Here is a 72,089-nt window from a genome sequence, read left to right as displayed (position 1 = left end):
CTGGCCAGCAACTGCATGACAGTCAGCACAGGAGTACAGCTTGCACACATGGGGTTTCGGTCGCTCATACACGTGCACACTTGAGGAGCGAAGCATTCGTGAAAAAGAATTCTGATATCCGAAGCGGACAAGTGTCTACTTTGTGAAACCTTGTCAAAGACCTGAGATCTAATAAGATCCCTGTACCCTGCAACATTTTCCTCTTCACAGGTGACATCGGTCCCACCTTCGGTTTCTGACGAATCGGTTGACTCGTGCCACAGGATTTTTGTCTCACGTCGGGGGCGGAAATCTATGCTCCTGATACACTTTGGACAGGAGGAGCCCCGTTTGTCGACTTCGGAGGAGCACCGAGAGCACATCCACACGCAGCACACTTTCTCCTTGACACCTTTGAAGCAGGCGCACACTGTGCATATGAACCCCCGTATGGTTGGGCACTTTGTGAAATGAGGCTCAGTCAGGTGCCATTCCCGGTTGTTCTCGAAGCAGGTTGTGCACACCCTAACATTACACTGGCAGCGGAGTTTAACGCCTGCCCTCTTTCTGTCTTTGCTGCTTTTAACCAACGTGACCAGGCACACCAGACACTTTAGGCCGGATGGCTTGACGTGCTTGTGGTCAACTTTCCCAACGGTTCTGTACTTGACTACGGACACTCTCCTGTACAGGTTTGTCGCCTTTCGGACCGCACTCACAAGTGAATCTCTTCGCTTCTCGGCGCAGTCTCTCAGCAGTCCCTCCGGAACCAGCCCGGTGTAAAGGGCGGCGTCTTCGATGGAACGGTCGGTGTGCTGCTCGCTGTACAAGGCGTTGTCACTGGACCCTGTTCCTGTGATAGGTGACATGATATATGTACCCGGAGCAGAGGGGGTCAGCTTGAGAGATCTAACTGAAGAGATGGCACGACCTTGCCCTGCTCACAGATTCACCTTTAAACACACCGTCGGAACGTTGATTCGGCACGCTTCAAAAAATGGGCAGTGTTCTTGTGAGTCCGCTTCACGCTCTGCGGAGCAGTCGAAAGAACGGGAAACGATAGAAGACCGGAGCCTTTCTCTGTTTGTGCAAAATCAATCCTGTAGTAAAAAACGAGGCGGAGCCATAGGCGGCGATGATGACGGTTCAGCTTCCAAGGCGAGACCCCTGTGGGCCTACGAGATGGAAAACGTTGTTAGTGCATACAAGTGGCTGAAGCAAAACCGAAGCCCCGAGTACTCCCAGTGCTGTGACGCGGTGATCGTGTATCAGCTAAAGAAGTCTCAAAGTCTTCCACCCGGTCTCTACGTCTACAGGACTCCTCCGTCCCACTTTGGCTGCACAGCGGAGAGACCCTTGGCGGTCGTGGATCAGTTCAACTTTGTCAGCCACTCTGACCGTCTTGGTAGCCGGCACGGGTTACCAAGAGAGATAAGCATCAAGATGTTCCCAGGACGGGAGAACTTCAGCGCCCTGTATGTGATCAGCCGCAAGCTCAACATACGCATCCCAGAGTACGGAAACAGAATGTTCGGAGAGGCTAGAGCCTTAGGCATCCTGGAGCCCTTCCCGGCAGGCAACGTGACATCGTGCAATCACCACGATGTAGCCATGCGGACAGAGAGGGCGTGTGTCATCGATCTGCGGTGGAAGGCGTTTGAGACGAGAACCGCTTTGCATCAGCGCCATTCCTAGGGTGAGAGGACTGCACGCTGTGGTTTGGTCCAACCACAGCGGTAACGTCCAGGAGATTGAGTGCAGTGTTTTGACGTGGCTCTTCGGGCTCTCGAACGCGCTACCGAAAGAGGTGCAGATGATAGACTACAAACACGAAGCACTCGGAGTCAGGTACATACTGATAGACATGGAAACGTTCTCGGAAGCTTTACCCGAACCGCCTAGTGAGAACATGAGTTTCTTCATACAAACATACTTTTTGGGAGATCCGACTCTGGCGAGGGATAGGCGACGCTCCAGCACCCAGGAGCAGAATGGGATCACCGTGTCCGAGCGACTCTGAATTTACTTTCTGGTACTCCTTACCATCTATCAAGCACTGTCAACCCACACCGTTTAGCTGCGGGTTCATGCACAGTCGCGTCACAAATTTCACGGACGGCTTGAAGAAGTCGCTGTTTGAGTGCACTCACGCGAGGGATGGAACTAGTTGCCTGGCGCTTTCCGTGCAGCATACCCTGTACTATCATGCGGGGGAGATGAAATACAAGACGATGGTTTCTCACACGGTCATGGACAATGACACCACCCTCAACATTTTCAAACTGTGAAGGCTCTGTCGTCGACCGCGAAACTTCATGAGTCATATTATATTGGACACATAGAGCATACACCTGTTTTTATTAGCATTTTTGCGGGAACGCTGTTTACAGTTTATGATCTAAAACACCACTACCTCTCCTTCATTATAGGTTCTGCAAATGGATCGGCGAGACGAGGTGGTCAAGTGGAAATCCATTGCAGCGGCTCTCCACCGCGGAGCTCTGAATCATTGTGAAACATTCAAATCCACAAAGGAGGCCATCGACTACTTGAGCAGCTACCCGGACCAAGAGCAGAGCTCGGGCGCCTCAACCAAACCACGCAAGCATCACGACTTCTACTACCACACCGACTGTCTACCTGGACCCGTGGGGCTCAGCAGGTTTTTCTCGAACGGAGTTCCGTGCCTATGCTTACTGTGCAATGGCTCAAGGATATCATTCGAACAGGACACGGTCAAGTATAAGAGGTCGGTCACCGCTGTCACCTCGCAGACGTTTCCGGACAGACATTTTGACCTGCGGCGCTTGGAGCACCTGGCTGTTATGCACACGCCTTACTTCGTGATGTTGTTTCTGGAGGTCGTGCAGAACAAAGCCTATTGCTTCCATAGACACGGAGAGGACAGAGACAGTATCGCTAGCTATGTGTTTGAGCAGCTCCGGGAAGGTGATGGTACATTCGGACACGATTCTGCTCGTTTTCTAAAGACATGGTGGACTTTCCAAGACAGGCGAGGTTCCAAGATATTGAACGTGTCTATCCCCCGGTATCTTTTTTTGCACACTGGCAATAACGCATGGAACCCCAGGATGAACACTTTTAGTGACAGAAAGCCTGAACCTCTTTACACATACCTGGCAAAACAATGCCTATGTCACGACCCCTGGCCGACCAGCGCTGTCACACACTCCCTCAATGCAAATCTGTCCCTCAGGATCAGTACACGGCGTGAAGGGCGCGCGTCAACGTCCTCGTTGAGCATCCTGATCCCCAGGTCTCATGTCGAAGACATTTTGCATTCTGCTGTGAGGGTTTGTAAAGCCCGAAAAGTTATAGGTCGCGAAGCAGGCCAGTCTACCGATACGGAACAATTGGCCTGTAGCAGCCCACTGGAACCCAGGCTCGATTGCTTTGTGTTAGAGGAAGTGGACCATGACAAGGCAGTAATGATGCACGTGGTGACTACTCTGGATTTCCGATGGCAGACCTTGCAAACTTGGCTGGCAAGCGTGCGCCGCAAAGCTCTGGACGACGAGCTGGCTTTTAAGATAAACAAGGTTTTCCTGGGTGTGATGGGTTCTCTGAGACACATGTGCCTGGTAGACAAGAGGCCCCCCGAACACTTGTACGCCGAGACAGGGCATCGAGTACCCAACCTCGCTAAAGCGTTCTTTGTCCACAGCGAAACAGGAGACGTGCTATCCTTGTTAGAATACATCTCTTTGCCCAAGGTGTACAGGCTTTCAAACCAGGACGAAGACGCTTTCAGCATCTCATGCGCTAAACTGGCGTTATGCTTGTTATTCGCACACGCCGAGAGGGATGACGACGTTCTCGAGAAACAGCGGCAGCTGAAGAAATGGTGGAAGGAGGGAGGGACCTCCCTCGACGCTAAACCCCCAGCACTCAATGAACACGCAGTCGGCTCAGCCGCGGCGAAGGGCCGCTGTTGGTCAGACAGAGCCTCGAGCGTCGCCGTCACACTCGTGTTCTGTACCGGGCTGGTTAATGACAGTATATGGTCCACATTGGGTCCACGGGAAGCCGGAATGAGAGACATGAGCAACGTCGAAGCGCCTTACGTGTGGTTGGGCGAGAAGTCGAGAACTCCTCGAGCACTCAGTGAAAAGCTGCTGACTTTGGGCTTTCGAAAGCCCCTGCGTGTCACCATTATAGAATCCCTGAGGGAAACGGAAGCACCCTCAATCCGACTGAGACAGCGGGGGTTCACTATCCCTAGACCCGAAATCTACCAGGGCCTGCTTAGAGCAGTAGCATGTGACATACGGCCATTGTACCCGAACACTATGTTGCGCGACGTGCCTAAAAGCTGCCCGGAAGACGTGCCCGCGAACAAGCGTTCCAACGACGGGCCAGTATCTTACGCAACGCCACAAATGTGCGAGGAGACGATTGCCCTCATAGAAGCGCTAAAAGGAAGCGTGGCCGGGAAGCAGCAGAGCGCTTCGGGTACATCGTCTACCACAACAGCTATGGATTTGCGTACTTCTAACCACACCACAAGCCGGGATGCGGGAACTGCAAAACGGACTCGGGTAGAGATCTCTACAGACTCACACTTGACTTCACTGGACCTACACTCGAATGCAAACAACCCGGACCCATTGTTCGCAGAATTCTACTTGGGAGAGCAGTCGACGCCGGTTGGCCGTCCAGCCACCCCCTGGGTTTGGCATTCACGTGTGAAGGCCTACTGCTTGATGTAGCGGAGGATCACAGCGAAACGCCTCAGTATCAATCTCTTCAGCTCTCTCGCGAGACGCATGTCGACGTCGGACGGACAAACCCAGCCGTGGCGCAGTCTGACACGAGCTCGGTCCCCGCCACCGCAGACATGTTTTGTGGAAGCAGCGAGTCGAATCCCCTAGAAGCGACTGGACAGTCGGCCGGCTCGTTTTCCTGTCATGACCAAGATTTTACAGATGTACTGGCATTGGCGTGTGAAGGTCTATGGTATCATGAAGCGGAAGAGCACAGCGGAACAACTCAGTATCGGCCTCTTCAACTCTCTCGCGAGGCGCCTTTCGACGCCGGATCGTACCAACCGTTGGCCGAGGCACAGTTTGCCACCGGTCCGGTCTCTGGCACCGCAGGCGTGTTTCGCGTGAGCAGCAAAGTGACTTCCCAAGACGGTTTGACAGTAGCCTATCCAAGCGGCCAGCCTTAACCCTGGATTCCGAATCTGCGGCCCGTCCCCGTTGCAGAGGAGCGAGATTTTGCATGGCTGTACCCAGAGCCTGGTGTCCAGCAGATAAACCAGCAAGCGGTGCCCGGGTTATACGCTTCGACCCTTCAACTGTATCAGCCTGTGGCAGAGCCGGAGCCTTTTCGAGACGAGAGACCGCCAACACCCAAAGAATTGGAGTTCATGACGTGTAACCGCCGTTGGAGAACGAAAGGTTTTACCGTCACCCAACTGAAGGATATGGGCTACACGCCATACAAATCAATGAGTATGTAACATCAATGAGTATGAGTATGTCCCTTGCACTAGTTTTTTTCCTCCAACGCGGTAGGACAGCGGGAATCGGCGTGACGAGGCTCGGCTCATACTGCACCACCTGCCTATCGGCTGAGTGATTTCCATCTTCGCTTGAGACGCCCCGTGTCTCCTCGTGATGATTCGAGGTGGGTCGGTCTTCCCGTTCTACCCCTCGGCGTTCTTGATCCTCTCTCCTGTCAAGATGGTTCCATCGTGTAAACAATGTATGATCTACTCCCACCAACGGGAGCCCATGGAGAGACTGATGTTCTGTGACACTCTGGTCCAGTAGTCCCCCTGTAGCTGTCATGTATTTAGGTTCAGGAGGGTCCGATGCAACCTTATCCCGGTAATACAGGCGGAGGGCTCTGTTGAATAGAGGATAGTGGTGCATGATGTCATACTTTCTGCTGAGCATCTCGCCCACCGTATGGACGAAGAGGGAGCACACCTTGGAGCCGAGCCGTAGTTCCTCATCCAGAGGGTTCTGAGTGTAGTGCTCTAGGAAAACAGCGCACTCGACACCCTTCTTCATGCACATGTCCACGAGCTCAACTTGGGTGGCGACCGACTGTTCGAAGTTGCCATTCGGTCCCTCGAAACGCATCTCCCGCTCCAGAATGCAGGCTGAGCTCCCCGCGCCGCGGACGGTGAAATCAACGAGGAGCCGAACGGCGCGAACGGTCGTGCATTCAAAGCCCCGGGCAACCAGGCGCGCGCGCAGCGTTTCCCCGCTGCGCACCACAAGCTCTGAGGCCGCCGTGTTCCAGACGTGCCACTCGTTGTCATGGCGACCTTGGACCAGGTAGCATGTGGCCGTCTGCTTTGGCGACAGGCCGTCTTGCTACTCACAACTTGTGTTCGCTTCAGTCTGTGGGCCATGGCCCGCTAGGACTAAAATACACCAAAACGGGTGTGGAGTGAATGAATGCTAAACTACCTATGTGTAAACTGTGACATGGTCGGATCGCCTGCCTTTATGCATTTCACTCACCAGGGCCCACCCCTCATCAGTAGTCGTCGTTTGACGAATCGTACCGTCCTCCACTGAGCGATTTCTTCGGTCTAGCTTTATCACTTGGTCCCTTGCAGGTCTTGGCGCTCCGCGGCCCGCTGCGTTGAGGCTTATTGAGGTCAGGGTATAACAAGTGTTTGTCGTTGAACTGAAACACGCGCGGCTGGTCTTGCTGCGGATCCTGCCGCTTGGCCTTGTCCGTCTCTCGATGGCACATAGGAAACTGCTGCGGGGGCGCAGGACGGGAGAGCGAGCTCTCGAAATTGCCTGCCGGTGGGGCCAAAAGGTAGCTGGAACACCTTTTCGTCTCGAGTCAGCTACCGGGCACATCCTCTAAGGGAGTGACTTGATTAGTGCGCAGAGACCGATACAGGCCGATGAGGCTAGAGAGGGACCCCTCCGGTCTCGGGCCTGCTGCACTTATGCAATATCGAAACAGGAGGTATATGTAGTACCTGGCGAGTTTGCGAGCATCTCTCGCTATCTGATCGGGGATAGGCTTCGCGGGGCGCACGTGGCCGACGCACTCCATGCGGTGGAGAGATTCTAGGTCCGCTCTGGGCACGTGCAACGTGTCCGCTCTTTGCCACATATCTCGCAAGAGTTGCAGAGACATCTGCAGCGTCCCTCCGTCTATGAACCCCGTTGCCTGCAGCAGCCCAGTAGCCGAAGCGCCGGCCACTATCAGGCACTCGAAGAGCAGGGCGGAGGCATGTTCCGAGAACGCGACCTCTCTACGTTCCAAACTGTTCATGTCCTTGATACCCTTCTTCTCCTGTGTTACAGATAAGGGCGGTTTAGCAGGGATGGCCCAGACGAGGAACACCCCCGGGAGCACCGTCAAGAGGTTGCAAGAAATGGTAGAGCGCTACAATCTGTATCACGTCAAGACCCTGCCGTACAACGACGTGCAAGGTGTGCTCGAGTGGCTCGGCGGCGCCCGTGGCAATTTCCTCTTCGGTGACGACGAAGACTCCGTAACAGTACCCAATAGGTTTGTCAAACTGCACAACCTAACAAAAGTCGGAGTGATGGATATCGACGACGAACCCGAGAAGGGGAAAGACCGCCTAGTGGTGCGCATAAAACGCGAGTCAGACTTGGCGGGCTGGAGCAGCAGGTGTGACTCAATGTTACTGTTCCTGGTGATCCAAAGCGGGGTGATGGCGCCGTACTCTCTGAGGCTCGCCGCGTTGATCAACGCTGCAAGGTCAATACTTCACAATCCCCAGACCCCTCTGTTCCCCGCGTTCGCGCGATGCACTTCCATGCACGTTAACTCCGACAGTCAACAAGCGTATCCCGTGATAGACGGCTTATCGCCCTCATGCTTGAGCTACAAGACTACCAAACCCAAGGTGCCCCGCATGATCAAGGACAACTTTGGACGTAAATACAAACCTCTAGAGTGCCTAACCGTGGAGCGTGTACGCCGAGCTACCTTAGTACCTAACTTATCGCGACGCCAAACAACGTGCTGGGTCGAGGAGGCTTCGGGCTGACGGTTTCGATCACAGACCACGTCGTGGCAAAAATCAACCTGTTTCCAGAAATGTTGAACTGGGTCCTTCCTTTCATAGATAACGAATTTGATCGCTACGCTCACATTGCCTCTCAGGTGGAAGAGATCTTGATTGGAGTCTCGATAAAACACCCCAACATCTTGCGTACGTTCGGGGGATTCTGGTGCGAGATCCCCGGCTACCAGTTGGGAAGTAGAGCCGTCATCGTCATGGAACGAGCCCTTTTGACGCTGCAGGAGTTCATGTTGCGTGTACAGGACGCCTCTGTGGTACCAGCCGTCGAACTGGACACCCTGCGAGGCCTGGATTACTTGAGATCAAGGGCCATCCAGCACAGAGACTTCACGTTCAGAAAGATCTTGGTATGTCACCAGCCATCTAGAAAACCTTTACCCTTCGCTTTCAAGATCTGCGACTTTGGCACGTCGAGCAACTTTTCCACCCCGGATCAGCCGCGTGGTACCCTGACCAACATGGCTCCCGAAGCGCTGTGGTGCTTGGACTCGGCCACCGGGAGTGACATATTCAGCTGGTACTGCGTGATGTGGGAGTTACACTGCCGCTCCCCTCTGATAGGACACAACGCACCACCCGATCGGGGCTATTGTAGGAAAACATACGCTCGCAATCTGGCAAACTTGGTCGGTGGTTACATCCCCGAGAAAGAAAGCGTGTTACTGTCCGGCTACATGGCAGAGATGAACGCTCTAGCGCTGTACACTGAACACGGCGACAAAAGGCCCAGTGTGCACGCGATACGTAGGAGACTAGAGTCCATGGCTGGCAAAATAGCAGACCGGAACTTTGTCTCTATGGGAGTGCTTTGCATTACGCTGTTCCCTCAGGAGAGGTGGTCCCCTTCCCGGCTGCTGAAGCTGCGTAGATACCAGTGTTTGATGCAGGATATCGGTGATGCCGAGTTGCCACCCGAACTATTCCCTTGTCCGTACAGGTAGGGGAGTACAGGACGACCAACATTATCGTCTGCGATGACTGTGTCCCTGAGGGACTCAGCGTGCTGGTTGAACAAAAGTCGACCAAGGCACGCAGCGTTACTGTGATCACGCCGGAAGCCAAAGTGCACTACGGGTTTGACGTTATGAGGTTGGCTCCTGGTCGCATTGAACCTTACGAGTGGTACGCGAAGAAGGTCAAAGAGCTCGAGAGTGTGTACAAAGGCCAGTTTATGAAACGCAAGGGCAGTGCTGCAGAGAGCCGCGGTCCGGACAGGCGCCTGACGACCGTGTGCCACAATCGAGGTCGGGTGAAACGTACACCCGCCGAGGAGGACGAGCTGCTCTCCACCGGACCCGACCAGGCTCGTCGCAATGCGGCAGAAATCACAATTGGACGCGCCGCAGGTGACGCGGCGACGGACCCCTCTTCGCCGCATCTGACTAACTACGTGCAGGCATCCCATGCCCCCGGCATTCCAAACACGCAGCCTGTCCCAGAAGACGACGTGTCCCAGAGCAGTGTGATATTGCGGCACAAGAAAATAGACAGGGAGATAGACACGGCCGTGGTCATCCTCAAGAGTCACGACGAGAAGGTAACAGGACGCTTCAAGGACAACGTGGTCGCTCTCTCGCAAAGTATGACCAGGATGCACCCTCTCATGTTCGCCGGTCCCCGCGACGGATTGTGTAGGTGCTCCAGTAGGACCGGTGTGTTCATCTTCCAGTACGCGCAGCTCTTTGCACAGTCCAGCCAGGTGTCACACTGGAACAAAGGGCAGCCGCCTTACTCGGTCCGCGCGTTCCTGTTGCAGTTGTTTCTCACACTCAAGGCCGCACTGGACGCGAAGCTGTTACCCGCGCACGGGTTCGAATGGAAGGATGTCCTGGTAAAGGAGCTGTGATAATCGACATCGTGGCTTACCTCAGCAGGTCCTCAGAATGAGAGTGAGGTTGTTCGGTTCGTCCAAGGTCACGGTTACTGCATTGGATTACACGCAGGGTTTGATGACGGTGACTCTTAAAAACTCTGCACTCTGTGGGATTCCCAGCATAGCTCAGCTGGACCGGTCGAGAGTCATGGCCGAGGGTATCTGTTTCTCGCACGACACCGTTTCAGAGACACACTCCAAGTGGACCCCTGTCATAATGTTCAAAAAGTATAAAACAGGAGGACCTCTGGAGGATTTCAGAGTGGACCATTACAAGGTGAAAATCCTGGTGGTTCTGCTGAACACACAGGGATCTGTGAGCTCCCTGAAAGAGCTGTTCTACAACATGATAACGTTCAGCTCGACGGACTGCTAGACGCTACGGCGGCTATTCGCTCCCAGCTCCTGAGGCATTACAGATTTAGAAAGCTGCACGATTCACGTCATGTACATTGATTTCTTGCAGACTCTCACCAACCAACAAGAGCTTTCTCGAGTCAACGCGTTTTTTGCTGTCAAAGATAATAAAGGAGTGAACTTCCACAGACCATTGTTTGCCCCAGTAATCTCATACAGGAAGAATGCACAGATGAAAGGGGCGGAGGCATTCAAAGTGGACTCGAGGCCTGCAGTGTTTAACGTCGCGCTGTCATCGCATACAGGGAGAGGTATGCGGATATAGTAGTCGACTGAAAGAGACTCAGACTTTCAAGGGGGTTAGGTTGATTTTTTTATTTTTCACAAAGAACAGGAGATGGATTTTCTGCGACGAACACATGTCAGACCCCATTTCATGTTACACACACAGTGTTTGTACATTTTTTTTTTTAAATGAATATACACGTGTTTGGATAAGGGCAAATAAGGTGTGGAAATCACAGGTGCTGTGTTGTTTCATCTGTGAAAATGCCATGGCCACAGACTAAATACATAGGCACTTTTCTCAATCGCATAGATATAGCCTGAGCGGAATCCAATGGACACATCTACATTCTGCCACGACCAAAGCACCTCTGCAGCAGTGAAGTGAGAGCTCGGTTTTCTGGACAGGTGGACACTCTCCGTTTTGACATAATTTTGTTTCTGAGATCACTGGTTGTAGTGTACGTGCATAACAAATAGTGTTATTGAGCACTGTTTGACATGTAGGAACCCGCAGAAGGTGTTGTATTAGGCCAGAGGATGCTGGCTGCAGGATGAGGAAACGAACCCCCGGTCGGATGCCATGAGCCCGGTCGGAGTGAGGAAACGAACCCCCGGTCGGATGCCATGAGCCCGGTCGGAGTGAGGAAACGAACCCCCGGTCGGAGTGAGGAAACGAACCCCCGGTCGGATGCCATGAGCCCAGTCGGAGTGAGGAAACAAACCCCCGGTCAACACAACCCCTCAGAGCTTGGAGAGGTGAACTACTGGCTCAACTCTTGCAACGTCGACAACAGTGCACACAGTGTTGTGTACCGCCTGATAAGGTTGGAAGACCGAATACACTTTCCTTCGGACACGGATCAACCTTGAACAATTGACAGCATGGATTCTGCCTGGCAAACCTTCATTGTGGCAGAACACCCTCCGTGGCACGCAAACCCAGATCAAACAGGGGGCTTCAAATGTGAATGCGTACCAGGACTGTTCGACAGCGTGGCTGAGTTGATGATGTGCAAGCAGCGGGACCTCTCCGAAAGAGAGAAAAGATACAAACCGAAAACCATCTACAAGACTATCAGGAGCATGGTGATCCGGGACTCTGACACTATAGAGCAAAAACATTCGCGCTCTCTGCTGCTTGCTCTGATGGACCTTGTGGACATTGAAGGCGGAAATGACTTCGCTTCCTTGGAAAGTGGGGACAAGGCTGGGCACAAACACTTCCTGTTGGCACACGGTAACTACACAATGTTCTACATACCGAGTAAAAACCTGATGGGCTCCAATGGTAAGAAGGTGATTCCTGTCGTCACACAGTACTCTGAAAAGCACAACCTGGTCTACTCTGACAGCAGCAGGTCCATGATCGGAACTTACACGGTGGCTATCCCCTTTATCGGGAAGGATAATACAAAGTCCTACTTTGTGCAAGAGGTGCTGTTTGTCCCTGGACTAGAGGCCCTCAAGTTGCTGAAAAGAGTCACAGGAAACAGGTTTGACTTTTGGGACATGACCCTCGAGGTGCCAACGCATTTCACATCTCTCACCCCTGCCTTTCAACAAATTCAGCCCTTCCAGTTGCTGCTCACAAAGGTGAATGACCCGACCTTCCAGAACGGAAACGGCTCCCACGAGGAGATCCGCCCCATGTGCTGTGTAACAATGTTGAAGAAGCGCGAGGCAAGCATGGATTGTTTCACAGAAAACCAAGTGAGGTGCGACCTGAAGCGCTTTCTCTACGAGAACGGCGGCACCCGCATTGTCTACTTCAGAAGGACCAGCACGTTGCTCAACGGCAAGCGGGTGAACCTGATGCCGGTCGTCGCCCTGAGAGAGGGCCAGGATCAGGTCCCTGAGCTGCACGTGTCTACCACAGTGAGGTTCTTCAGGGCCGTGAAGCAATCTTGTGTCAAGGGCAACGGGGAGCCCGTTGGCTGTTGGAATGACACGCTAAAGGAATTGAAGCGGGACACGTTCACCGCTGGACCCTGTATGAATCAAGAGATATACAGTTTTGCTTTGGCAGCGTTCGCAAAACGCGTGAATCCAAACCACTGGTGCATTCGTCTACCCAAGCACGTGGAGTCCATGATCTCCGACCCCATCATGGTCGAGGTGGTGGAACTGGGCCTGAAATTGCTGGACAGCAACATACCCAATGCGTTCACAGTGGCCGAGCTGCTGTATTGTCCAATTGATGGAGTTCAAGATTACCTAAAGGGCTTGAAACTGTTCTCCTCCAACGAGAAGGTGCACAATATGGTAGGAAAGAAGCACATCAGCATGCTAGATGAGCAAATTAAAAGGGACTGGGCCGCGTTGCAACAAAGCGCCTACGGCTACGTTCGAAAGAGATACGGCAACCGTGGAAAATGTGACCAGGTCTCTGCGTGTGAAGCGATCTTCCGACATCAGACCGCGCGTGATGCGGCCAACGTCCAGAAAAAGTGGCACGCCCTCGTCAGACATGACACAAGCAAGATCAAGGACGGCGAGTTGGTAGAGCTTTACGCGGCTACTAGAGTGCTTTTTTTAAAACTCTGCACGCATCACGTCAAACTGAAGAAATGGCTCAAGGGAGGAGAAGGCGAGCACTCTGGTCCACATAGTGGCTCATCCGCGCCGCACCCCCCCAAAGCCCAAGCTGCTACAGCGTCCAAGGCGTGTCTGGCCGGGGCGACTGGGCTCACCAGTGACAGAAAGCCTCTGATTGGTGTCAGTGGACAAGATCTCAGTCTGGACTCCGTTCCGATTTCCACCTGGATCAAAAACCTGTCAACGCTGCTGCTGTGTGACCCCTGGTTGAACGGTGAAAACGTCAGAAGAGAAGCGGTCTGTGCTCTCCTGGCTTTTGATAGCACTCTGCTGGACGTAAAACACAACGGAATCCTTCGTGATTGGGTAATTGACAACCCAGTCGTTGTCAATGCACTCCAGAGGTACAGCTTACGGGATAGACTCAGCGCAGCTATTGTGGATCGCTCACAGTCTATGTCCTCCGACAACTGGAGACTCAAAGTGGCTTTCTCTTTCCCCGGTGTCCGGTGTCCACCAAAGGGACATTGGGGCAAGGCAGTAGCTAACCCTCACAATAACGCGATTGCTCGTGAAAGCAATACGCATGGCAAACGGATCGGGAAGCAAACCATTTCACCGTCTAGCCCAAATAAGGGCGCGGCCTCTGATCCGGTCTTTGTGTCTGAGAGCGACAGGCCGTGTCTCCACAATCACAAGCGCGGCGTCCGAGTCGCCGTCAGATAAGGACCCACTGGTTGGACGAGGCAGTGGAAGTGAGCAGTGGGGAAGAAGACTACTCCGAGGATGAACCTCAGATCCCGGGAGTGGATTTAACTTCTTCAGCATGTAACACTGACAACGAGAGTCTCGACGACTACGACTACAACGACGAATTCATCAACGACGGACCTGTCGAAAATGAATACAGCAGCGAAGACGACGAGGAGGAGGAAAAGGGAAGCTTTTTGCACACAGGCAATGAGAAGGGCCAAAAAGGGTGCATGTAAGACAAATAACCATGGACACCCGCGTAAGCGTATTGTCCATTCCGAGACCGAGGGAAACGACGACCCCATCGCGCCTGCCTGCAGGGGCATGATTAACGATAGTCAGGGCTACAAGCGCAGGCTTCAATCTGACAGTGAGGAGGACGTGGGCGAGCCTTACGTAAAACGGCGGCGGGTCGAGGAGAAGCGGCGCGTCAAGGCGTTCAAAGTCACATCTGTGGGGTGCAGTGACCTGGAATGTAAAACTGGTGGTGAAAACCCACAAAGCACTCAAGTGAGGGGCGAGAAGGTGAAGTCGAAAAGGAATCGCAAGCTCGTGGACTCGGAAACCGATGAAAAGGGGGAGGCGCTTCAGAGGCAAGGTGCGCAGAGGACGAGCGATGCTCGCACGATGATGACCACAAGCCCTTTCGTCAGCGACGGCAGTTCCGAGGAGGAGGAGGAGGAGAGAATACGTGACCAGACGCAAAAGAGCGTGCGTGCACCAAATCCGAAACCCCCAAAGAGAAAGCGCCCCCCGACGTCCCAAGTGGCACTACAGAGCGCTGGCGTTTCACAGCCTCGGGAGCGGAAGTCGAGCGGAGAGGAAGGCGAGGCGGCGCACGGGAGCAATCGAGCCGCCGCCGAGTACGGGGGAGAGCAGTGGGACCCACGAGGGGAACGGCCAGCCAGAGAGACCGGTCTAAACCGAGAGTACCCCTCGAACCGGCCTGCCGAGCGCAGAGCCGCCGCAGGGATGTCCGCAGATGACGAGGAATCGGACCGCCGCGATACGTCCGAGAGTACGAGTAGTTCTGACACTGACTCGGACACCGATGAAAAGGCGGCGGCGCTTTAGAGGCGAGTTGCGCAGAGGGCGAGCGACGCTCGCACGATGATGACCACAAGCCCTTTCGTCAGCGACGGCAGTTCCGAGGAGGAGGAGGAGGAGGAGGAGAGAACACGTGACCAGACGCAAAAGAGCGGGCGTGCACCAAATCCGAAACCCCCAAAGAGAAAGCGCCCCCCGACGTCCCAAGTGGCACTACAGAGCGCTGGCGTTTCACAGCCTCGGGAGCGGAAGTCGAGAGGAAGGCGAGGCGGCGCACGGGAGCAATCGAGCCGCCGCCGAGTACGGGGGAGAGCAGTGGGACCCACGAGGGGAACGGCCAGCCAGAGAGACCGGTCTAAACCGAGAGTACCCCTCGAACCGGCCTGCCGAGCGCAGAGCCGCCGCAGGGATGTCCGCAGATGACGAGGAATCGGACCGCCGCGATACGTCCGAGAGTACGAGTAGTTCTGACACTGACTCGGACACCGATGAAAAGGCGGCGGCGCTTTAGAGGCGAGTTGCGCAGAGGGCGAGCGACGCTCGCACGATGATGACCACAAGCCCTTTCGTCAGCGACGGCAGTTCCGAGGAGGAGGAGGAGGAGGAGGAGAGAACACGTGACCAGACGCAAAAGAGCGGGCGTGCACCAAATCCGAAACCCCCAAAGAGAAAGCGCCCCCCGACGTCCCAAGTGGCACTACAGAGCGCTGGCGTTTCACAGCCTCGGGAGCGGAAGTCGAGAGGAAGGCGAGGCGGCGCACGGGAGCAATCGAGCCGCCGCCGAGTACGGGGGAGAGCAGTGGGACCCACGAGGGGAACGGCCAGCCAGAGAGACCGGTCTAAACCGAGAGTACCCCTCGAACCGGCCTGCCGAGCGCAGAGCCGCCGCAGGGATGTCCGCAGATGACGAGGAATCGGACCGCCGCGATACGTCCGAGAGTACGAGTAGTTCTGACACTGACTCGGACACCGATGAAAAGGCGGCGGCGCTTTAGAGGCGAGTTGCGCAGAGGGCGAGCGACGCTCGCACGATGATGACCACAAGCCCTTTCGTCAGCGACGGCAGTTCCGAGGAGGAGGAGGAGAGAACACGTGACCAGACGCAAAAGAGCGGGCGTGCACCAAATCCGAAACCCCCAAAGAGAAAGCGCCCCCCGACGTCCCAAGTGGCACTACAGAGCGCTGGCGTTTCACAGCCTCGGGAGCGGAAGTCGAGAGGAAGGCGAGGCGGCGCACGGGAGCAATCGAGCCGCCGCCGAGTACGGGGGAGAGCAGTGGGACCCACGAGGGGAACGGCTAGCCAAAGAGCTCCCCTCGGACCGCCCTGTGGAGCGCACAGCCACTGCACGGTTGTCCACAGCAGATGACGAGGAATCGGACCGCGTTGATAGCAAGGGCTTCTACTCTGAGATTGACTCTGACAACGAGGAATACATCTATACTATGTGAGGTCCGTGATCATGTCTTCTTCTCCTCATCTGGCTAAAAGGAAGCAGCGTGTACCTGGACCCCAAAGTGCATGTATGATTCAATATTTGGAGCGGCTGGCTAACGGTTTGCGGCCGTCTCAGTTAGCGGAACCCCGCTCGCCTGAAGTACTCAAATGTACGTCTCGTGATCCACCTAAATCAAAAGAGACAAAGGTTTTCGTAAACACGCTCGATAGATATTTTATTCGGAAATAGGAAATTTGCATTGCCAAACGTGTATGCTGTGTCACTTTGTGACTATGAGCTGTGCATGACATAATAAAAGGACGTTTCATGAACCCTTGCAAAGTGTGTTGATTTGCATTGTTTGTTCACAGTGTCACGGGGCTGTTACAAATAGCACATGCTGTTCATTTTGGGGGAGCTCAGACCGGTTTCCCCTCATAGTTCTCACCACACTATGGTCAGTTTCTCCTTCAGGAGCTGCAGTCACGACATGTACAAAGTAAGGAATTGCTTAATTTCATCCGACCTGTGAGAGCGGGCAAACCACAAATAAAAGCAATTCACGCAAGGCAACATTCAATAGTGCCATTACGATGTAGACCGAGAAACAGGGCCACGGTAACCGGCTAGCAGCTTTAGCAGGACCTAGGAGAATGAGAAATCCGACCGGCCGTGAAAAATTGTCTATGTGGCAGACCCCAGCGAAATACACGCAGGGCATCACTCAATAGTGCGGTGGTACAGACCGAGAAACAAGCGCGCACTTGCTACCAGCTATGGCAGCTACCAAGACAGCGACTGGGCTTCCAGATGCTCACGTTTTGCCTCACAGAGAGGCAAACACATCAGTTGTTGAAAGTGTAAAAGTTCCTTCCGCCAGGAGAGTCTTATTTCTCGCCGTCGATAATAACATGTTGTCCGACGACGTGTCTGTTGAGCTGTCCTTCTGCGCGTTGTCACAATACGATAGGGCGTCATTTCAACTTCTCATATATCTCACATATTGCTGCAAAGGGGAGATCCTTCAGGTCACTCTGGAGAACCCAGATTTCTACCGCATGTCACCTGCTATCAGAGAGGATTTTGCTCACGGGCGCCTATTCTGTTTCATCCTGAACATGAGCAGCGAGGACACCACAAACGCTCCCTCCTCCCGCTGCGGTTCTCAGTCCGCGCAGGGCAATCTGGACGCCACGGACGAATACGTGTCGGGTAACCAGCTTCTTGGTCTCATCAACATGAATGTCGACATGAACGTATTCAGGGAAGAAGACGTGTACAACGGGTCCTCCCAGGAAGCAGACTCTGCGGAAGTGAAGGAAACTCTGGACGAAGCGTTCAACGCGTTCATGCGACTGCAATTGGTACGGAAGGGGGCATCGTCCCTCAACAACGCCATGATTGTCATGAGAGACGGCAAGGGAGACCTGGGCTCCCTGTTTGACTGGGTGGACATCTGCAGCGACTCACTTAATTCTAACCAGGTGGACAAAAAGACGGTCAAGGAACTTCAGGGTTCCATGTACACACCGACGTTTCAGCCGGGGAGAAAAGCGACAGTCTTACCCGAGCCCATTGCGACCCTAAACGTCAGGGTTCTGGAGAATTCCATAGGAAGACTTACGGACAGCGCGAGCACCGGGGAAGGAAAAGCGTTATTCCAACATCAACCATGTCTAAACTCACGGGCACGCAATGGATGAAACATAAGGTCATGCGTACAACGCAACCATGAGAGAGGACACTCAATTTCTGAAAAGGTTGAAAGTCTTCACCGGAGATCTTAGCGGTTCGTCGGCCAGCGTTGACATCAGAGGACTCCTGGTATTCAGGTACTCTATGGAAATACTAATTGATAGGGAGAGCCCCGACACGTTTGTAAAATCACTGATCCACAGGCACGTGCCCGTTCCGAAGAACCGCATGGACAAGGTGTGACATCAGGAGTAAACGCAGGACGCGAGCGCTCGCCTCTTTGCTGAACAAGGGGCGGTGTTACTGCAGGCGACGACGCGCGACGGAAGGAGGCGTCGCGTGCAGCGGAGAATGCCAGACCGCATACTCGTGTTTTTACAACTTGTCCGAGCACCACCCTTTCATCGTGAGCAAAGACGACCTCAGCTACTACTTTGCCCGCCTGTACCCTCATCTGGGTAAACTGGAGCGCCTGGGCAAAGAAATGAAAGTCAAGCACAAAGGAAGCGGGCAATTCGAGTGCATAGCGGAGATGGTCTTCAATATCCTGATCAAGCATCGGTTTTGCGCAAACGACTCGTTGTACGAAGGCTTGAGCGACCTGATGGATGGAAACATGGGGAACTCAAGCCTTTCCCTCGGGCACAACCTCGCGGAGATCCACGAAGGGCTGTGGCTCGCGCCGGGGGATCGCGCCGAAACCCCATACGAGCCCGGCTCTCTGCATCCGTTGAAGGTGTATGACCACGCGTTGGTGCGTTACTTGTTCTGCGACAGCCTGCAAGTGGGCCGGTTGTTTCAGGTGTCCACCACGTTCAATTACATCATCGTCAACACTGCTCCCAGGTACACAATCGAGCGAATTATGCTGTTCAACGTCACCGGCCCCGGCGAAGGCAAGAGCTATGCGAATAACGTGCTGAACTACCTGTTCAGGAGAGTGAGAGGTTGCATAGAGACGCTGACGTCCTTCACCCCGCAGGCTTTTAAGTACAAGGAGAAGAGGAACGCCTGTGTAGTGATGATAGACGACGCGCACATCACCCACGAGAAGAACATCAAGGCCGTGGACAGGGAGTCGAACGTCATCCCCAATACGTTCAAGAACCTCCTGGACACCAGCGTGCTGGAAAGCGACGTGGTGACGAGAGACATGGCCAGCGGCAAGGTAGACACTGTCAAGTACCAGGCTGTGCACAACTGCGGCTTTGTTTGGAACACCAACACGTTGGGGTTTGTGAGCAGCGCGTGGGCCGACCGCTGTCTGATCATGGAGTCCGAGTTCCCGGAGCAGGTGTCTCGTACACGTAGCACTGTGCAGATACAGAACACGGTGGAGAAACGGAAGATGGAGCGCGTAGCCGCCGTGTGCCTGTACAGGCAGAACCTTATCCAGTCCGCCACCATGATCGCAGACTCCGATATTATGCAGTTCAGCGTGAGGTTCGACAGCGCCAGAGAGGCCTGCGTGGCCGCGCTGCATGCCAGCCACATTGTGTGCGCGGGAGCCGTCAGTCGCCGGGCGTCATTCTGCATCAACCAGCTGGTGTTTGCCGAGGCCTTGAAGTTGGCGTGTCACTTTGTGTTTGACATATGGATCCCGCCGTGGACCGACGTCCCGGACTGGAAGGAATTCCCCGACCTGAGGGGTTACATGCAGCAGATGAACACGAACAGACTGAAAGCTCTGAACGATCTGTCCTTTGGACAGATCTGCCTGGAGACTAACGCGGTCTACAGGCTGTGCACCGCGGCCTGTCTGCCGGACATCTGTCCTCGGGTTGTCGACATACAAGCTCGCTTTGCCTGCAAGGTGCTAGGGTACATCTTAACCCAGATCCGTGAGCAGCACCTGAAGACTAGTTTGAAAGGAGGACATTTGTGCATTTCGGGTATCGACGTGATGACGTTTCCCGAGACTGAGATCCGGGGCGGAAACCCTGTCGCGCACGAGATGCTCGTACTGTGCTCCATGTGCACGGTTCCGGCCCGTGAGACAAATCGCCTAGCCAAGAGGACCTACAAGCTGTGTACGCACAGATTCTCCCCCAACCAGAATGCCCAGGGCGCGAGGAGAGGCCACACAAACCTTAGCAAGAGAGTAGGGTCCGTGACGGTCCCGCACAAAGCGGTGTACGACATGCTGGCGCTGTACTCTCCCGGTTCCCACTCGGGCTTTTGGGATCAGTTGCGCGTCGCAATGGTCGGCGCTTACGAGAATGGAGATTTTTAGGACGTGAACGCCTTCGGCCAGTGGGCGAACGACGACGACGTTGGCGACGACGAACATCCTCCCGTTGCCACATTGACATTCACCCTGGACTTCAACAGTGACCCGGTGCGCTCTGTGATACTGGAGGCTACGGCGGCCGTCGTCGAACCCCTGAACGAGCTCAAGTTCAACAAGTCCGTAATGGGCGGGGAGGTGTTCCAGTGCTGTGCGCCCTTGTACTACGGCGGGGTTATCAGAAGGGCCATGTCTCAGAATGCACCCAGGGAAGCTCACGACAAAAGGCATCAAAGAGAATCTAGACTAGGCCCGAGGGGCTCCTTCCACGGACCCAGACTCAGCGTGTATTCGACCGAGTACTCGGGTTTGCCCGTGAAAAACACGAGCTCGTTTTGCACCACGCGAACCGTGTATCACCAAGACAAGATACTTTTGAGAAACAACGGCCGTCATCGCGGACCCGTAGAGCTGGAGGAGGACTGGGAGTGGAAGGATGCGGTGGAGGTGTTTGCCAAGGTCCACGGCGCTGACGTGTTCTCTGTGGAGACGTTGAAACGGGACTACGCCGTGACCATGACCGACGTGAAGGGCGAGCCGATAACCGCGAGGCCTCGAGAGTCGCGGAAACTCAGAACTTTGATAAGGACTCTCCGAGAATTCAACGGACACGCAGCACTCGCCATGAGAAACAGGGCGGTCCCCGGCAGCGAGATGCCAGAGCCCATTTCTCACGGGCAACCTCGAAAAGAGTGCCCCCTACCAAGCAGAACGGAAAATAAGAGGGCTCGGCAGGGCGCAGACTCGGCCGAAGCGCCGAGAGTGAAACGGAGAAAACGCACAGGGCTAGTGCACGACATCTGAGGGAACTCACTTGGTGCATATTGTTTTCCAATTTTAAACTGTTTGTGTCTATTTCTTGTCATCATCGTTGACATTTGGCTGGGGTTTTGGGGTGTACGACAGTTCACGATTGGTAATTTGAAAGAAACAACCTGGCTCGGGTGTAAGAGTGCAGACTATGATATGAATGGCAAGTACCAGGCAAATGCGAATAATGTCTCTGAGTCAAGTATGTCTTTCTCTGTTTATTTCCCTGCAAGGTAAAAGAGTTGTCACAACATTCACATATAGCTCAATAGACTGCCTAAAACGGGGCCAGAAAGTTCTTACACCTCAGTTCAGTTGCAGTTGGCGATGACCGAATGGCGTAACCACCGGCGCGGCAAAGAACACAGTGTATCCGGGCGCGAAGTTGCATCTCTTCGTTTAACGGAGGAACAAGAAGTATCCCTCTAGCCTAAGAACATGTAGTAAAGCCAATATGTTGACAAACGCGATATGGATCACACCACAAATAAGCCGCAGATCCTACACCCTTGCAATTGAGGGCAAAGGCACTGCGTGTGCAAGCGGCAGCTCGAGGACTCGATTTGCAGAGCACGAGTTGGTCAGAGGGAATCGACACGGACAGACCGCAAGCGGCCTTCTGTTGATATAAAGACCATTGATTTGTCAGCTTCGCATAGACTGCCTTGTGGACAAAACGCTCGATCGGGATATCCTGTCACGGTGCGGTTCTCGGTGGACCCCAAAATGCAGAGACAGGAGACGAGATGGTCTTCAAAAGGTTTAATCCTCACAGCAGGATACACAAAAAACACAAGGCGCTGGAAACGGAGGAGACGACGGAGGTTGAGCTGGCTGGGCTGGAGTCGAGCACGGGAGAAAAGAGCCGGGAGCCACGAGTTACAGCGGGTACGAGCGGGGATACTCTGGCACTGGAGTGACGAGCAGAGCCTGTCTTTATGGCACAAGTGATTGAGTGGGATGGGAACCAGGTGTGTCTCGTTCAGCACCAACCTTGCCCTCCGCCGTCTCCTACTGCCAGGAAAATGGAAGAACACAAAAAACAACAAGTATCAAAAATCACACCACGACATATCCTTCACGATGGCCTGTAACAGTCGCAGCTCGGATCACCACGAAGCGACAACTGGTCCCGCCGAGAAGTTCTGTGACGAGCCAGACGGCCCGCGTTCTCCGCCTTCTGAACGTCGCGTGTTCACATTTCCCAACTTCGACTTTGGCATGCCAGCAATGGGTATGGCGGAGCTGAGGCAAGCCCTAAACCACCAATTGTGTCTGCACAGCACAAACCCCGCAAACGAGACGGCGATCGATCGCCCCGTCCCCGAGGAGCCGTGGACCGTTGAAACTTTCACAGACTACCACAACCACCGGCTGGCAGCCGTGAGCTGGTTCGCCCACATCCTGCAAACCGAGTTTGTGTCCGACGAGAGCCGACGCTCTGTGTTTCTACCCTGTGTCAATGTCATGGACAGATACCTAACTGCCTGCGTGGACCTCGGAGAGGACCCGAGTCTGCTGTGGAAGAATATCGGTAACGTGCGAGCGGCGTGCCTTTCGCTCTCGCTCAAGATGCACAGAGGCGAAACGGTCGACCCCGTGCTCCTTTGCCAAGAAAACACCTGGGTGACCAAAGCGCTGTCTGCAAACCGCCAGGGGCCCAGGATTCACGTGTCCGTCCTGGCAGATGCGCAGGGGACACGAGAGGCGGAGATGCGAATTATTTGCACGTTGAGGGGCGCGGTGTTTCCCGCAAATGCAGAGAACACGATTGGTATACTTTGCAAGTATCTGATCCTGGAACACCTCGGCAGACGAATATCAGGTGAGCTTCAGGCCGGACACGGTCTCGACCGTCGCGTCACTACTGCGGCAGCCGGGCTTTTGTCAAAAGCCGCATTGGATGTGAAGTTGTTGCGCGTCGAGAGATGAAAATGCGTCGCCGCGTGCTGCCTGCTCGCCGTGATCGAGGTGTGCGCTTTGAGCACTGCGGAGATGCGCCGTCTCGAAAGAAGTCTGATGGCCCTCCTGGATGAGCTGAAGCCGGGCGAGTTGGCGCAAAGGGAGCTGCGGCACCTTAAGCGCCTGCTGACGCGCGGCTGCGTGGTGTGCAGCGGGGCCTTTGTCAACCGTATTGTGCACAGGTGCCTACTCAGGATATCGTCGTTGTCCTGCTCCGCGTGTAAGGCTCTCCGGTGACCTCGCGATAGTCCGTGCGGCCAAGAGAACTAAATCGGAAAGCCGGAGCAATGCGTGATGCGGTATTACCTTGGCCTGCCTGTACTGTATCATGGTGACCTATTGACTATTGTGAAATAAACTTTATGGACCTCCTGAGCCTCTCATCTCCTCGTTTTTCCCAGTGAAACGAAAGCATGACATATGACACACTGTGACACGATTATTTGAAACATTTTATCAATCAGGCAAGTAAGATACATCAAGTGTATAGCGTATACAACCACATGACATGAGCGGAAGGCCATTCGCTAGGGTAAACATCAAAACAACGAATTCACTTAGAAATGCAGAATATAGACAGTGCCGCGCGCTCTCGCTCTCTCTCTCTCTCATACATACATGCGTGTATTTATGTGTGTGTGTGATAGAGCTAGGGGAGAACGTCCGTCGCGGCACTCTGGTGCCTATTGCCAATTCTCAATCAAGGCGGAACTCACAGGGGTTGTTGAGTATGGGGCGCCGTTTGTAAAATGTTGCACGTTCTAAAATCCTGCGCAGTTTTCGTACATTTAGCGTTACCATATGAATAAAAAAAGCAGGACAATATTCACATGTCACTTTTTCAAACATTTAGAGACAAAATCATGTAAATACATGCAACAACTTTTCCAAGTACAATATTTGGCAGTAACAAAAAGTTGTTAAATAATATAAATATTAAATGTAAATATAAGTGTTAAATGTAAATCTAAATGTTAAATCTAAATCTAAATGTTAAATCTAAATCTAAATGTTAAATCTATATCTAAATGTTAAATCTAAATCTAAATGTTAAATCTATATCTAAATGTTAAATCTATATCTAAATGTTAAATCTAAATCTAAATGTTAAATCTAAATGTTAAATCTAAATCTAAATGTTAAATCTAAATCTAAATGTTGAATCTAAATCTAAATGTTAAATCTATATCTAAATGTTAAATCTAAATGTAAATCTAAATGTTGAGTTGACATGTTAGACTCGAGGATCGAACATTCCCATATTTACGGTAATTGTGTTCCCGTTGTGTAACAATGCATGGAGAAAGCACGGTATTTTAGTCACTTCATGCTGCAAGGCAAGATGGCCAGTCCTGAACTAGCCCTTGTCATAGAGCGAGCTGTTGCAGCTGGCGTTAGGGCGGCCCTCCAAGACCGACCGACGCCTACACCAGGAACAAGTCTCGTCGCAACAGACACCACATCATTGCCCTCGGTAAGTTCGTAAATACGGTTGTTTTTTAAGGGGGAAGGGTAGCTAGCAAGCTAACTATGCTAGCTAGCTAATTCTCCAATTAGCCATGTTGAAGCCCACAAAGCTACCACAGGGATTAATGGCAGGTCTTGACATTAGCACCCGCCAAATGCAGATACATTTCGGCTGCGGCGGGTAAAGCGGTCGCTCCCGTTAGCCACTTTGATGGGTGGAATTCTATATATCTCCGTGTACTTGTTATACGGACTGTCTCGTGTTCAGTGTGTTACGTCTAAGATATTATGTCCCTTAAAATGCTGCCGTAGGGGAAAACGGGTGGTTATAGGCAAAAGGGTGTTGGTACTGTAACATGAGTGCATCCTCCACCAGCCCAGAATGCTCTGTTACTTTGGTGGCAGCGATGGTTCATGTGCACCGACTACGGCCCGCCTCGACTAAGTGACGCGTCGGCATCTATGCGCCTCCTCGGTTTAGCTTAGCTCTTTCAGATTAGCTAGTAGGCTGAATCCACTTCTGAGAGCTATGCACCGCCGGAACCAGGCGTAGAGATGAAGACCCGTTTAACAGCTCATGGCTATTCGGCAGACGGTCGGCCAGCAGAGATCCATATTGACCTGCCTGCTCCGTTTTCTAAAATAATAAACTCATTGTAGGGTTGTCAAGCCTCACGCATTATCCGTGAGACACACGCATTTCAACCACCTCACACGCCGCACTTTGATAAGGACACACCAAACAAGTTGTCCTGCTAACGTTGATGCTGCTCGGCGTACGCTCGTTACTAGGCAACATACAGCGCGAACACACGTGTCCGGTGGATGCTTTTGATGAAACAAGGCGCGTTACATACTTATAGGAGCTTAACATTTAGTGACTGTACATATACGAGTTTTTTCTTGATTTGGCTGTTGCTGATTATTTTAACGGAACTGACGACCCGGTTCATAAATTAGACCAATTAATAAAATGTATGCAATACTGCATACTAAAAATAAAAATATAAACTCTACCTAATCAATGTGGTGGCGGGCGTGGGTTCAGCCCGGCTGCAGGTGGGAGAGAGGGGGAGTGGCTCGGGGAACAGTGCCAGGTGAAAATAATAACAATCAGCTGGGGATAATCGTGTGTGTGTGTGCTCTCCCCTACATAGCAGTGAGGCGGGGGCGAGCGAGGAGAGAGGGAGACCGACCGAGCAAGCGAGCGGCGTGTCCTTGTGAGCCGAACAAATAAAATATTATAACTCACCACCCTGGTGTCAGTGCCTGTGTCCACAGCCGTGCCAACCCACACCGTACAGTGGCGCCCAACCCGGCAGAATGGCGGACGAGGGACAGCAGGCGATGCCGGCCCAACCAGCACTGGCACTGGGCCAAATGATTGGGGAGCTGGCGGCGATCCAGAGGGACCAAGCCGAGGCGAACCGGCAGTTCCTGGGGGCGCTCCAGGCCCAGGTGGGGAGGCAGGCCCAGGCGCTGGAGCTACTGGTGGCACGGTCGGGACCCGCGCTACCACCACCGGGCCCGACAGCACTGGCGAGCCTGACCCTCCACCGCATGACAGCAGAGGACGACGCCCAGGCCTTCCTGGAGGCCTTCGAGGCGACGGCGGAGGCATGCGGCTGGCCGGAGGAAGAGTGGCCGGTCAGGCTGGTGCCCCTCCTGTCCGGGGAGGCGCAATCGGCGGCCATGGGGCTCCCCCCGGCGGCCCGGAGAGACTATGCGGCCGTGCGGAAGGCCTTGGTCGACCGGCTGGGGCTGCTTCCCGACAGCTGTACACCAGGACCCCCCGACCGCAGCAAACCCCGGCACCCTTCCTGACCCACCGGGAGATTCTCAAACGCCAGGGCAGGAGTGCTAGAAGTGCGGGCGGCCCGGCCATCTGCGGAGGGAGTGCCCGCTGATGGAGGTGGGGCAGGTGATCCGGGTTGCCGGCGCTCCATCACCCTCCCCCGGCCCGGGAGCGACGTACCGCGTTCCGGTAAGAATCCAGGGGGGTACACGCCAGGCGATGGTGGATTCGGGCTGCTCGCAGTCCATGATACACCAGAGCCTGGTTCGGCCAGGGGCATTGGTAGAAGCGTCGCGGGTGAAAATTAGGTGTGTGCATGGGGACATTCACGAGTATCCTATAGTGTCCGTCGAACTTCGGTTCAAGGGGAGAAAATATAGATATAAAGGTCGCGGTTAGCTCCCACCTGACGCACCCAGTAATTTTGGGAACGGATTGGGAGGGATTTAACACGCTAATGGGAGAGGCTGCGGGGGTGCGTTCACGACCGACAGGGACATGCGGTATGTGTGCTGTGCTCAGCGGTGACGCGAGGTCGTCCGACGCCGCCGGGGGAGAGGGGGAACCAGCGGAGCCTCCCGTGGAGACTCCGGCGGTTCCCGAGTTCCGCTCCATGGAAGATTTTCCACTCGAGCAGTCTCGGGACGATACTCTACGCTCAGCCTACGACCAAGTGATAAGAATTGATGGTCATTTGGTGCGCCCTGACGCAGCACAGTCGTACCCGCACTTCTCATTGATTAGGGACAGACTGTATAGGGTGAGTCGTGACACTCGAACGGGGCAGGAAAACACCCAGTTGCTGGTGCCGAAAAGCCGCCGGGAAATGATTTTCCAGGCGGCTCACTATAATCCGATGGCGGGTCACATGGGATACGGGAAAACACTAGACCGGATAATGGCCCGATTTTATTGGCCAGGCATCCGGGCGGACGCGCGCCGCTGGTGTGCCGGTATCCGCAGGCAGTGCCATTGCGCAATATCTCTGCAAAGAGCGTCGCGCAAGCACTGTTTCAGGTCATCTCCCGGGTTGGAATTTGTTTGGCAGGTCACCAAGAGGGGTGCTGGACCTTATTAAAGAAAGCTGGGAGGAAGGTCCGAGCCCCGGCAAGAACGAGATCCAGTACGTCCTGGACCTGAGAGCAAAGCTCCACACACTGGGTAGGATGTCACGGGAGAATTTGCTCCAGGCCCAGGAACGACAACAACGGCTGTACAACAGAGGAGCCAAGCTGAGACAATTCACACCGGGAGAAAAGGTACTTGTATTACTTCCTTCTTCCAACTCAAAACTCCTGGCTAAGTGGCAAGGGCCCTTCGAGGTCACACGCCGGGTGGGGGATGTTGATTATGAGGTGGTGCGGTCTGACAGGGGCGGGGCTACACAAATATACCACCTCAACCTCCTGAAACCCTGGAGGGAGGCGGAGTCTGTTTCTCTGATTTCCACAGTATCTGAAAGAGAGGACCTGGGGCCGGAGGTGCCAAAAGCGGCTAATCCCACCCCGCTCCCGTGTGAGGGTCGTCTCTCTGGGGACCAGAGAGCAGACATTGCCCAGTTGCAGGAGCGGTTTGCTGATGTGTTCTCCCCCCGGCCAGGCCGCACCGACAGAATTGAGACACCCCCGGGGGTGACGGTGAGGTCACGACCCTACAGACTACCCGAACACAAAAGAAAAGTGATTCGGGAGGAATTAGCGGCTATGTTGGAGATGGGGGTAATAGAAGAGTCCAACAGCGCCTGGTGCAGCCCCATCGTTCTGGTGGCCAAGAAGGATGGGACTGTGCGGTTCTGCGTGGACTACCGCAAGGTAAACGACGTGTCACGATTCGACGCCTACCCAATGCCCCGGGTCGACGAACTCCTGGACCGGCTGGGCACTGCACGTTTTTTTACGACCCTGGATTTAACTAAGGGCTACTGGCAGATTCCCCTGTCGTCAGAGTCCAAAGAGAAAACAGCTTTCTCCACTCCGTATGGTTTGTACCAATTTACCATGCTTCCCTTCGGCTTGTTCGGTGCCCCGGCCACGTTCCAGCGCCTCATGGACAGGGTGCTGCGTCCGCACGCCGCATATGCAGCCGCCTACCTGGATGATGTCATTATCCACAGCACCACCTGGGCGGAGCATGTGCGGCGGGTGGACGCGGTGCTGGAGTCGCTGAGGCGGGCCGGGCTCACCGCCAACCCGGGGAAGTGTGCAGTTGGACGGAGGGAGGTACGGTATTTGGGGTACCACTTGGGGGGGGGGCAGGTGCATCCCCAGGTAGACAAAACGGCGGCAATTGCAGCCTGCCCGCGCCCCAAGACAAAAAAGGAGGTGAGGCGGTTTTTGGGGCTGGCAGGTTACTACAGACGGTTCATCGCCGGGTTTGCGGACCTCACCAGCCCCTTGACCGACCTGACCCGGAAAGGTGCGTCAGATCCGGTCCAGTGGTCGAAGCAGTGCCAGCGGGCGTTTGAGAAGGTAAAACAGACTCTCTGTGGGGAGCCGCTCCTCCACACACCTAACTTTTCTCTCCCGTTTGTGCTGCAGACCGACGCGTCGGACAGAGGGCTGGGGGCCGTTTTGTCCCAGGAGGTCGAGGGGGTCGACCGCCCGGTGGTCTACATCAGCCGGAAACTGTCGGAGAGGGAGGCCAGGTACAGCACGGTGGAGAAGGAGTGCCTGGCCATCCGGTGGGCGGTGGGCTCCCTGCGCTACTACCTCCTGGGACGCTCATTCACCCTCTGTTCGGACCACGCCCCGCTCCAATGGCTCCACCGCATGAAGGATACTAACGCCCGGATCACTCGGTGGTATCTGGCCATGCAGCCGTTTAACTTCAAGGTGGTCCATAGGCCGGGGACGCAGATGGTCGTGGCGGACTTCCTCTCCCGCCCTCTGGAGGGAGGGGGGGGAGTAAGCTAGGCCGGACGGCTCCCCGGCCTAAGTCGGGCGGTGGGGGTATGTGGTGGCGGGCGTGGGTTCAGCCCGGCTGCAGGTGGGAGAGAGGGGGAGTGGCTCGGGGAACAGTGCCAGGTGAAAATAATAACAATCAGCTGGGGATAATCGTGTGTGTGTGTGCTCTCCCCTACATAGCAGTGAGGCGGGGGCGAGCGAGGAGAGAGGGAGACCGACCGAGCAAGCGAGCGGCGTGTCCTTGTGAGCCGAACAAATAAAATATTATAACTCACCACCCTGGTGTCAGTGCCTGTGTCCACAGCCGTGCCAACCCACACCGTACAATCAACTAATGACGTGCCTGTGTCGATAGCAAATGTTATTATTTGGAGCACTGCATTAATGTGATGTTTTAATTTCTTTAGGTATCAGCAGTGATTTCATCACCAAGTACAGCGACCACATCACAGCCGGTAATTTGGGAAATAGGAAGTATCCTCAATATATATATATATATATATATATATATATATATATACATATATATATATATATATATACATATACATATATATATATATATATATATATATATATATATTAGGGCTGTCAAAAATAGCGCGTTAACGGCGTTAATTAGCTGTTTGTTGTTAATTACGTCAATTTTTTTGACGCATTTCACGCATGCGCAGTGTGACAAATTATTCAGGTCCGGAAAGAACCTCTTCTTCTAGGGAATGCACTTCATCCTATACAACACATTACTGCCACCTGCAGGCATATGTCAGGCCGTCAGGTTCAGCAAGTTGTTTGCGCCAGAGACCCGCTCCCCCCCCCCCCCCCCCCTCCCCCCCCCGTTCTCGCGCAGCAGAACAGAGAAGAAGAAAAGCTCCGCCCAGCAGAGCAAGAGCAGCGCTGTTCTGAAACATGCGGAGGAAGAGAAACCAATGCGATCTAAATCCTCCCAGGTATGGGAATATTTCACACTGAAATGGGGGTGGTAGCGGATTTCTTTGCAGCGCCAGTCGTTCTAATCGCCGCGCTCGACTTCAAGGTGTAACCTTTATTATTGTTCGGTCTGAAACGGCGCGCCCAGTGACGGGTGGTGCAGCAATATTGTTGTTCGGGTGGAAATCGGGAGAAAGGTCGGTCCGGGAGATTTTCGGGGGGGGCTTTGAAACATCGGGAGGGTTGACATGTCTGGTCATGTCTGGTCATCGCAGGAGCAGAAACTCACAGCAGAGTGGGATAAACTGCAGAGGCTCGAGACCCTTCTAGAGCCATGCAGGGAAATCAGTCTGTAACTTATCAAATAACATTGATTTGATTATTTTCTGGAATGAATTAAAAAATCAAATATCAATAACATATATTTATGTAAAAAATAATAATTATGATAATAATAATGATAATTATGTATCTGTGTCCTGTTATTTATCTTTAGTATGCATTTCAGAAAGAAAAAATGGTTAGGATTCAGGTGTGATTAATCATGATTAATCCACTGAAAATTCTGATTAATTTGATTAAAATTTTTAATCATTTGACACCCCTAATATATATATATATATACATACTGCGAGGGTGGGCTTGTTAGGTAAAATTCACCATTTTGTTTTGTTATAGTAAACCTGTGATTGACCACCATAAATAACTACTATGGTAAAAACCATAAAATTACTGGCCGTGGACAAACAACTGACGTGTCATGACATGGATTAGATGTCCCCAGTATCCTGGCAGTAGATACTCAACAAGGTGGTCAAGGTTTCTGTTGACGCCACCGATAACTGAACTTAGGTATAAGAACTGCCTCGTTTTGTTAGGGGGCAAGGAGGTTCTTGACAGTCTGCAGAGCACGTAGCTGTTGTGACCTTTCCTCCCTTGCAAGGAAATAAACAGAGAAAGACATATTTGACTCAGAGCCTTTGTTTCTTACTTTACGATTGTCTGTGCAAAATCTTCCACCACAACTTTCTGCAATGCATGTTAAGAGATGCTGAAGAGGTTAGGGCAGGGGTCGGCAACCTTTACCACTCAAAGAGCCATTTGGACCCGTTTCCCACAGTAAAGAAAACACTGGGAGCCACAAAACCCTTTTGACATTTAAAATGAAATAACACTGCATATAACGTTTTTTTTGCCTTTATGCTATGTATAAACAAACTACTGTATAATGTGTTGCATTTATGAAATCAATGAACGACTGCAGAGAAAACAAAATTACATTTCTGCATGCAACAAAACATTTTGAGCTCCGAAAAAAAGACGTTGACGTTGGGTTGAAGGTTACTTTCAAGTAAAATACTCAATGTCTATTTGAGTCCTTCTTGTATTTATGAAAAAAAAACGCTGAACTTAAATTATCCACCGTCAGCAAACCAAAAATGCCGTCCTCTCTCTGTGTGCCGTCATCCTTTTACTGGCGCGTGCAGTCAGCTATCAACCTGAAAAATAAAAGGACTATTTCACTGAACAATGAAAAAATATGAATATGTGCAAAATAATAGGCAATTAAAATATTTATCATACTTGGTTAATGTGATTTCTGCTCCTGAACCTCAGCGCACAGCGTCTGCACATCAGGGCTGTATGCCGTCACCTTCATCTTCACACAGGATCGTAAGCTGTCATCTGTGAGGCGTGAGCGATGTTTGCTTTTAATAAAGTTCATGTTGGAGAACACCTGCTCACATACATATGTGGATCCAAAGATCGACAGGACTCCAAGTGCATACTTTTTCATGTTCACATAAACGTCGGGGATAGCATTCCAAGTTTCGAACACGTTTTGGGGAGGTTTTCAATATCACGCCATTTGTGATTCTGAGCAAGAACGGCCTTCTGACGGGCAACATCTTCAAGGTCTGCTGTCAAGCGTTTAAACTTGGACACCCATATGAATTCTCCATAGTTGTCCTACCTGGGATTCGAAAAGTTCAAGAAATCGCGCGCTGGCGGGTGTCGCACATTGGCGGTTAAAAAATGTTATGTCGCTGTTACGCTGTTACTATAGTAACAGCGTAACAGCGACATAACATCTTTTAACACGTTTTATTTAGATGTTACAAGATCACCATAATCTTCAAATTTAGAATTACATTTTAAAAACGAACAAACTAAAATAAAATACATTTTAATTAAATACTCATTAATTATTTTCAAAAGCCACAGGGAGCCGCATCAGAGGGATGAAAGAGCCGCATGCGGCTCCGGAGCCGCGGGTTGCCGACCCCTGGGTTAGGGCATTGACCCTGTTGTGATTTCACATATTTAAAATTGTTCACTCTTAACACAGGTACCTCTTCCATCTTTTCCCCAACGAAGTGGTGCAAGACCGGGGTTAATAAGACGAAGACCTTACAAAACATTCACAAAGGACATTGTGTGTTTGCCTTGGTCGACAAACACAATCTTCTCCATACCAAGAGGAGACACCAGAACGAAATTAGCGGAAGATGGCCTCATTGGCAAAATATCATTTTCATCAGAGTGGGAAATAACAGCCATCTTTAGAGCCACGTTCGGATTGTCGGAGAACCAGGAATTCCCTTTTGAATATTTATGCACCATAAAGGGATGTAAAAAACCGATGAAACCCAAGGTCACCAACTCTTTTCCATGGGGAGGAAAAGAAGTTGCGTCCATCTGCTCAAACACATGCCTGTACATTTTAGCAGGAATGCAGAGACCTACCGAGGTAAACATTTTTCTCTTCCAATCTTTTGTATAGTTATTATTCTTTTTGATTTACATAAATATGTAATACAAGAGGTATTACAGTTTATATTCAGGTATGTCCCTGCTATATTCTAAGATATTAGGCCCACACAGTGTGTCAATGTTTGCATGAAGTGAAATAAATCTGATTATTAAAAATAAAAAACATATGAAATAACTTTTTTGGCTAATGGTAAACAACCCTCTTTCTGCTCAGGAGGAATTTATAGCAGTGTCTGATGACAGTGACTTTGAAGATCCTGCACCACGGAGAAGGAGAGGTTGGTCAATGTTTTTGTGCTATTACAAGAAGTGAGACTTGTATCTGAAGGGAGACTAAGTGTTTTTTATCATTCAGTGACTCGGGGAGAGGCATTGTGTACATCCCTGATGGAAACTCAAGGAAGAGATCAGCAGGCAGAGTCCAGATCCCATACAGATCAGCAGGCAGAGTACAGATCCCAGGCAGATCAGCAGGCAGAGTCCAGAGCTCAGGCAGATCAGCAGGCAGAGTCCAGAGCTCAGGCAGAGTGGGGAAGGGAAGGACAGACTGGAAGGCTGGATGCACATGTGATCCCTAATCACTTTGCAGATTTGATGAGGAAGATGAAGCTGTGGATGAGGCCATAAGACGCAGTCTTTTGGAAGAGTCGGTCTTGCTTGATTCAAGGTATATTTTTCATAAAAAAATGTCTTTTATTATATGCAGTGCTGTTGAATTATCTTTAAACAATACTATCCAAACTATTATTCATATTTTCCTGTCTAGTTATTCCATTTATGTAGTAAATCACATTGAACGTGCCTCTATAATAATTAACACCGTATTTCTATCCAAAGTACTATGTATTTAGTTTAATTGTGCAACACAGATTTTCTAAATGGATTAAGTACACAATGCTATAAAACACTGACAAATATCCTATTTATATTCAGTTTGTTTCGGTTTCAAGGTCTTCAGAAGTTTTGACCAGAGAAGAGATAACTGGAATTCTGAAAGCACATGCCGAAATGGTTGTTACCCCAACGCCGAGACCAATCTTCATAAGCCGGAGTAATGTTTGGACCACTGCCTTTCGGCAATTCAACAGACCCAGATTTTCAGAGAGCTCTGGAATGCTTTATGTCACGTTTGCAAGTGATGAAATGGAGGAAGATGCTGAAGATTTGGGAGGGCCACGACGAGAGTTCTTTCGTTTGCTTGTGAGGGCTGTCTTCCAAGGCAGTGGAGCATTTGAAGGTAAAATATCCGTGTCTAGGAAATCCTTATTTTGTGTAGATTGTAATTCCACTCACCATACCTAAAGTTTCCAGTTCCTGCATTTGAGAAATATTCCCACAGTTTGACGTTGCCACACGATTGAGATGGTGTTTCTTGAGGACTTTACAGGGTTTTTCACTGTACGTGTGTGGTTTTACACACACATACAGTGCATTGAGGATTTGCCAAAAGGCCACCAACGTTTGTGAAACCTCACCAATAGTTTCCACTAAATCCTACGCACTGCAGCTTTAAGATTTTAGTTTCCTACACCTTTACTCCAATTCCAGCCACTGAATTGTGGGGGCAATGTGTGAACAGTGGTGGCCACTGACACTAGTTAATATCTTCCTCCGATGCTTGTTTGAACTTGAACAGTCTTTAAAATGTTTTTAAAGTAGCATGCATGCCAGTTGACCTGGTGAGCTGATTTTGTTGTATACTGCCCTAATGTAATCCTACAATAATGCTGTTATGTTTGTTTTTCTTTTCCTCAGAGTCTCCCAACGGGTTTACTCCAAAGCTGAACATAGCTCATGTGCAAAACGGAGTGTACAGAACCATTGGAAAGATGATGTCTACCATAATAGTCCAAGGTGGTGAACCACCAGCATTCCTTGCACCACATGTAGTGGACTACATTGTGACTGAAGATATCCTGCAAGTACGTGTCACCCCTGATGACATAGCTGACGCGGAGTTAAGGGATTCTCTGAAGAAGGTATTAGTATAAAACCAATTATGCTTTAATATGCATGGGATACAGATTCAACTGTTGTCTGTTTCTTGGAATGTCCATGGTAATGTGGGCCTTATCTTGTTTCCTGAGTTTGCTGTTACATGAAAAGGTAATTTCTAAAGTTTTTTTTAAATAGTAAATTCTGCAATTGATCTCATCTTCAGGTCAAACAAGCAAGCACAGTGGATGAGCTAGAGGAAGCGCTGGACTGCTGTGACACATGGAGATTTCAGATTGAGGGTCTTCCAAACCCAGTCACCATGGACAGAAGAAATGAATTTATTAGGAATGCAACATTGTATCATGTCATCTTGCATCAACAAGGTTGCTTCAATCAACTGATGGATGGTCTGTCCTACTATGGAGTAAGTGAAAGTAATGTATTACTTATGGGACAAACATCAACCATGGTGTACACAACAGCTAGTTCTGCAACAAAAACTATTCCCATGGTTCCTTTCTTCCCCCCGAAAGGTACTTCCACTTCTGAGGGAACATCGTAGCATGAGAATCTTTCTTGACATGCCTGAGAAGAGAGATGAGGTCACAGCAGAAGTTCTTGCTTGCCTCTTAAAGCCAAGCTACTCTGTCCTGGGCAGCAACAAAAGAGGAGCTCATGGTTGTAAAGTTCAGAGAATTTCTCCAGTGTGTGGAGAGTAAGTGGGCACATGCACTCTTCACTTCATGCCACTTGTGTCTGTAGAGACCGTGTGCTAATTATTTTGAAGCTGCAATAATGTTGTTCTCATATGTGGGTTGTTTAGTTTTCTTAAGATAAAGAGCTTGGTGAAATCCTTGGGGCCAGAACACTGACTGAAGAAGAGAAGGACTTCGTTCAGAACTTGGGCCTCGGTCACATCCTGGCTTTTGCAACAGGGAGCAGCAAAATTCCAGCTGTTGGATTCCAGCCAAATCCCAAAATCGTCTTCATTCATGACGAGATTAAGCGTCATCCGGTTGCGCACACCTGCTCAAATGAGCTTCTCATATTTGTCAATGCCAAAAACATGGCTGATGATGACGAATTTGAGTACTGCTTTGTGGTGGCCCTGATGAATGGAGCCTTGTTTAGCACCATTTAAGGACACTTAAGGCACATTGTCACACATGGTTTAACTGTGTTTCGACTACTAACCTGTCAACTGCATTGTATATTTATGTTCCAGTGGCTATAGTTAACTTTACAATGTTTAGGATAACCTACAAATGTTGCTGTTATGGTTTTGTAGGATATGATCCAAATAAAGACCAGATGTGAGCAGAAACTTTTTTTTTTATTAAGGTTACACTCAAAATATCTGAAATAATGATTCCAAAAAGGGTTAAATTAATTCAAAATTCCATCAAGAGAAGGAAAAACAAAACAAATCAAAACTTATCCCACATGGGCAGACAACTTAACCGAAAAAGCGGGTCTCTAACAGGCTTTAGATGACGACCAGACAGGGAACACATGACACAACTTCAATACCCGAGGGGAACCAAACAAGTAACAGTAGAAAATAAGCAGACTGATCAACAGAACATGTATGGTAAATGTTGATGGGAAAATCCAAGAGGGCATTACTCAGAATGCAAATGTGAGCTTACAATTTTCCTGAAAACAAACTGCTGCACTCTTTGAAATAATGTCTTTCCATTATTATGGTAATTTTCAAGAGGGTTTACAGTGAGGGAAAGCTCCTGTAAATCCCATCTTTGTAATGGGCAAAATGAATCTACTCCATACATAGGAGTTGGTGCTGCGGGCTCATTACAGAGCTGTTCTAATGCAGTGTCTGGGTTGTGGAGGTTCTGCAGATGGCGGTCTAATGTGAAAAGCTGCAGAGGGGTTCGGTTTCCCTCTGAGGACACTGAATGATTTTTAAAAGCAGCCCCGAATTCATTTAATGTGCGATTAATTCTAGGAATGTAAACATAATGAAGAGCAAATATATCTGTTTCATTGTCCAAGTCTAGCACATTCATTGACTCCAGTTCATAAAAAATGGGTGAGTAGACATGACTGCAATTATTATTTAAGTCCCTGTTAAAACGTTCAATGCGCTGGTTATGTACAGAGCTTCCTGTTAAAACAGATTCTTCTCCTCTGCTTTCCCGCATATCCTCCCAAACAAGAACATTCTCTCCCCCCAAGTCAGTTCTGATATGCAGAGGTCTGCCAAACTGTCTTATTGCTGTAGTGAAAAGCTGTTTAACGGTTTCAGACCGATTGTTGTTAGAGCACTGGAGAAACATGAGCATCCTACTGTAGCCGTCCATTGCACCATCTACAACTAATTTCCATCTTATCAGTTTATGGTTACCATCCAGGTGCCAGATAAAATTTGGACATGGCACAGAATAAACACGCCTGGATATCGTTGTTCTCCGCCTGGACTCAACACCCCCAGAATCAACCCTTTTAATTGACTCTCTTAACCTCTTTCTTTGCACCACAATGTCCCTTGAACGCAAATGTCCATTAAGCATGACCTCTCCCACATGAGGATGTTCTGCTTTAATCTGAGATACTGCAGAATCTAAATCATCACTAAATTGTACAAACTTTGTTCTTGAGATGTTGTGCTCCCTCATGAGTTTGTACAGGGTTGGTCTGGAAATGCAGAGGATGGAAGCAACTTCTGTCAGTGTGGTCTTTAATGACAGCACATTTTCGATATCTTGTTTGGAAATGTAGCTCTGCTGTCCAAGGTTACCATCCTGGAAGAACAGCAAAGTGGATACTTGAAACATAATACAGCTTTGAATTACAGTCATTCACTTTTTACTTAAGATACCACAAGATTTAAGTTCCAACAACCGTGTTTAAACAATTTCAATTGTGACTGAACAGAAACAAACATTCTCTATCTAACTTGAAAAATTAAACTTAATGTATATGGGCAATTGACTCTTGCAAATGTATGAATGCAACATTTCTGACAAGATATGACCTAGATAATTCATAGATTTGCAATTGCAGCTACATACTACTCAATGGTACCCGCAGGACCTCGTTTGAAAACGACTAAAAAACACGCTTACAAAAAATGACAGGTCTTGAATTTGGTGAAAAGATGGAGGTTTTGATAACAACATAACAGGCTTGGTACCAGGTCTCTCATGAATTCAAAACCTACCGATCTCTGTGATGTGGTCGCTGTACTTGGTGATGAAATCACTGCTGATACCTAAAGAAATTAAAACATCACATTAATGCAGTGCTCCAAATAATAACATTTGCTATCGACTTTTCTGCTCAGGTAGCAGACGCTCTGTCTTTCATGCACAGACTGAACATAGTGCACCGAGACCTGACGCCCGCCAACGTGCTGCTGACAGAAGACCTGACCGTCAAAGTGGCCGACATGGGCCTCTCGAGACAGTCCTCCAAATGGATGAGTCCGGGTGTGGTCACGGTGCACTACAGGGCCCCGGAGTTGCTTCAGGGATGCGGAGAGTACACGTGTGCCATAGACATGTGGAGCTTAGGGGTGATGATAGCGGACGCCATGGAAGGGAGGCCGGTCTTCTTGAGTCTTGGACACGGCTGCACAATCGCGTCAACGTACGAACTCATCGTAATGACTTTACATCCCAAAGACCCACTCTGTGCGTCGGTGACACCCTCAGGCCCAGCGGACGTAATGCCCCACGTAATGAAGTGTGAACTAGTGAAACGGATTGTCTTCAGGCTGCTGGCTTTCTGTCAAAACGAGAGGCTTTTAGCTCACGAGCTGCTGCAAGACACCGAATGGATGAGAGTGGCTACTATGACCAGCGAAGACAAAGATGTGGTCAGACAGAAAATACGGCAAACCGAAGAAAGGGACTGACCAAGAAAGCCCCTTGTATATTCGATTCAAGAAATGTACTTTCATCAATGTATCTCTTGATTAAAGTATCTCAGTGCACTAACATGAATAACCCTGGCAATAAAATGTGTTATCTTTATAACTGTGGTCTATATTGTTAGAGTTCACATAGAGGACACACAAGCCTCATGCAGATTTGTCTCAAGACATCATCTTGAGACCATCCGTGTCGCATTCATAATGAAAAGCAGTATACGCTTTCTGTGTGTCAGAGAGAGAGAGTGAGAGTGAGAGTGAGAGATGGATTAAATTATTACGGAAGGATGAATATAACTAATGACAGCAGTTGCTGGCTATAAACAGGGACAGATGGAGATCACTAAAGCCTAAAACAGACCTCTCAGAACAGTAGCAAGATCTTCTTCAGGAGTTGGAAAGATGTGTGTGTGTGTGGCGAGGGCATTCCATCAACTGGCACCCAGGGTTCATTTCCGGCCCTGTCTGCAATTACACCACCTTGTTGAATACTTGTTTTCACATTACTTTGCCACTACAGCGGTAGTGCTACCTGCAGTCTTGGGTTCTGCTCAAACACCGAACCGTAACATAGTAATCCGGTTTGAACATGGAGCCAGCTGACGGGTGGTTTTTCCACAAGACCCTTGTCACACGGTTAGATTGCCACGAATCTATCCTCCAGGACATACTGGCTCATCTACGACAGACTCACTCCTCCGGCGGGGCTCAACCCACTGGCAGGATGAAACCAGTCGCCTCTAGCAACGCTTTCTCGTCTGACGTGGACGTCGCCATGGCCCCAGCTGTCCCGCCGGCATCGTGCTCACAACTTCAGGCCGTGCGCGGTGAGGCTTACCTCGGGAGAAAAGAAGCCTTTGGCAAAATACTCTCCCCCAAAGCACGGAATGGCAATGCGCCAGTCCCCTACCCTCGATTAGTGTCCGGGTCAGCTCCCCAAGTCGGAGTCGTCGGTCCGTCTTTCGAACAGCACCCCCCCGGCCGGCCGTTCAGTGTCGGAGCTGACGGAGGCGTCGGGCCGACTTTCGATCAGTCTGCCCCCGACCCGTCCTTCGCCCGTCGGGGCTACGGTGCCGTCGGAGCTGACGGCACCGTCGGCCCGTCATCCGATCAGTCTCCCCCCGGTCCGTCCGGCGGCGTCGGAGCCGACGACCCGTCTTTCGATCAACCCCCCCCTGGCCCGTCCTTCGGTGTCGGAGCTGATGGAGCCGTCGGCGCGTCTTTCGACCAGTCTTCCCGCGGCCCGCCCTTCAGAGTTGGACCTCCCTTTTCCATGCGGCCGACACTGGCCCGTCTCCCTGCGACTGAGCGACAATGGCGAATTTCGGCCGGCGTGTGCTTCTACTGCGGCCAGGATGGCCACCGTGTCAATTCCTGTCCTCAACTAGCAAAGATTTAGCCACCGATTAGCCTGCGAAAAGATTCCCCAAGGACGTCTACCTCCTGAGTCAATCTTTCATTCCTTCATGCAGATTGTTATTCTGAGGTTTCTGTAAGTGCAAGAAGTGCCTTGCCCTGTAAATGAATTTATGTTCTAGGCAGAGAACTGAGCACGTAGCTTACTCCCTTGCCAAAAAATAAACAGAGAAAGACATGTTTGATTCACAGTCTTTATTCGTGTTTGCCTTGTACATATCATTCTCTGCACACCTTCACTGTCACAGTGCCTCACAGGGCCCCGTAATTGCTTCAGGAATGTGAAGAGTACACTTGGGCCGTAGACATGCAAAGGTTTGGGGTGATGTGGAAAAGGCCGAGCGCGCCCGTGTCGAGATCCCCCGGGCTGGAGATCGCTGCCCGCGTCGCTGCGCCGCGGGGAGAGGAGGGTCCGTAATCACCCGCGGGCGGTCCGGGGAGCTGCTCAGTTTCCTGCGGCGCCATTCTTTACAGGTGGCGCAAAGCATTGTGATCAAGGTGCCGCCGATTAGTACGCCGAGCGTGGCAGCGCTCAGCCCCAGCGCGGAGGCGCGGGTCGACGTGCGCGCCACGAGCTTCGCGGTCTGCTCGGCCGTGTTCTCCGCGTCTTTGAGCGCGGCGCCCAGTTGAGCGAAGACATCCGTTAGGTTGGCGAGTGACTCGTCTGTCGCGGTCAAACATCGACGAGCGCTTTGAAGCTTCGTCTCCCAGGAGGGGATGCGATCAGCGAGCCTCCGGTTTGGGCAAAAGAGCAACGCGACGGGTTCCACCATGACGGCCAACGCTTCGGGCGTCGAGGGTTCCGTGGGCGCAGCGGCAACGCTGAGAGCCGGTGTCGCGCGGCTAGCCTTGGAGTGCATAAAGAGGACCCACAGCGCCTCTATGAGCGTACGGTGAGCGGGCTGGCGTCGCCCGACGTTGAGCTTTTCCGTCTTCAAGCACACAGTGGAGGCGATGTTTGCCATGCAAGCGGTTACGATTGCAGGATCCGTGACCCGGGGCGTTGTCCGTAGCACTTTACAGGTCCGTATGGTTAGGAACGCGTGGCCCTCGTGAAAGCCCTGCCTGTCGACACTGTCCACGTGTAGCCCTCTGCAGAGCCGACGGCCGTCGACTGCGTCTTGTGGGTTTTTGGACGCCTGGCCCCCCTCGACTTCTTGGGCGTCGCGCGCGCAGTTTCCGTACGCCACGGCTCCCTCGTCGACGTCAGGGGGGAGAGGCTGTCGCAAAGAGGAGTCCTCCGACACCGTCCGGTTCCCCCGCGACCAACCGTTTGCGGGGTCGTCTAAATCGACAAAGGTCTCCTCCGGTCGGTCGTCGATTGCCTCGCGTAGAACGTCATCGAGTCCGAGGCCGTTCAGTTTCTCCTCGACGACCCGCAGCAAGTCCGACGGGGAATCACACTCGGCGTCGGGACCACGCAGGGCCTCGGCGATCTGCCGAGCGTGGCCCCTGGTCAAGGTGCCCTCGATGCTGCTGTGAAGCCCGTGCGCTAGATTCCCAAGGTACGCGAAGGGAGGTTCGCTGTGGTTCGCTGTGGTTTGCCTGCTGCCGGGGACCATGGACATCGTGACCCCTCGGGTGTTAGGTTTCGCGGGGTGCGTGGCTGTCATGTACGCCTTTGACGTTTTCCGCCGGCTCGGTCTCGACGAATCGCAGCGCGCCAGCGTCCCCGTTCGGCTTTCGTTTGTGGCGACCCTGAGCCTGAGAGAGGCTCGGGCCTTGCTCTTGTCGCACATGTGCCTGGGGGATTCGTTCGTCGCTCCGGAAAAGAGTTGTTTCAGGTTCACGGTGAAGTCCAACTCAGGCCCAACGCCTGTGGGAACTCAGAAGGCTCGTCTCCGCCAACCCCAGAGTGCACTCGACCCTCGCGGGCTTGGAGCTTTCGGGCGAGGAGGAGGCAATGCCAAAAGAGCTCGAACGCGAGATATTGCAAAGCCGCGAGGACGTCGGCGAGGACGGCGGAAAGGAGTCTGGCGGAGAGCGGGAAAGCGCAGGCGCTCGCTGTGACCACGATCCGGGGGGGGGGCGTGGACGCGGCCGACGAGCGAATCGTCCGCGGCGCGCCGACGATCGGACAGAGAGTGGGACACCGGGTCCTGTTTGGCAGCGGAGGAGGTTGCGCCCTCTCAAGTTTCAAGTGGATCCCGTTGGGGATACGGACGCTCGGGCTGGTGAACTTGAAAATACTGAGAGCCTGTGGCGTCTTTCACACGAGGCACGGAAACAGCAGAGCCGTGTTGAAGATGCCAAACACGAACGGGGTCCTGCCCGACCCCAGCTGGTCAGGGGGGCCCACGTTGCTGACGGACGACTTGTGTGTCATCGAGTCGGGGAAAACGCCCGGGGCGGGCGGCGCGCCGGGCATGGATCGCGCCGACTGCTGCACACCACGGCGACCTGCGTTTCAGGGACCGAACGCCTCATCAGCAGTTTCAACGTGTCCGCGAGTCGCTCCAGCGGCACGTCCAACACTGACGCCAGAGCCCGCTCGTGAGCGTCTCGCTCTTGCACGGCTTCCGCCGCCGCGTCCGGGGGGCTGAAGCTGTCCCCTGCCGTCCTGAAGGAGGGTTTGTGCTGTCCGCCCGAGGCTAGGCGACCAGACCGCCCGTCCTCGCTCCGCTCCGATCTTTTCCGTTTACCGCGGTCACACCCGTGGTCGGCAGCGTCGTCGTCGTTACACCCGGGCTTCCTGTACGCATCCCTGTGCACTGCCGGCTCGGACGAGACCAGGTTGGTCACGGTCGCCTTTCCCGACAACCCCAGGCCGAGAGCTCTGAGTTTCTTCCAGGGTAAAAAAACGCACGGCACGAAACCCGCCAAGACGGTCCAGCGAATCACGTTCCTCAGGGTGGTCTTGATGTGTTCGCACACGTGAGTGGAGGTGTAGCAGCCGACGAGGTACCGCACAAGGCACGTCACGCTCTCGCTGCCGCTCCCCAAGACGTTGTAGAGCAGCAGCTCCACGGGGAGGGCCGGGCTGAACGTGTTGACAATCTCCTCTATCGCAGTGGCCAGCTGCGGGTCCTCGCTGACGTAGAGCCACGAGTCGAGGTCTCGATGGACGGGGGTCAACCCGTAGTACTCATAGTCCACGGCGTCGGACCGACCCCGTTCGCGTTGACTCAACTCCCTTTTTCTGAAGACCTCCAAGGCGCGGGAGCACCCCCTGTCCCCCAAAGCGGCTTCGGCCAGCTCCGTTTCGCAAAGGACCAGCCGCTCTCAGCGTGACATCCTCGCAGCTCTCGCCATTGTCCTCGACAGCCTCCGTTGATCGCGTCGGTCGTTGACGTCTGGTTAACGACACCCTAACCTGCTTTTGCCGTGGGGGGTGGGGGGAGACAGAGGTGAAAAAAAAAAAAAAAAAATGGTCTGGGTGTGGGTCAGAGCCTTGTGTTGCCTGTGTGACAATACGCGTGGTCCGGGTGGTCATTACCCCTGCCGCCATCGACGCGACCACAGACGTGATTATCGCAGAAACCCTTCTGGAACGACACCGTGACGATCCGAGTTTACTAATGTACCACCACAGGTGCTCAGTAGAGATGCATCGAGCTCTCTGTGAGCTGCCGGTCAGGTCCCACGCGGCGCGAGTTGAGGAGCTGTGCGGGTCATTCCGCGAAGGTGCTCGCTACCACGCGCACGTTGTTTAGCGCTACCCGTCAGCGTCTAGGTCGGCCTCCGGGTTTCCTGGAGGCCTGTCGTTTCGCATTTCCTCGAAAGATCATGAGCGTGGTAACCGTGGACCCGAGCAGCTACACGCTGAGGCCTCTGGAAACCGTCGCGCGCCTGGTGAAAGCTCCCGACTTCCTTACGGATCCGACGAGCGCTTTTGCCGAGTACATGATCGACAACCTAATCAGAGCCTCGGCTGCCAACAGTTCCATCGTGGCCGACGTTACCGTGTTGATATCGCAGGCCCACATGGGTGTTACGCTGTTCAGACAACAGAGGGACACGAGTCGCCTGCTCGCCGGCTTTGTGTACAAAATGCTGGTCCCGGACGAGGCGGTGCCCACGGGGACACGTTTCTGCAGGCGCTACACGATCACGGCGTGAAGCTCAGCAGGGCACCTACGACACCGTGGGCAACGGTGTGCAGACCAGAGAGTACAGCCAAGTGTTTCAGCACACGTCAAAGGTGGTCACGATGCAATTCGGAAGCCTCCTGAGCGTCACGGTGCGTTCGCTGGCCACGGAATTAATCAGAAGACAACCATAATGGACAAAATGTGGTGCCCGAGCGCTGGGCGGTTAGGCCTCGCGTGGCCCTCTTCAACTCGTCGCCCATGAACAACCTCGACAACGAGATCGCTCAAATCGGCAGCTAGTTACTCACTCACTTTGGCGACACGGCTACCCGGAAACCTTAAAAGTCTGCTTTGTACACGCCGGGCACCGGCATCGTCTGCAAACCCACGGCCCACAATACGCACGAGGTGCACACCGTCAACCAGTACTGCGAGTCCACAGTGATACCGGAGACCCTGGAATCCCCCGGCGTGTACATTCCCAACCTGTACATGAGAGACGTGCGAGGAGGCGACGTGCACGTAAACACGGGTGGTCCATTCCACATGGTGGTCGCGGACGCGTTCAACGGGTTCTGCCCAGAGTCCAGTACGGCGAGCGGTGTGTGGACAGTGCATGTGTCATATGCATCAAACACAATAAAAACAACATCTTGATATACACGTTGTCCCTGTGCTATTTTGTGTGCACACACTGTGCCTTTCGTTTGCAATGTTCTGCCGTGTGTGTGTGTGTGTGTGTGTTGGTATTTCCGGATTATGAGGACATTTCACCTGTTTACACACTTACTCTATGAGGACATACCGGATGTGTGAGGACAAAGGCCATGTCCTCACAAGTCAAGCACTGCAGCCGCGCTTATCAAGCCGTAAATGACCACCTCCCGCTTTTTCTCGGCATGTCTCCATAACTCGGTTTTACCCGATTTCTAGTGTATGACAGTGTGTGCTCACAGTGTGTTATATCCGACACTACTTTTTTTTTTTCTACTGCGGAGTGTATCAGTGTATCGTCAGTCGATTGGCTACTGCCTAGGGCAGACTCTGATCAATGATTGGCTCTACTTGACGTCAATCAGGCAGACTCTGATCAGTGATTGGCTCTACTTGACGTCAATCAGGGTGATTCTGATCAGTGATTGGCTGTTGAGCCCTCGGCCAAGTTCTCGACTCACAATGAAGAAACAATGGCGGCGATCGTCACTACTCCGCATGAGGGCAGAGTCACCTCTATCAACTCAATTTAACTAAACTGGTAAGTGAATATTTTAACGATGCATTAAATAAACCGTGTTTACAGTGAAAGCTGTAGGTATTTCGGTTGCTATGTCTAACTAACTTGTCTATGTTGTAACGAGCCGTGGATCCGGGTCCAGTTGTGCTAACGTTAGCTAACGTAGCTAACGTTAGTTGCTATCAAGCTTTAAGGTGCTTGATTTAACAGATTTAAATTTAACTCAAATGGCGTTTTATTTTTGATAATTAAACGTTTGCCTCTGAAGAGCGAGGGTCGCTAAATCAGCCCCGCCTGAGCACACCCCCCGCAACCTACCCCCACCCGGGCTGGGGCTGCTGCTCAGACCCTTGAAGATCTGCATGTTGAGTGGGCTAATTCTCACATTTTACTATGTTAAATGAAGGTTTTATTTCTACCAGACCGTAGTGATTGCTGGAGTGTATTAGAAAAACCAAGGCAGAAGGCAAAAAAGTGTTTTTGATTTATTAAAGTTAACTTAGCTAGGCTTAGTTTGGTGAAAGAGAGAAACTCAGAAGGTGTAAGTTGTATGAATCTGTTTAATATGGAAATATATTAATGTTAAGCACCTTAAAGGCTACTGCTTCTAATGGTGATCTACTGGAACTCCTTGCATCTGTGTATATTTAGAACTTCATTATCAGAAGTTAGTACTTCCAGTTAAATAATATTTCATTTTCACAAGCTAATTTTCTCTGGTTTGTACAGCAGGATGCAGTACTGTTACTTTAATGTAAGACTGAGGACAAACAAGTGATCCATTTATGAATAGCGCGTGATCTGTGCAGAAGTAATTTTAAAGGGGTAACATTAAGACCAATTGACCTATAAAATCCATCTCTTATGGATATATAAGTTTTGGGCATCCTGCTGCTCCTTCATCAATGCACTATATTCTGTGACCTTAGCAATTATCCAACTTAATGTAATTGTCATAGCTATTCTCACTATCTATATATACTGATTTGTTTATTACTTAATAGTCTATGTTTTCTGAAAACTACTGCAGCAAACATGATGGAGAGAAGGAGGAGAGACTCCTGAACAGGATGCCGTGGACCACATCATTTTGGGCAGAGATAAATCTTTTCTACAAGAAAATATTTAATCCCACAAAATGTAATTTTTATCTGGGCTATTTGTCTTTCAGCATAGACTCTTCGAAAGAGGATGGAACACTGGACGACTGGCAAATGATGACCACATAAACCCCAACTGCAGAGTAAAAGAAAATACTGTCAGAGGAAGGCCACACTTGTGCCTGTTTGCTGTGAAAGAGATATTTCCAGACGAGGAGATAACGTACAACTATGGGGATTATTGTTGGCCATGGCCCTCAATGGTGAGTTTATGTTCCCTTTTATTCCCCAATATGTGTTTTTAGAAGTTAACCAGTCCTTGAAGTCCCAGTAAAACTGAAGTGCAGTGATTTTAGCTTTTGTATTTAGCTGCTCTAAGAGCAAAAGATGGGTTTGGGCACATTTTGCGTCAACCAGCTGCATTTTGTCAATCATATGAGTTAGAAAGTATTCTTCTTTCACACACAAGACGTTACATGTGGCTCATTGGGAGAATACTGTAGGACATGACTGTCTGACATTGACCTCAAGTGTGGAGAAGTATAAAGTTAAACAGAAGCTGATTACATGTTTTTAGAATACTCGTATACGGACATATGCGCACACGTGTTTTAGCGAAGTCGCCCTGTGGGGGAACTTTTTTTTATTCCACACTTTTTCAAGGGGTGGGGGGATTTTTCTCAGTTTGTTATTGTGATCGACGGTTAAAATGTTAAAAAACGTCATAACTGCAAAACCTCAGACATGAAACAAGTCTTCCTCAAACCGCTACAGAAGTTATATGACAACAGTGCATCTTCTCTGTACATTCTCAGGCACCCTGCAAAGAACTGTCCAATCCTGAGCCCAAGCAAGTGGTTCCAGTCTTGGCAGAAAAAGAAATGGTAAGTTTATCTTTGTAAGTTGCGTACTGGTTTTTGTGGATTAGGGTGGGGGGACATATTGGCCTACTTCCTACTAATGACATGTTTTTAGAATAGTCGTCAAAGGAAAGTTCTGTCTTGTCAAGGTGTCTTGTGAGGACAGCAGGTAAATTGTCAAACCTGACTAATCATTTTCCATCGTGTTTTCATCAGTAGTGGCACTTTTGTGTCAGACGATGAGCACAGCATACACCTGCTCTGTGAGGACAAGTTGGTTTTATATTAGCTTAGTGTTTCCCCTAGGTTTACAACTTCAAGGGGGGAGGGGGTGGTCGAGCAGATGGTTAACGGTACGGCTGACCGGGAGTGGGGGGGTGGCGCTGACCGCCTAGTGCAGGGGTGTCAAACTCATTTCAGGTTCGGGCAAGATACTGCCGACTTCGACCGAACGCGGGCCACTGACGATGTGTGAACGGCTGACAGGGGGAGCTTGCGGGCCGACCGACGGTTCGCTGACGGTGGGACGTACGCACTGCACTGGACGGGCGCGAGTTCAACATATGTAACCTAGACAAATAACATCGACAGTTCAATATGATTAAATCTATTGTTTAAATACACGTATTCTGTCACATACTGGTGGAGATGCGAACACGTTTACGCTGCGTCTCCTTAAACTGTCTCTGCTCACTGAAGCAAAACAATCTGTGAACAATAAATATCAGAGCCAAGTGCAGCGAGTGTAGTCAACTACTGCTGCTAACACATCCCGTCAGACCAGGATTATTTATTTATATCCGTTAATGAACTTTTCTCCTCTTGTTACCCTGGTAACCGCTGTCATTACAGACGGTTGCGTCGATTCTTACTGCGAAAATCTACGTACTTCCGGTTTAGCGGCTACGCTTCGTATTTTCATTTTACGGGAAAAACCACAGAATTAACCGAGTAAAAAGTTGTCAGTTGGTCTTGGGATAGGTGAAAGTTGACACAAGTGGTATGTAATACAGACTGTGAGGCGCACTTTCGCAGGACTGCGAATGCGCAACAACACACAGAGTGCATTGTGGGATTTGTAGTATTATGGTGATGCGTGCCTATATCGGGGGGCCAGCTCCAATAGTAAATAGATTTGATCATGCGGGCCAAAGATAATTCATTCACAGGCCGGATGTGGCCCAGCGGGCCTTGAGTTTGACACATGTGGCCTAGTGGTACGGCTGACGGGTCGGTGACGGCACGCCTGTCACCCAGTTGTATGTGGGGGAAAGAAATCCACACTTTTTCAGGGGTGCGGGGTTTTTTCTCAGTTTGTTGTGACAACGGTTAAGGGTCTCTGTGCGCATTGGGGCGGAACGCCGCCGTGAGCGACGCCAAGCGCAAAGGACAGTTGTAAACGCGACGATGTACAGAACTTCATAACTGCAAAACCTCAGACATGAAACGAGTCTTCCCCAAACCGCTACAGAAGTTATATGACAACAGTGTGCATCTTCTCTGTACATTCTCAGGCACCCTGCAAAGAACTGTCCAATCCTGAGCCCAAGCAAGTGGTTCCAGCCTTGGGAGAAAAAGAAATGGTGAGTTTATCTTTGTAAATTGCGTACTGGTTTTTGTGGAGTAGGGTGGGGGAAGGCCTACCTGACATATCGGCCTACTTCCGGGGATTGCTCAGTGGCTATTGGTTCTCATGGCTATTAATTGTATTATAGCTACTGCACTTTTCTGTTTTTCTTCATTCCTTGTCTTACTATATTTACATTTGTGGATCCTCAGTGCCACCATGAATTCACAAGTGCATCTATCTTGGCTTTGTATTGTTGTCAAGACTGCTCAGGACCAGTATCAAGTCTAAAATGGCTTGGTTGGACATGTAAATGTCAGTATCAGTTTCACATAAACACACGTTTTCTTTTTTGCTTAATTGAAATTTGAGCTAAACCATCACCATTTCACAAACACTCACATGCCTTTCCTGGAGTTACCTTCATATTTGTTACCATCTACAGTACAAAGTGATTTAACGTTTAAAACTAAGATAAATGTATACTACCTTTGAATTTTTCTCATTGCAGTGTGCTTTTAGTATGTTCAAGGTCATGGGATGGGGTGAGTGTGCTCATCAAACATGCTTTTCTTTAGATGAATTGGAACCGGAAACGATTGGAGAGGAAGATCCAGACGACAATGACGATGATGGAGATGGTGAAAAGTCTCATCCTGTCCTTGGATTAAGAGGTATGTAATGAATATGTCGTCTTATAGTATCCATTAGTAGTACAGCATATAAGATTGGACTCTGGACCATACACTGTAGCTCCCTTTTGTTACTCTTATTAACACAATCTGACTTTATCACGCTGCTCTTCTTGAAGTCTGAAACCAGGCAATCAATTGCCAGTTAAATGGACCAATCAATAAGCTAAAACTGGTCACCTGAGAACTCCTGAGGGGAGATTTGTGTGTAACCGTAGGTAAGGTTACATAGTAAACATAATATAAAAGTATTCCATAAGGAATGAAATATGCAAAACACGAAAAGAGAGAAGAACATATTAAATAAAGAAAAAATGCACATAATACAATTATATACAGAGTATATGTGTGTGTGTATATAGTATATTTAGTGAAATAGGATTCGAATAGAAGTATATACAGTGAAATACAGGCTCCAGTTCAGATACCTTGTTTATTCTATATTCTGTAAATCAGGGGTGCCCAATAGGTTCGATCGCGATTGATCAGTGTGAGTCATCAAGTAAGGTAATGACAGAGAATGTGTGGAATGCTTGACGGTTCCCTCACTTCTGACCGAGGTGTTTTTATTTATTTATATCAATTCGTAAACAACATGCAGCGCTGTTGTTCCTTTTGGTTACCGCTACTACTCGTTCACCCGATTACTACTCTGCTGTAAATTCAGGTTAAATACATCTGTACAGGTTATTAAAGCTTTACTTATTTTCTCTAGGAAAGACAATTCACCTGGAAACCAGAGGTGAGGTCACCAGCTCCAAAGGTAGGACTCATCCCTTACTACTTGTCCCTCAGGGTCGCAGTTACAAAAGTGCAGTATCGGCCCTGCCGCACAACATTTAATCAGATTTAATTTATTTTATTATTTTTTGAGGGTTTGCAAAAAAAAAATACCAAGTAACTGTTGAATGTAGTACTACAGCGATACGGTTTCTACTTAAGCGGACACCAAAAAAAACTCTTCGTAAATGCATTTACTGTAGTGTTTAGGAAAATTTGAAATAGAAGAATGAAAAAGCCACATTGTTCACCACAATTTTTGCCTCTTAATGATAAGTTAGAGCCAGTGTGGTAAAATCTAATGTTTTGGTTGGGCTGAATCTTTCCACATGTCTTGCCATTTTTATGAACAGCTCCGGCTTCACACAAAAATCGCAACATAAAGCTTTGTCCAACTAATGTATTTCCAAAACGCATTTTCTCTGCTGTTTTTTCAAAATGCCGATATACATGAAAATCTTACCTATGTATAATTGTCTTTATAATAATATGAACGAGGAAAATGTGTTATATGTAGATGAAGATATGTAAATAAGTCATGGAGAAAAATGGAAGTGTCTGCGGTGATGAAACACTCCAAGGCCCACATTTTGAAGGGACACTTGGCCAAAAAATGGAGTGAGAGCACTGCTAGAGACTTTGTAAGGAACAGGGGACGCATGTCCACAAAGGGAAATTTAGTTTGAGAGAATATGTCCAAGAAACCTCTTTAAAGCACCTGTTACAGTACAACTTTTGAGAAAAATGTACAGTTCCCTTTTCAGTAAAATGTACTGCAATTGTGACTGCGTCTTTTGAAGCAGTATAGTTTACTGCACTTGTTACTGTGTCTTTTGACGCAATACTTAAGCAGATATATATATATTGCCAATATTTAATGTTTGATAATGGTATACATTACAATAAATGTATTTTCACATAAAAGCCGTCTAATTTTGTGGTGGGGAGGGGCCCTGATAAACACACGTATTTGTATATAGCCATCCATCCCCAGGATGGTCCTCATAACCAAGGGTCTGGTCATGTTGATGTATGTGTACTGGTAATGTCCTGTTAAACCAGGATGGTCCTCATAACCAAGGGTCTGGTCGGTGTATGTGTACTGGTAATGTCCTGTTAAACCAGAATGGTCCTCATAACCAAGGGTCTGGTCGGTGTATGTGTACTGGTAATGTCCTGTTAAACCAGGATGGTCCTCATAACGAAAGGTCTGGTCATGTCGGTGTATGTGTACTGGTAATGTCCTGTTAAACCAGGATGGTCTTCATAACCAAGGGTCTGGTCATGTCGGTGTATGTGTACTGGTAATGTCCTGTTAAACCAGGATGGTCCTCATAACCAAGGGTCTGGTCATGTCGGTGTATGTGTACTGGTAACGTCCTGTTAAACCACGATGGTCCTCATAACCAAGGGTCTGGTCATGTCGGTGTATGTGTACTGGTAACGTCCTGTTAAACCACGATGGTCCTCATAACCAAGGGTCTGGTCATGTTGGTGTATGTGTACTGGTAACGTCCTGTTAAACCACGATGGTCCTCATAACCAAGGGTCTGGTCACGTTTGTGTATGTGTACCGGTAATGTCCTCATAAATAAGGGTGGTCTTTATAAGTCGCCATCATGATAGAATCCGCCCCCATCCCGCCCCGTCCCCACAGTCCTGTAGAATGTCAAGTCTTAAGATCTCCTGACTCTTTCACCAGAAATTAATTCTGAACAGTAGGCTTTGTTTCCTACATCATGAGGACCTTTTTGATAGTTCTTAGCACTCTCTGGGACAAAGGGAAAGGTGTGTCCTCATAAACCATGGTTTGAGCAAGTACGGGGAAAATGTCCTGACAAACCACCTTTGCCCGTATAGGTGTGTGTGTGTGTGTGTGTGTGTGTGCGTGCGTTGTACAGAGAACAGGATCCGGACCAGGGCTCTCAGTGTTTAGAGTCGCGGCCTCTCAATCTCACAGAGTGCCAAGTCGACATGTATCCTTGTGGCTGAAATGCACTTATTGTACGCTCGTATAAAAGCATCGGCTAAATGACACGAAATGTAAAAGGAAAACACGCATTCCCCTCTCAGTGTAGTTACAGCAGAGCTGTCCCCTCGCGAACCTTTGCGCCGTAATGCGGATTACTATTGCTGCTCTCTAGCCCACGGAAGTGTGGCGAGCATTATACCTCGCTTGACAGGGCAACGTGTGTGGCGAAAGGGACGCGCACACACACGCACACACATGCACGCACGCACAAAAACGCTGCAATGAAAGTAGATAAGTGGACGACAGAGACAGAGAGGTGGGGATCGGGACAACTCAGTTGATTTTAAGTTTTATTTTATTCAGGGTTACATAAAACAATAGACCATAACAGCGAAAAGAAGCTTAGAATCCATACTCGACAGCTAACAGGTCAATGACAGAGGACGCGTTTTCGAGCAACTAGATCAGATGTCCGGGCTGGATGCTTGGTCGAGTCGCAGTGCTTGATGCGCATTCCACGTGTCTCACGGGATAATCTAACAGGCTCTCTACCGTGGGGTCCACGTAGCATGCGATCACAGCCAATAGTGCGTTGAGATGATGGTGGTGCGTGAGCTCTATGTACATGGGTCTGGTCAAGGGACTATCCTGGGGTCCCAACAGCACACCGACTCCCTCGAGGTCACGATATGTCACCATGACACAATCCAGGTTTGTCTTTTCGTGACTCGTGAGGGTCAGGAGGCAGTTGTGCCACTCGTCCATCGATCCGATACGATGGGATTCGATGGAGTGGACAATGCCGTTACTCGAGGACAGAGGGCCGGTCGGTCAGGCGTCTTCCGGGGGGGCTGACTGCGCAGCGTTTGCACCAACGAGATGCAAATCTTTGTATGCCTGTGTGTGTGTGTGTGTGTGATGGCTGCGTTGAGCGGTCTCCCTCGAGCATTGTGCACACTGTTTGTAAATATGGGGATGTGAAGGGACAGGAATGCTGATGCCGAGGTGACATCTCTGTTATTGCGCCTGTGTTTGAAGCGAATCAATGGCTACACAGACGCGCCGGCAGGAGAACCGCTGCGCACCACTGTCATAGCCGCGGCCTCTGCCGACTCTCTCTCGTCGGCCCACGGGGAGTCCTGCGGTCCCTAAACCACCCTTCATTTCAAAAGGCCATAGTATAGGTACGTGGGATCCGCCGCGCGTTCAGGGTCTAGCCCTCGCCAAACCCACCGGTTATATTTAACCAGAAGTTGTTCCTCTGATGGACAACCGCGTTCAGGTCCCTTCAGGTTTTCCACCTGTGACATTTCCGCGTATAGCGGCTGTCCATCGTCGGTTTGGAGCTCCACCACCTTGGTCCACGGCTCCGTATTTATCTAGCGGTGGCTAGTTGCCTCGACAGACGGCGAGTCCTTTGTGACAATCGGCGGTAGGCGGTTGGGCAAGCTGAAGCGCACGGTACGAAGACGCATGAGTTGGTTTTCGATCAAATATCCCTCCGGGTCTTTCATTTTTTGTCTCATGCAGGTGCACATGTGCGGGCTGGACGTCCATATTACCATGTCGCCCAAAGAGATGTCGACATACACGTCCTGCAACTGGTCAGCGTAGTTGGGTCCCCATCTGAGCTTCAGTTGTGTGCCCTGCACGGCTGCGAGTACAGTGTTCAGGATCCAGGGGGACGATGAAGGGCACGGCAGGCAAAACGTGTGTACTGGATGGTAACGCTGCCCGTCATAACCTGGCAGATAAACAAGTCTTCCGCCGGGCTCGGCCCATCCATCCGCCGTTTCTTTTCTGCGGGGCGTCAACAGGTTGAAGGCCCTGCTATAATTCCCGGTGCTGCAAAAGTATGTTTCGCTTCCGAGGCGATTCTCGCTGTATTCAAAATCTCTCTTTGGACGATCAAGGGGAAATGGCTTTTTTGCGTAGTCGAAAAACAGCCCTCCGCGTGGATAGTACGTTGGATAGTAGTCTTCCCCTTCGTGTGACACGACAGAGTTCGTGTTCTCTTTCGCCATGTCAATTTACGTTCTTTGAGTTTTTTGGGATGCTGCAATTGTTCACTTTAATCAGTCTCGCTCGGTGAAAGGTCGCGCCTACAGCGGCAGTCTTTTGATCGGGGGTTCAGTTCTGTCTTTGCGAGGTCTACGCGAATGCAATGCAGTCCAACGAATGGGATCAAGAAGGACCTGACCGTCACCTTAGCCTTTATAGCCGAGGTCGGATCGACAGGCGGGGCCCGCGATTTCGGTAATACAAAAAACACCTTGCCCTTCTCCCGGCTCTTTGATGCTGTATGCCTGGGAAAATCCAGCATGGAGATAATGTCGTACAAGTTGGTGCTGTTGGCCCCGTCTTCTTTGAACGGATCTGTCTGCAAGACCGCACCTGCGGCGACCTCTTCAATCAGGCTGTTTATCGTAGTAAACCGCCACGGTCCCACCGGGTCGCGACTTTCCCGTGACGTTGATTCAGGTCCATCGGGACCTCGATACACTTTAAAGACGGCGGAACTCTGAAATGCGACCGGCGAAGGATCGTCGACCGCTTCTCGGGGCCGTCGGTTCCTCCCCGCTGGCCTCTTCGGCGACGAGAAGACTCTCGCGGTTAGACCCCGTCGATGCGGGCCGGTACATTTTCATGAGCTTGAAAGAAGACGTGATCCTACACCAGGAGGAGAGGATGTATAAGTGTTTTTTCATGGCGCTCTGCGGCACCGACTACAACACTGTGCCTAGGGGCCTGGGGATCAAGAGTCTGATGACCGGAGCGGTAGTCAAACGCCGGGCCTTTTCCTTGTGGTGCCAAGAGCTGACTGACCTCTGGGGGAGGAGCGGCCACGCGTATCTCGACAGCGAGTACCACGAGATGGGTTTGAGGCTGGCCGTTCTCACAGAGATCCCGGTAAGGTGCCGGTCTCAGCACTGGACCGAGGTGAATTGCGCCTTAATGGCAAAGACTTTGAAATATGTTTACGAACTGTGGCACCTGAGAAGACCAACACCCGCGCCCGAGTATGGGTTCTCTATGCGCAACGGCGTCTTCTGCATTGACCGCGAGGACTCGCCGCGTAGTAACCTCGCGAGGCCTACTGCGGCCACTTCCAATACGGACGGAGACTGGCCCAGCGGATTGAGTTGGTGAGATTCTCCGGTGAGGACAAATAAAACATTAATCTCTTTCTGCATTAAAGAGCGTGGTGTCTCTGTGATTTGTGTACACTGCAGGAGCCTGTAGTAGGGGGGGGGGGGTGGGGGTGTGGGGGGTCTATTGTTGTGGGGACATGCCTCCGCCATGCAGTAGGACGTCTCTGTGCAGAAAGCGGACCCTGCAAGAGTCGCCCGATCGGCGCGACGACCCCTCTCGCACAAAGATGATAGCAAACTTGAAACGGGAAATCCTGGAACTCCAGAAGGCCCTTGCTGTGGAGCGAGAAGAGAGGACAGAGGCCCTCCGCAAGAGACCGGCGGTGTGTTCAGCGCGCCGGCCCCTCAGGGAAGGAGACGAAGAAGACGGACGTGCCCCAAGAGGAGAGCGAGTGCCAAGTGCCGCAGCCCGGGCAGTCGGCGAGCCGAGCGAAGCCCACAAGCAAGCGCTGTATGAACTCGAGTTGTCCAATAAGGAGCTTGAGGATACGAAAGAGGCTCTGCGGGAAGCCTGCGATGAGCGAGAAGCCTTGAGGATCAAACTGTCGGAGAGCCTCACGACCGAGATGGCAGAGCCCGGGGACGTGGCCGGCGGGCAGGGCGACGCCGAAGACGCGCATCCCCACCTAGACTGGGTGGGGAGACACTACCTGGCGGTGTCGTTGCCCGAGGAGTACATGTTCAAACTCGGTCAGTTCGTCACTCCACTGTACTTCATGCGTGTCCGAGACAGAGCTCACAGGGTGCGACGGGCGCAGGGTCGAGTGTGCATGCCCCTCACGGCAGCGGACCCTGCAAGAGTTGCCCGATCGGCGCGACGACCCCTCTCGCACAAAGATGATAGCAAACTTGAAACGGGAAATCCTGGAACTCCAGAAGGCCCTTGCTGTGGAGCGAGAAGAGAGGACAGAGGCCCTCCGCAAGAGACCCGCGGTGTGTTCAGCGCGCCGGCCCCTCAGGGAAGGAGACGAAGAAGACGGACGTGCCCCAAGAGGAGAGCGAGTGCCAAGTGCCGCAGCCCGGCAGTCGGCGAGCCGAGCGAAGCCCACAACCAAGCGCTGTATGAACTCGAGTTGTCCAATAAGGAGCTTGAGGATACGAAAGAGGCTCTGCGGGAAGCCTGCGATGAGCGAGAAGCCTTGAGGATCAAACTGTCGGAGAGCCTCACGACCGAGATGGCAGAGCCCGGGGACGTGGCCGGCGGGCAGGGCGACGCCGAAGACGCGCATCCCCACCTAGACTGGGTGGGGAGACACTACCTGGCGGTGTCGTTGCCCGAAGAGTACATGTTCAAACCCGGTCAGTCCGTCACTCCAGTGTACTTCATGCGTGTCCGAGACAGAGCTCACAGGGTGCGACGGGCGCAGGGTCGAGTGTGCATGCCCCTCACGGCAGGCCTGTGTGTGGATCACAGTGAATCCGAAGACGGTTGCCGCTCGGTAAAAACCGGAGTCTTGCGCTCTGTACTCGAAGCGATCGAAGTCCCCCCCTTGCACATCAGTGGTGCCTCGGTGCGCGCCGACGCAGGCAGAGCGTCTCGCGGAGATCCGCTTCGTTTGGAACAGTCCCTCTCTGCGTTCGCGCAACGCAGAGGAATGGAGGGTCGGGATGAAGGGGGGGGCCCTCGCGGACGGATAACAGTAACCTGGACCATATGCACTTCCCGTTCAGGGCGTCCACGTCATTGATGTCTCGCTTCAATACGCTATACCGGTCCGACCTGTCCCCCCTGGGAAACGGGCAGAAAAGGCGACACTCGTGCATAAACCCCAGGCCGGAGTCCTGTGCGGCGTGCAGTGAAATGTTCGAGCAGCTGAAGGTCTCTAACAAACCAGGGGAATCGCCCCCCATGGAGGATGCCCCGCCGTTCTTAGGGGTGAACGTGTTAATCGTAGACGAGTACGGTCTGATGAACGTGGAGCTGCTCGAGAGGATGCTGCGTTGCCTCACCCTCTTCTACGGACCCGGTAGGGGACCTCTGATAGTCTTCTCGGGCAGCGTGTCGCAATTGCAGCTCGCTGGGTCTGCTCGGTGCATTTGGGAAACGGAGCGATTCGAAGGACTCCTCTCCTCTTCGAATCAACTCTTTGTGAACAGGCGACAGTTCGAGGACCCTGGTTACGCAGAGGCCGTGACGTACCTTCAGTTCAACACGGTCACGCGGGAGTCTCTGCGCATTTTCAGGGGCCAGGTGTCTGTCGTTATGGACCCCGACTACGACCCGGAGAAACTGCGGATCTTCCACCAGGACGAGCAGCAGCTCTTGTACACCGTGGCGTACATGAACAAGGCAACGGCGAAGGGTCGCGTTGGGGACAAGTTTCTCAGCGTAGCTCGAAACCGCGCGTCTGCCAAAGGACCAAAGGCTTGGTACGAGGTGCTGAAGCAGGTCTCTCAGACCCTACCTAAGCTCTTTTCTGTGCCCAAATACCGTCCGGGAATCCGCACGCAGGAAAGGGAATACTTGAAGGTAGCCAAGCTCTGGTCGGGCTGGAGGGTGCGGATGATCTGGCACGCCGACATCAACGGCATACAGGTTGCGCAGGACAACAAGCCGTCGACGCGACAGCAACCCACCTCCGTCCCAGACACGGAAGGTGTAGTGCAAGGCGTCCGATTCAAGCGAGAGAAACAGTTCAACGAGTTCTATGTCAAGGGCACTCGGACCGGAACCCTGTACAAGGTCGCTCCCTCCAAGTGGAACTACATGAACTGGACAGTGACCACGCACCCGCTGGCCTGTCTGCTGGCGATGAACACGTACGACTGCCAGAGCTGCACGGTGCACGGGCAAGTGCTCTACCACCCGCCGAGACATTTCTCCATGTCGCCCATAAAGCCTTCGGTCTACGTTGTGCTCACAAGAGTGGTGAAAAGGGAAAATCTCCAGACTACAAACTGCAACTTTGCCATGAGGGTCGGCACTGTCAAATTTTACAATGCCAGACTGGTGGCTTATCGTAAGAGGGTGGAGATGAACTACTCGTCTTGACGAGCGCGTAACACCGGACTCGGAGCGGTCCCCTCACGATGATCACATTCGTTGCTGTGCTTTGTGTGTCTGTATTATTAAACACGGTTTTACAATAAAGGAAATGTATGCAACATGATTGTGATTCGTCCGCGCGCACATTTGTTTGGGGAAAAGACGTGGGGAACTGTCTGTCCGGGATGAGACGAGTGCTCACCGGTAAAGTGTGAACCGGGAGTTACATTGCTTTCCCACAACGCCATCCTAGCTCGATTACACGGGTTGATGACACGGAGACCAAAACTGTCCCTGTACAGGATTCTTTCTTTATTTGTTTGGATAGCACACACACACACACACACACAGGAAAGCACGTTCATTACATCAACATCCGTAAATTAGGAGTGCTCTCAGAGGAAACAAAGTGAATTGGCTGTGGTGTAACCGTATTTTCATCTAATTTAAGGTTTAATGATCCTCAATAGCATTGTCATGTCGTAGTTCAAGGGTTGTCCGGAAAATCTGTTCGACTCCCTCTGCTGCCTTTGAACTCGTGCTTACAAATGTGGCCGTGTGGTACGGTTAGTTAGTACACCACACTGTCAGGGAGGCTAGGGCCACAAGGACCTGGAATCAAAATCAGACTTGACACGAGGTAGTTAGAAGCAATTCTTGTCTTTAATCCAGGCGGAGGTTCGGTACACGGGTAATCAGGCAGAGGAGGCAGATAAATCCAAGTCGGCAGGCAAAGGGTTACGGGTGGACAGAAAAGGTTCAAAACACGGGAAGGCACACTGGAGGATATCGCTGGTAAGCTCATGGGAGACAAGAGACAAACTGGCACAGAGCCATGTGTCGGCAAGGGCTAAATACACAGGGGAATGAGACACAGGTGTAATCAATAAGGGTCGGGCTTTGTAATCACGGGGGCGGCGGCATACAGGTAGGCGGTGTCTGAAATGAGAGAGAAGGGTGATTGACAGAAGATACACAGAAATCACTTTGTGGCCAAAATCCCCAGTCTGGGTGTTACACACATGTCTCTATAAAAAAGAGTCACCCCTAGTGCGCGGGCCTCATCTGAGCCCACGCCGTGGCAAGAGACAAGCACGCACACACACAGCGAAGCGATGAGCGAGGCTGCTATGTGGCACGAGCTTACGCTGGAGGAGTTGATATGCCTCACAACATCCAGGTCTCTAACGGAACTCACCGAAGAGTACGAAAAGAGGCCTAACCGAGTGCAGCTTTTTATCGACAGTGGTAGGTCGAGGGTCGAACCGGACCCGAGTCTCGTTCCACCGCGGGCCAGTGCACAGGACGATCTCAATTCCTACATTATTCTAAGGTGGTGTCCTTGGTTTTCGCGGACTTTCGGCGTGGTTTTGGACGCCAATGTTAACGTGCTTACGATCAGGTTGCTCAGGCTCCACAGCGAAACATACCCCATCCGTCTAGAGCTTCTCACGGCAGCTTTACTCGTCCTCAAGCTGCCCAACGTGCCATACGCCCCGACCTGTCGAAATTCGTCTCAGCTAGAGAGGTTCCTATTCGGCGCTTGACTGCTTTCCTGTACGCGTGCAGCGTAGTCCAGAACCCGGAGCCGACGAACAACGCCGTCGGATATGTCGTCCACAAGAGTACACCAACCAATTCGTACGTACACACACAACCTGAGCGAGCGTAGGATCGCTACCGCCGACGTCCCGTACGGGTGCTACAAATACGAATCGGCCAAGAACTACCTGCCGGGTGGACTGTTCCACTTTGTCAAAGACGCGGATGCGTACGTGCCCACGCTGCACGGGCTCAGCGCCGACTTTATAAGAAACCTAAAAGAAGTGGCCGTCTGCACCGCCAGAAGCTCAATTGCGAATAGGCCATTCCTGAACACGCCACACCTGTACGAAGTGGAGCTGACCAACACGGGACACGAACCACTGAAGCAGGGAGACCGTTTCACCGTGCAACTGCCAAACCAAGAGGACGTGGCCGCACAACTGGATTTGAAAGTTGATCTAGGTTACTACAGGTCCGTGAACCGTGACATCTGGGGAGCACTGTTGGCTACTAGAAGAGTGAATTGTGAGGCCGGCGGAGACCCCGTGGAGGAAGTTGTGCAGGCCATCAGAAGCGACCCCGACTTTGACGCGTTTCAATTGATTTCACCTTACACACCCCAGAGCGTATTGTCGATGATGACGCTGGTGGCCAATGGGGCAGATTATCACGGCGTCGGCGATGCGATGAGAAACTACGCCGCCGCCGCTGTGAACAACGACTTTGACGCTGCGACCATCAGCAGCATCGTGGAGGACGACGGTGTCAAAGGGTTTCTGAGAAACGTTCTCAGGCATGCGATGAACATCGTTGAATGTGTGCAAGGTTTCGCGGGAGGGCAAGTGGTGCGAGCCTGCAACGGTTATAACATCAGCACAATCAAGACCGGCCACAGATTCGCGGCCCAGCTCAATGTGAACAGGTGGCTTTTGTGAGATGTGGTCATTCCTTACAAGTTCTTTTAAAAGTGTCCACGGCATCTCGTCTCAAAACTGTCTGTTCGTTGTCCTTGTTCAAAGAGGTTGTTGAGTCTTGCACAACAAAACAGGATGTCATTGAAAAATGAACTCTGCGACATGTACGTGTCCACGCGTCTATATTTCCTACATTATTCAAGAGTACAAAGCGTAACAAGAGGGGCGACAGTGGGACCGGGTTGTCATGTGGAATGGTCACGTACATTGCTATATGTGTGTGTGTGTGTGTGTCTGTATCATGAACATGCTTTTACAATAAAGGAAATTACCCCGATACACAGATGTACGTTTGTTTGTCATTGTTCATGGAGGTTGTCTAGTCTCGTACCACAATAGAGAATCAATGAAAGGTGAATAAAATAAACTCTACAACATCCGTACGTGTCCACATATCTTTATTTAACACAACATGCAAGAGTACAAAGCCAAACGAGAGGTGCAACGGTGAGTGCCGTCAGAGCGTGTCGCTGACACGGCCGTCGGTGGAGGTGCGCGTGTGGTCCTCAAAGGACTGCATCTTAGGCCTTTTCGACCCTTTCGGCGGAGATGGCATCTTTGCCCTTATCATGTAACAGCTTAAGCATGAGCATGTCATTCGGGGGTTCAAGTCCGCTAAACACGCTGCTGGGGTTAGAGACACGGGCGTCGGCGAGATCCTCGGTGCTGTCACACCCTGCAGGCTGGCCTGTGTTTGACTCGCCGGTGACCGGGTTGTTCTCATTAGTAAAGACCGCGGCTGCCTTCTCCGCTTTCCCAAATGCGACCATCCACCATTGATCAGACTGTGGCCCGCGGGTAATCTCGGGGGGGTCCACGTTTCCCAGGTGGAGCCACCAGCTGTCGGCGTGCTGATATCCACAGAGGTGGTCGCATAGGCGTCCATCGGGCTTCTCTTTCAAGAGGTTCATCCACCAGCTGTCCTCCTCGCGGCGGTTCATTCTTCGCGTAGGTGGCCAGTGGTTTTGCCTGTCACTCAACCAATGCGCTGGCGTGGAAGCACAGTCTTGCGAACCACAGACTGAGATTCAATAGGACCAGTGAGCATAGGGCTACAGTGATACACCGCTCCGCGCGTTGCCGCGGCTCATTCCGTTGGCTTGAGCTGACTCTGGGCTCTCTTCGTAGATCCGGGGGGACCATGTCTTCTCGGCGGCGAGTGTGAACTGGAGGGTCCCTTTACTTAGTAGAGTCAATAAACGGGCCGCGTTCATCTAGAAATCACTCGGGACGTTCTCATAGCCCCCCAGTAGAGCATGTAAGCAGGCGTGCCGAAAAATAGGGGTGACGTGTACGACAAAGGAACCAGGGCGAGATGGGCCGTGTTGTAAAGAACCAAGAAGCTCGTGAGACAGCACCAGAAGGCTGGAGCCGGATTCCGTTGGTCACAGGAGCCGTGGCCAGAAGCTCCGTGGCCGCAGCGCGCCTCAAGGTTGTCATAGTCCGACAGTCTTTCCTCCCTGTAGAGAGCGAGCACCTCGCCTCTGCTGGTGGTCGAGAGGGCCGAGTGCTGCAGCCGCGTGGTCCTCTCCAGTACGGTGGTCAGTTCCAGGTGCGCGTTGGACGCGACGGACTTGATAGCCGCGACCAAGAATATAATGTTGTACCCGGCACCCCACAGCTCGTTACTTCGCGTCAGATCTCCCCGTACCAACTCGTAAGACAGATAAACGATGGACATGAAGAGACAGTATAACCGAGTTCCTGGGTAAAATGACATGGGCTCAGTTGAGCCGAGATAGTCTGACGTAGCCAATTGTGTTAAACCAGACGAAGACAAACGTGGTCCAGCGTAGAATCGCGAGCACGGCCGGACCTCGTTTGCCCGAGCATTTGACCCAGGAGACGACGACCTCTTTGTCGCTGCAAAGTTCGTAGTACAACCAAGTGTAAATATAGGCGGTCGAGAAGACGATGAACATCGCGAGTCTCTGGGATGCTGGCACCCCCGACACTGGTTCCACAATCGCACTCCCGTCACTGCGGCCCACCGAGCTCACAAAGGTCAGCGTTGAACCTGTGATCAAGGCGATGCACACCGTCAGAGACCACAGGCTTCCCAGTAAACCCCATGTCAACGGGTTCCACAATCTGATTAAGTGCACAAAGAGAGTGGCCGAAACTAGCACGCCAGAGATGACGTTGAGTGCGTTGAAAATGAAATACCTGACGCGTTGCACACGAGCACAGGTTCGATTTAGCCAGCATACGACGGGAGGAAGGTACAGGGGGTGAACGTTTGTGGTCATCATAGTCCGGTTGATCAAGTCCTCATCCGGTAGACACTTCCTGGGTAACATGGCCCTGCGGATAGACAGTGGCAAACGCGAGAAGCTGTGGACATCCGTATTTGCTTTATCTTTAACGACAGCTGGTTTACGAAACCAATCTAGCCGAGTCAGCCGTGTTGCCTGCCAGTATCGTGCTCTCAAACTTGGAAGCGGTCTCCCGTCCAATGACGGTCATCCTATTGAACACACTGTGGTTGTAGTAGCGCCACTCGCAGAACCCGTTGCACCTGAAGGTGTTCCCGGCCTCTGTTCCTATATGCACGTAGTGGCAGTCCTGGCTGTTTCGCAAGTGGTCGTACAGTTCCTCTTCCGCGGAGGCCCACACGAGCGCAAGCGTCGCACCGGCTTCGTCGCCCAGGGAGGTGATGTCGTTTCCCATGGCGGGCACCGATTTCGCTATGAGGAACAATTTGGCAGGTTGCACATGGTGGGGTCCCGGAACCGTGGCATGTTCGACTTCTCCCGTGTGATAGACGGTGCCCGAGGTAGACGCTATGGAGCCCACGAGCTGCACGACTTGCTTAACCAGGGACGGCTTCGACACGATACAGTGCAGCACAAACCACAAATGATCACTGAGAACGGGCACGTTCTTGAGAGCAATCTCTGTCACGTTGGCAACGACGATCAAGCGCCGCTGCCGCTGTGTGTGACGGACGGTCGCGCCATCGCACCTGATCATGTCGTGAAACTGCTGGAGCGATTTGTTCCACTCTGAGACGAACGTGTGAATAGGGACCGCGGGGATGTACAATTCCTCTGTACCCGTGTAGCTGGTTATACAACTCTTGGCTATCAGAGAGCTCCCTTTCGCGACGTACGTGTTGTACAGGTCCACGATCGACGAGTACTCCTCCGATTGACTGACAATAGGCATGAGTCTGACACACACGTCTCCTACCCGAGGGCTGGGTCTTATCGAGGTGATGAGTTGAGAGGGTACGTGCTTGAAGTCCAGATTTCCCAGGGCAATGTTGTTCCAATGCCCCTTATGGTTGGCCCCCTATGGCACCAGGATGTATTGGTGGCCCCGGTTGCTCTTGGGTAACGGTCCCACTAAGTCCATGGCGATCCTGCTGAAGGGGAATGAGAGGATGGGTAGGGGGACCAAGGGGTTGCGGGAATGGCCCTTTGGCGCCACCACCTGACACTCCGGGCAGCTCTGCCAGTAATCCTCAACGGCCTTCTTCACCCCCGGCCAGTAGAACCGGCCTTTGATCCGGTCGAGGGTTTTCTCCACCCCTAAATGAGCCCCCAGCAGGTGGGTGTGTGCCAGCTGTAAGACATGTTGGACAAAGGGACGGGGCACCAACAACAACTCCACACATTCCTCATTCCTTTTCACGACTTGATATAGTAGTTTCTTTTTAATTGCAAAATGAGGATAAGTGACATGACTTACCCCCTCCATGGGTTGGCCGTCCACCACAGTGACCTGTTGGAGCGCATTGGTCAGGTTGGGGTCCTCCAATTGGGCTGTGCCAAACCGGCCTGCCAGTGAGGCAGGTTCCGGTTCCGCCTCTAGGGCCATCGGAAGCATTTCGTTCAGGCCACCCTCGCCTTCTTCCTGGCTTGCTTCTCCTTCTTCGTCCTCTGACGGGGGGCCTGTAGACGCCTGGGGGTTCACTTCCTGAAGTCCACACATCCGGGCTTTGCCTTTCCGGGTGTCTGCCCCCTCCTTACAGTTTCCTCTCCTCTGACCCCCTCGTTCCTTCCCCTCCCTCGACATACTGGTCCATAGAGGGCGGAACAGAGGGCAATCTCTGCCGATGAGGACCGGTACAGGTAAATTCGGGACGATTCCGACGGGTCCCGTACTCTGCCCTTTTGTGTTCTGCAGGTGCAGCAGTGTAGTAGGGTAGTTCTTGGTCTCGCCGTGGATGCACGTGATGGGTATCGTGTCCTCCAGGGTCTGTGACTGGGCGAATTCAGGCCTGATCAGCGTCGCCATACTTCCCGAGTCCACTAGGGCTGTGGTATCCTGGCCGTTAGCCCTGACCGGGGTGACCGGGGGCATGTCGCTCCGGGCAGCCCAACATGTCGTCAGCAAGTTGCAGGGTCGCCTTACGGCCTCCTCGCTGCGTCCTTCTTCCACACTATGTTCTGGGGAAGAACTGGGAGGGCGCCACGCCATTCACCGACAGCGAGGGCTTCACTTTTCTTCCAGTTCACCGTCGCTGCCGATGTCTTGCTATTTTTTTTTTACAATGTCAGTTAAAAGGTCTGCATTCCTCTGGTTTTTAATAAAAACAACGACATCGTCGGCATACGCCAATAAAATCATTCTTCTACTAAAACCAGGTAAAATCAGGCCTTCCAGGCTAGAGCGTATTTTTTCGAGGAGGGGTTCCAGGGAGAGTGCATAGAGCATCCCGGACAGGGCACAACCCTGGCGGATCCCTCTACACACTCTAAAAGGTGCACACAGACTGCCGTTTATCTTCAGCACACTTTCAACGTCCTTGTACAACACTTTGATCTTAGCTATGAAACCAGCGCTGAACCCAAACTTCCCCATAACTTCCAGAGGAAGTTGTGCTCAACGCGGTCAAAAGCCTTTTCCTGGTCTAGAGAAATCAGGCCAGTATTAATGCCCAACGAGGGAGAACGAGACCTCCAAAACATCTCGAATAAGGTAGACATTGTCCACCATGGACCTGCCAGGGACACAGTAGGCCTGGTCCCGATGGATGACTTGCTCCATAGCTTCTCTCAGCCTGGAGGCAAAGACCTTGGACAGGAGCTTGTAATCCACACACAGCAGGGACACAGGGCGCCAGTTGCCGATGTCCTGCAGGTTTCCTTTTTTTGGCAGCAGAGCTATTGCATCTCTGCGGCAGGACATCGGCATGGAACCAGAGGTCAGACTCTCGTTTAGGACTTTGAGGATGTCCTCCTCAAAGATGTCCCAGAAGGCCTTATAAAACTCGGCAGGGAGGCCATCGATGCCGGGAGCACGCCGTCCCTGCATACTTTTCAGGGCGGCCCTCAGCTCCTGCACCTCTATGGGCCTGTTGAGCTGCTGGTTGGTCTCGTCGGAAACTTGAGGTAGCTCATTACAGAGCTCCTCCATCAGTGGTTCCTCTGTACTCACTGGCGTATAGGGAGGAGAAGAAACCCACAGCTCGCCTTCGGATCTGGCATGGCTCCACCACGGGCTGCCCTGCGTCACCTAGCAGTGAGTGGATCACCCTCCCCTGCCCACTCTTCTTCTCCAGGCCGAAGAAGAAGCTAGAGGGAGTGTCCATCTCCGTGATGGTCTGAAATCGGGACCTGACCAGTGCGCCCTGTACTTTAACGTCAAACAGGTCGGCCAGAGCCATTTTTTTACTTTGAGGACTTCAATATGTCCTCGATCTCCTGTGGACTCGTTTAAACGTTCTAGTTCCACTATATCAGTCTCCAGGTCCTTCATAGATCTGGTGATGTCTCTGGTGACGTTGAAGGTGTGCTGTTGACAGAGGAGCCTAATCTCGCCGCGGTCCCACCACTGCTTAAGACTGCTGAACTCGCTCTTCCTCAGCCTAAAAACACTGCAGAAATAAAACAACACCTCTCTAAAATTCTTATCGAAAGCTAAAACAGAATTAAAATGCCAGTATGCACTCCTAGGTAAAACATTTCCAATAAAAACATTACATGAAAGCAAAGCATGATCAGTAAAACCAGCGGGAACAATACTGCACATTTTAAAAATATTAAAATGCTGCTTAAAAACATAAAACCGATCTGACCTGGCTGAGGAGAGTCTACCTTCTCTAATGTGGGACCATGTATACTGCCGGCAGTCTGCATGCATCCTTCTCCACACATCCACCAGGCCATGGGAATTGACCAGCTGCCTCAGAGCATGCTGTGAAGCTGGATGTGGCTCTGCATGGTTGCGATCTAAAGATGCATTTTCTGTACAGTTAAAATCCCCACCCAAAAATAAAAAATCCTCCGAGGCACAGCCGTTTAAAATATTTTGTTGTAAAAACAGCTTCCTCTCTGCACCGATTGTTGGAGCATACACATTGATAAAAACAACAGTAAAAAGGTCGAACCGCGCCTTGACTAAAAACAAACTCCCCTCGATGATGTGTTTGACCTCCAGGGAGACTGGATTAAAAGACCTGGAGAAGAGGAAGCCCACTCCTCCACTGAGGTTGGTGTTATGGCTCAGCAGGACTTCCCCTTCCCACTCCCTCCTCCAGTCGGCCTCGTTGGTGCTGTCACTGTGCGTCTTGCAAGAAGAGAACATCAAGATGTTTCATTTTTTTAAATTCATAAATAGATGTTCTCATCCTGGCCTCTCTGGCTCCATTCACGTTCAGGCTTCCTTTTTTAAAAGTATCCATGATGAATAAAAAAAATAAAACACAAATAAAAACCAAAAAATCAATAAAAACACACATTGAAGATTTTTTTGTGACCATCGTTAATCGCTCGTTTTGCAGGAGAAAAAAACAAAACAAATAAAGAACCCAAAAACCGAACCCTCAACTAAGGTGAAAACCATGTTAAATGTAATATATATATATATATATAACTAAGGAGAAAAAAACAATGCAAGAAAATCGCTCAATCAGCCACTCACTCACACACGCTCTCTCGGTGCATGCTGAGAGAGAGAGAGATTTTTAGAAAATCTTTATTTTACCTAAAACAATATAAAACGAGCAACAAACATGCAATCAGACGACAACAATATGCAATAGAAGCCTGTGGCTCCTCACACTATTTCCCCGTAACACCATTTTTCATTAAAATCTTTCATGTTATCCATGCTAGTAAAAAACCTAAAATCAACCCAGATTCTGGCTCTGACTCTTGCAATGAAGATATTCAGGGTTTCCTGCCCTACTCTGTCTTCTACTCTGTTTTTCCTGCTGGTATAGATTGCCAGTTTTGCCTCTCCAACCAAATGGTTGAGCAGTTTCCCTTTAGCGGCGTTCGTTTTTGTGTAACTAGCTCCTAAAATAAATGTGACCCTGGACAAGGTCTCACCGAACCCTTTAAAAACATTCTTCAGTGTGTTGAACAGGTCACAGAGCCTCACACAATAATAAAAGCAGTGAAACACAGTCTCCTCCTCTTCACAGAAAGGGCAACTCTTGGAAACTGTGGGGTTAATAACCGAAATAAAAGTGTTAACCGCGATGGCACCGTGTAGTATCCTCCACTGAAGATCTCCCGTTCTCTTTTTTATGGGAGGTTTGTATAAAACCCTCCACACGGGTTTCACGCCAATGTCCAAGTTCAGATTCTGCCTCCACACTGTGTCAGCTCTCTGGTCCAACTTTTTCTTATTGAGCGCTTTCACACACTTTTTATATATTGCCTTCCCCTTCACCATGTGGAAATCCAAGGGTTCTCGATCAGATTCCTGGAATAGTGGTCCTAGGGCCCCATCCAGGTTCGGCATTAATCCTAGATCCGGAAAGGGATCTGTAGCATGTGGCGTTTCCTCTCCTTTTCCGTACTGCTGCAGCATCTCCATCTCGTCCTCGGTCAGCCTCCCTGCCCACCTGCTCAGGATCCTTCTGCTTTGCCGGATGGATTTCAGCCCGAGTCGAGATGCTACTGCCGATGCGTCTGGTGGAGGTAGCTGGTCCTGAAATGGCAGTCTCCTCGGGGTGGTGGTTCCAGAGGAGCACAGCATGGTGGTCAGCCCTGGTGTTTTGTCATCTTGGATGTCCAACCTGGCTTCAAACACAATTGGTTCCTGAAGCAGCCAGTGTATGGAGCATGTGGGTCCTAGTCTCTCCCATTTAAAACATTTCCATGCTTTCAGGAGTGACTGATAAAACAGCGATAATCCACCCAATTTACAAAGGTTAATGTCATGTTGCCCCTGTCGGACTCCTCCCCCGCCAGCTCTGCTCCACTCTTCCCACCAGCTGCAGTCTATCACCCTCGTCACCTCACCTCCTCTTAAGGAGCTGCAAAACCCCGTGCCGTCGTCAGTTCGTTGCCATTCAACGTCGACTCGCCAGGCCCCAGCCAAGCTTTGTCTTGTCCTGCCTTGCCTTTTCTATTTAAACTAACCCTTGTTCTCGTGCCTCAGGAAACTGCTTCAGGAGCACGCCAGGGGGGACCTCCAGCCAAGCGGTATCACCCATCCTCGAGCCCGGACCTCGTCCAAGCCAAGTCCCTGTCTGCCGCACCGACACAATAAACCTGTACACTCTCCCACGACTTACCTGTCTTTTCTCTGGGTTCCAGCACCTGGGTTCGCCCCGTCAGGGTACCATGACAGTTAAAATCCGTTAGAAAAAGTGCTGTGTCCAGTTCCAGACCAGCTGCCGTCCGTAAAATTCAGTCTGACTTGATAGATATCTTTGTAAAAACTGAATCCTAAAAGTGGTCACTCTGCTCTCAATGTGCACAAGCCCCTGCCCTCCTTCCTCTTTGGGTAAAAAGAGTACACTCTGCGGGATCCAGTGCAGCCTGTCCCAGAAGAAATCTGTAAGGATGGCCTGTAGCTTCTGTGTGAGGCCTTTAGGAGGGTGCATGCAGGCCAGCTTATGCCACAGAGCTGAGGCTACCAGATTGTTAATTACCAGAGTCCTGCCTCTATATGACATCTGTGGCTTCAGCCACTTCCACTTAGCCAGTCTTCCCTTCATGTTCTCCTCAACCCCCTCCCAGTTCTTCTTCACCATGCAATCGTTCCCCACATACACACCAAGGTATTTAAACCTGTCTTTTTTCCAGGTCAACCCCCCCGGTAGGCTGGGCAGACCCTCCTACCAGTTCCCTACTGCCAGTGCCTCGCTCTTTTCCCAGTTTACCTTTGAGCCTGACAAGGTGCCAAAGTTTTTAACAATTGTGCTCAGTGCGGTGATTTCCTTCTGGTTTCTAACAAAGATGACGACGTCGTCAGCGTATGCTGATAAAATAAAACCTTTATTAAAACCCTTTAAAACCAGGCCTCCAATGTTTGCTCTGGTTTTGCACAATAGTGGTTCGATGGCCAGTGCATACAGCATTCCTGAGACAGAGCAGCCCTGTCTCACCCCTCTACACACTTTGAAGGGAGCGCTAAGGGCCCCATTGATTTTCAGCACACTCTCAATGTCTTGGTACATCACCTTAATCATAGCTATGAGACCTGGGCTAAGGCCAAAACTCTCTAGGGTCTTCCAGAGGTAAAGGTGCTCAACCCGGTCAAAAGCCTTTTCCTGGTCTCATTTCATGAGACCAGTTCTCATGCCCAAAGAACCAGAGATGTCCAAAATATCACGAATGAAGGACACATTGTCCAGTATATTCCTACCAGGCATGCAGTAGGTTTGGTGTTTATGGATGACCTGGCTCATCACCTCTCTTAGCCGGTTGGCCAGTGCTTTGGACAGGATTTTATAGTCTGAGCACAGAAGGGAAACCGGACGCCAGTTCTTAATTTCCTGCAGGTCTCCTTTTTTTGGTAAAAGAGTAATCACTGCCCTTCTGCAACTGTGCGGTAGCGTCATGTCTTTAAAACTCTCGTTGAACACGGTTAAAAGATCCTCTCCCATCTCGCTCCAGAACTCTTTATACAGCTCCACCGGGATCCCGTCTATTCCAGGGGCCTTGCCGCCCTCCATGCTCAGCAGAGCAGAGTGTAGTTCACCTGCTACCAGCAGACCCTCCAACCCGGCATTCACCTCTTCCGGGACCTTTGGTAGCCCTCTACAGAAAAAGTCAAACAGTTTGTTATTGTCCTCATACTCACCAGAGTACAGGTCTGAGTAAAAGCTTACTGCTCTTCTCTGGATATTTTCCGTGTCTCTGAGTTCTTCCATTGTTATGCAGACGATACTCAACTGTATCTATCGATCAAGCCAGAAGACACCAACCAACTTGTTAGACTTCAGGACTGTCTTGGAGACATCAAAACCTGGATGACCTGCAACTTCCTGATGTTAAACTCGGAAAAAACGGAAGTTATCATGATAGGCCCAGAGCGCCTTCGAAGTCAGCTGTCACGTGATACAGTCTCTATGGATGGAATTGCTCTGGTATCCAACAGCACCGTCAGAAATCTTGGAGTTCTCTTCGACCAGGATATGTCCTTCAACTCTCATATAAAGAAGACTTCAAGGACTGCCTTTTTTCATCTACGGAATATATCGAAAATCAGGAACTTCCTGTCTCAAAGTGATTCAGAAAAACTAGTTCATGCATTTGTTACTTCTAGACTGGATTACTGTAATTCTTTGTTATCAGGCTGCTCTTGTAAATCGCTTAAACCTCTCCAACTGATTCAGAATGCTGCAGCACGTGTATTAACAAGAACTAAGAAATGGGATCATATAACTCCTGTATTAACTTCTCTGCACTGGCTTCCTGTTAAATCAAGAATAGAATTTAAGGTACTTCTCCTCACCTACAAGGCACTTGCTGATGAGGCACCGTCTTATCTTAAAGAGCTTGTTACACCGAATTGCCCTACAAGGCATCTACGCTCCGTAGATGCTGGGCTACTTGTGGTTCCTAGAGTTTTAAAAAGTAGGATGGGGGCCAGAGCCTTCAGTTATCAAGCTCCTCTTTTGTGGAACCAGCTTCCACTTTCAGTCCGAGGGGCAGACTCGGTCAGTTCATTTAAGAAACAGCTTAAAACGTTCCTCTTTGATATTGCTTATAGTTAGGGCTGGCTCAGGTTAGCCTGGACCAGCCCTTAGTTAAGCTGCTCTAGGCTTAGACTGCCGGGGGACTTCTTAGGACACACCGAGCCCCTCTTT

The sequence above is a fragment of the Pungitius pungitius genome, chromosome 14 (genome assembly GCF_949316345.1).
Source record: "Pungitius pungitius chromosome 14, fPunPun2.1, whole genome shotgun sequence".
In the NCBI taxonomy this organism is placed as follows: Eukaryota; Metazoa; Chordata; class Actinopteri; order Perciformes; family Gasterosteidae; genus Pungitius; species Pungitius pungitius.
This window is presented reverse-complemented; position numbering follows the sequence as displayed.